Source organism: Marmota marmota, unplaced genomic scaffold (genome assembly GCF_001458135.2).
Source record: "Marmota marmota marmota unplaced genomic scaffold, marMar, whole genome shotgun sequence".
Taxonomy (NCBI): Eukaryota; Metazoa; Chordata; class Mammalia; order Rodentia; family Sciuridae; genus Marmota; species Marmota marmota.
In genome coordinates, this window is record NW_025999990.1 from 33,937,560 (window position 1) to 34,003,190 (window position 65,631).

At 35.3% G+C, this 65,631-nt stretch overlaps 2 protein-coding genes across 3 annotated transcripts in view; both read right to left on the reverse strand.

Moving 5' to 3' along the window:
- The window catches only part of Dsg4 (desmoglein 4), a 39,644-nt gene extending 28,192 nt beyond the window's left edge, over window positions 1-11,452 (reverse strand). The window contains exon 1 of the mRNA XM_048806392.1: window positions 11,152-11,452. Coding sequence (XP_048662349.1) covers window positions 11,152-11,199 — 48 coding nt within the window. The 5' untranslated portion in view covers window positions 11,200-11,452. The remainder of the gene's footprint in view (window positions 1-11,151) is intronic.
- An 11,249-nt stretch (window positions 11,453-22,701) lies between these two features.
- On the reverse strand, window positions 22,702-60,651 carry Dsg1 (desmoglein 1). Of its 2 annotated transcripts, XM_048806391.1 has the most exons (16): window positions 60,412-60,651; window positions 59,667-59,802; window positions 50,973-51,008; window positions 50,447-50,578; window positions 49,081-49,236; window positions 47,162-47,306; window positions 44,276-44,442; window positions 42,454-42,588; window positions 41,986-42,171; window positions 39,538-39,797; window positions 37,729-37,868; window positions 35,490-35,873; window positions 32,874-33,007; window positions 32,502-32,574; window positions 30,435-30,643; window positions 22,702-27,580 (listed from the first exon to the last, which is right to left on the reverse strand). In XM_048806391.1, the coding sequence occupies exons 2-16, from the start codon at window positions 59,712-59,714 to the stop codon at window positions 26,489-26,491; spliced, it is 3,297 nt and encodes a 1,098-aa protein (XP_048662348.1). In that variant the 5' UTR covers window positions 59,715-59,802; window positions 60,412-60,651; the 3' UTR covers window positions 22,702-26,488. The 2 variants fall into 2 exon arrangements, with proteins under 2 accessions (XP_048662348.1, XP_015337945.1); XM_015482459.2 differs by lacking the exon at window positions 60,412-60,651 and having other exon boundaries at window positions 59,667-59,941.
- Between the last annotated feature and the right edge of the window lie 4,980 nt (window positions 60,652-65,631).

A 65,631-nucleotide genomic window follows, 5' to 3' on the forward strand; every position in this document is an offset into this window, starting at 1 on the left:
ATGCAACAGACTAAGTAGCTTGGCTTTAACTGGGTAGAGGCTGGGAGTGACAAAAACATTGTCTTTAAAATACTGATATAAGGGAAGATTACAAAAGAATGCCCTCAAGACACTTAGGAATTACCAATGGATTAGGTAAGATATAGTTAGAACAGGATCCTCAATGCTGCGATGGCACTGGAGAGAGAAGGAGATATCACCCCAACACTGATAGGGCTTATAGACTGAGGGATTTGAGGGGAGGAAAAGTCAGATGATTCTAGTGACTTTAGTTTAACTTTCTGGGAGAAGAGAAATACTATTAACAGAAATGGAAAACTCAGCAGGAGACTATCACTGCAGGAAGGTGATAGTTTAAGTTTGTTCCATTTATTTTCAAGGCACTTCTAATATCAGAGATAGATACAAAACCTGAAAACATGAAAGTTTTCCAAACAGCCTTGTTTGAAGTTGAAAGAAATGAGGACACAAAATCAAACAGTTTAAGAAGATAAATGGAGTGAACAGAGAATAGAGTCTTGTGGGAAATGCTTACTCTCTGGCAAGGAACTGCAGGAAGAAGTCTGAAGGCAGAGGGCTTTGATTGAGGACAAGAGACCCTGGGTGGGCCAAGAGCAGGTTCTTAGTGTAAGAATATTGAGAAATGTGGAGGATTGGTATAGATTCAGGGTTTAGAAAGGAGAAGAGATTGGATCAGGAGGCAGAAAGAATGCAGTGCTAAGAAGTCAGACAAACAAGGGCTATTTAATGGTTTATGTGCTGTAGCAAAGTCAAGGAGAATGGGAACTGACAGCCCTGGGATTTTAAAGCAGGCAGTCATGGCTCACTTTTGCAAGTGGCATACATCACATTGCAGGAATCAAGAAATTAGTGAGGAGGAAAGTAGAAATAGTGATCATAGATTATATTTTGAACAAGTTAGCATGAAAAAGAAATATGAGGTTTGATGCACTTCAAGGTCTCATTAAATCCAGGAGTAATTTTTTAGTTTGGAAAACCATGACCAAATATATAATCTGTAGGGATAGGAGAAAGGGTTTATGGGAAAAGAATGGTAGAATGAGAAGAGAGAAAGGGAGAGGAGGAGGAAGAGAAGAGGAGGGAGAGGAGGAGGAGGAAAAGAAGTAGTAGATACAGTTGTGATAAGAGAGAGTAGGAATATTTGTTAAACTAAAAGTACAGGTAAACGATAATAACGAGAAAGAATATTTCCTCCTACATTATTCTATGGTTGGTGAAGATTGGTGGTGAAGCTGAGATGAGGAAGTAAGAATAGAATACTTATTTCTTCTGTTTGTTGACTTCTCTGTAGAACTTGGTAAACTGAGAGTAAGGAGAGGAGGACACAAGGACTGTCCCAGGGTTGGGGGATGGTGATGGAGGCCGAGTGGAGAGTTAGGGAGGAGATGAGGTACTACTGTGAACTCCAGCCAGTTGGGGAGCAGAGTGAACCTGGGGAGCTCCCGTGAACTGAGGCTGGAGACTGGACAGGTGGAGTGGGCCAGAGCAGATTCTGCAGTGGGGGTGGTTGTAAGAGGGAGCAGAGGGAGGGTATGGGCAGGATTTGTCATGGCAAAAGGTAAGTCCAAAAGGGACCAATAGAGATGAGAAATTTGTTGGTAAGAATTGAGTCTCTTCTTAACTCACTTTCTCATATAAAATTTTGCTAGATATGAGTAAAATATCTAGACCCAGGAATGAATATCAATATTTATTAGAATATCATATTATTCAGTTGCATAGAATGTGCTATTTTATTTAATTATTTTGGGGGTTAAATTTTTGATGTTAGAAAAGCAGATAATTCTGGAAGGTACAAGAAAAAAAATCAAACAGGATCTCATGAACAGGAGATTGGCAATTTTTTGTCACATTTATTCTTTGTAAACCCATACTTCCACAAACTATATATATATATATATTGGTCTGGGGATTGAATGCAGAGTTGCTTTACCACTGAGTCACATCCTCAGCCCTTTTATCTTTTTTTGAGACAGGGTCTCATTAAGTTTCTTTAGGGGCTTGCTAATTGCTGAGGCTGGCCTCAAACTTGCGATCCTTCTACCTCAGCCTCCTGAGTCACTGGGATTACAGGCCTGTGCCACCATGCCCAGCTAATTTTTTTTAATCAAAAAGAAACCATGTATATTGAATTTTTTAATTTGCCTTTGCACTCAATGGCTAACATGGTAAGTTCTGTGTCCACGCATACATATAGACTTATGTTTCAGTGTTGCCTTATGTATCATTTAGTAGTAGCTCTCTTTCATTCTGGTCACTGAGACATTAGGGTAACTGAGAACCAGTAACTTGAGCAGTTCATGCTGCACACTAGACTCTGACATGCAGTTCTCAGGCACCTCCTTCAGGGGAAGGTGAACTGGAAGCCCTGCTTTGGTGAATGCCAGGTTGGTGAGCTCAGAGCACGTGAGCCCTTTATGAACAAGAGTCTCCCTGTCTTCATCTTTGGCTCCACAATAGTTTCTGTTTTCTCCCTCTTCTTCTCCACTGCTCTCTTTCTTTCTCCTCTTTTATATTCTCTTCCAGTTGTTCCCTTCTTCCTTCCTGATCCTGTCTCTGACCTGATGGAACTACAGTAACATCATTATGTCGTTTTCCTCACCCACCCTGGCACGGGCAAGCTGAGCTGCAGAACTTCAGAGCTAATAATCTAATATTAAACAGTGAGAGTGAGTCGTCGCTGGGTTCTGCTCTTAATTCAATTAGAGATGTGGAAGGTAATTTTCACTCTGTGGTGGAACACATTCTCTCTGTTGTTTCTACCTATTTACAATAAGCCTACAGGTTAATACTGTATCCATGAAGTATTAAAACAGCAACTGAGAGTGGGCCCAAGTCCCCATCCTACTCATTATTGTATTTTTTAACACCTAAAACTTTTTTTTTGAATTACCCAATATTACCTTACCAAACTGTTCTGATTTTGTTTGGATATTTGTGTCATATAATTATGTCCCTGGCTCTGAATAAATATTGATGTTTATGTTGACTGATACTGATATTATCTTTGCAAAGACTTCCAAAATTTTGCTCATAAAACCTTAAGACATCCTGAAATGCATTAAAGAAGTGAACAAATGATCTGAACAGACGCTTCTCAAGAAAATGAAATACAAATAGCTAATAATTATATTTTGAAATGTTCAACTTAGCCACTCAGGAAATGCAAAATCAAAACAACCTTGAAATTTCACCCCACCATCAGTGTGGCTATTATAAAAATAAATAAGTAAATCAATAAATAACTGATGTTGGTGAAGATGTGGGGAAAAAGGAATCCTATACATTGTTGGTGGGAATACAATACTAGCATAACCACTATGGAAAACAGTATGAAGATTCCTCAGAAAACTAAAAATAGACATACCATATGATCTAGCCATACCACTCCTGGGTGGATACCCAAAGGAAGTGAAGTCAGCATACAAAATAGATACCTGCATAACTATTTTTATTATGGCATTTTCATAACAGATGAATGGAAAAGAAAATATAGTACCTATGCACAATGGAATATTATTCAGCCATAAATAAAAATGAAATCATGTCATTTACAGGAAAAAGAATGGAACTGAAGGTCATTGTGTTAAGTGAAATAAACCAGACACAGAAAGACAAGTATCACATGTTTTCTTTAACACGTGAAAAAAGAAAGAAAGAAAGAAAAGAAGATGGCTTGAAAGAAGAAGAGGAAGGAAAGGCAGGTGGGGAGGGAGAGTGGAGAATACAATCAAAGAATAATAACTGTGTGTGACGGAAATGTCACAGTGAAACCCATTAACTTGCATAATTAATGTGAGTTAAGAGTTATAGTAATAAAAACTGAATAAAGAAATTATTCTCACTTTTCCCCCAAAATAGAGCAACAATTTTTTTTTTTTGGAAAGAAGATGTGCTTCTTTAGATTTTTCTATAATGATAGCTAAATCTTGTCTTTTGATGCCCAGTATCATCCATTTGGATAAAAAAAGTTACTAAGTTCTTTAACAGTCAGCATTTATTTTACTCCTATTTTTCCTTGAACTCTTATATCTTATTTCTATTGATGACCCAAAGGACTAGATTAGCCTTACAATCATATTGAACAGCACAATTGAGCAACCAATATGCAAATATGAAAGTTTTGATACAATATAATTAAATACAAAAATAAAACTTGATTGGAAATGTATCACAGAGATGAATGGAGTTTTAAAGAAACAATGGATAAGTAAGTGATACTAATTATTAGAATTAAACAAGTTTCAGCATCAATTCCAGTTGTTTTTGTCTTTTACTTGTAAATACAGTTCTTAGAGAACTTTAATAGATAAATGATATTGGAGGACTTTTTCTTATAAATTCTTTAAACTTATTCTGAATGACATGACCTAAAGTTACAGAGTAATCTATCCTTAAAAGTTATTTTTAAATGTTACCTCTAGTCAGCTGATAAATCTTTCATCTTTGTTGAAAACAAATAATTGAAAACCCTGACTAATGAAAAGATTCATTAAAAGCATTAGAAGTACTGGGTGTGGTGGCGCACACCTGTAATCCCAGTGGCTTGAGAGGCTGAGGCAGGAGGATTGAGAGTTCAAAGCCAGCCTCAACAAGGGCGAGTCACTAAGCAATTCAGTGAGACCCTGCCTCTAAATAAAATGCAAAATAGGCCTGGGGGTGTGACTCAGTGGTTGAGTGTCCCAGAGTTCAATCCCTGGTACCGCCCCCCACAAAAAAAGAATCAGAGTCAATTTTCTTTCTCAATACTGACATCATAGTTTGAATTGTCTCTTAGTTTAATGCCCAAGATAGTTTTACAACCCATTGCACTGCAATTCAGTAATACTTACCATGGACAATTTTTTTAAAAAGGGAAATGAAGAGAGAAGAACCAGCTGATACCTTGGGTTCAGGTGTAGGTTCAGCTAGTTTAATTTAAGGAAAGAATATAGAAACTGAGGACCTAGAAAATATGTCGTTTAAAAGTATGTGATTCCTCTACCCTTTGAGCTGCTCATGCATTTCAGTGAGTGTGCCCAACTGAAGACCACTGTTATGATAACAATGAAGCTGGTATCAAGTTTCTTAAATTGGTGCACACATAAAATCAGATGACTTCCATTCCATAGTGGACACTTAGGTTTATATTACCATTTGACTTGATAAAAAGCAATGTGGTTTAGAGACACAAATTCCTTAGACTTGGAGGCAGAAGAGCTGGGTATGAGTCTCGATTCTGTCCTTTGCCAGCAGTGTGACTATGGACAAACCCTCCAGGCCCTCTACTTCTGACTCTGATCCAAATGGAATCACAGTGAGAAATGGAAGGACCCAGTAGACATTTGGTACATCTCTAAAGAGAAGAATGCAAGAAGTTTTTTTTTTTTTTTTTTCTGCTTGAGAGGATGTGTTCATGGCACCCAGGCCATATAAAAGTACTGGTTAATCATTTTTAGAGACTGCAAAGTAGCCACATCAACTAGATTATCTTTGGCTCAAAGAGAATAAGAAAGCATTTGAGATTCTGTTACTTTGCACTTGTCCAGTTTATGGAGAGCTTGAATAGCCCCAAGAATCCTGGAGAATAACCTCCTTTAAATTCTTTCACTGCTCCTGACATTTTCTAAGACCAGGGAAATGCAATGTTAGATCACAAGCCATGTTAGGTGTCTCAGTTAACAGAACTTGTGCAGGAGAGGCCTCTGTGATAAACTGGTATTTCTGTTCCCTGCTCAGCTGACTTTACTGCTGAGGGTTTCATTAGCCAAGTCCTCCAGTCCCACAGCTTCATATGCAAGTCTCCTTGAAGGAACTCAGCAGGTGTTACTGGGGAGGCCTTTGAAATCATGAGCTCTGTCAGGAGCTCCTTACATTTCAGGAAACACCTGGAATGGGTGTTTTGGAGGAAATGTGAAATGATATCACCTTCCCAAACTGTGCAAAGTAGCATAACTGCGTGAACCTCAAACTCTGAAGAATATTTATGGGCTACTGGGTAATTGCAGAACTTCTTGGCTATGAAAATCCCTTGCCATGTGTGCTTTTCAGAGCATAGGTGGGCCAGACATGATCCTCTGATGTGGCTTAGCCTAAAAGCCTGGTTAAAAGACACCCACACAGAATGGAACTGGATGAATCAGTCACCACAGTGACAGAATACTAGAAATGACAGTTGGAGGCACCTACTGTTGAGGGAGCAAATTAACCTGGAGAGCTGTGGGGCATCCTAAATGTATGATGGTTTCTGTGGACCTCATTGATGAGAGAGTTTTTTGTCTTTTCTTTTTCTTTGTGTGTCCTTATAATAAGTTGCATTAATGAAAGGAACCGGAAAGTGCCTAAGAAAATAATTATATGTGTTTGTGCATTAATTTATGAGAATTCAGTGGAGAGTAAGACACAGTTCCTGCCTAGAAAGGTTTGCATTTTAAAAGAGAGGACAAGCAGATAAAAGAAAAAAAAAGATATAGGGAAATATTTGACATTGTAAAAGAAGTATATGTCAATGGGACCTGTGTAGGGAGTCAATTCTGATTCAGTTAAAGAGCTTTTAGTCTTGAATTGCTGGGTTCAAATCTAGCCTGTTCTAATTGTGGGTTCTCATTTCTTTCCTAATTTTTTTTTTAATTTCTAAAATGAGATACTTCTATATACTTTTTAGGAATTTTGTCATATGTTGAAATAACATTGTTAACTGTAAAATATCTTGTTACTATAATATGGTGGAATGACAATACAATGACAGACCTTACCCCCAGAACCTATTCCTCTATGTCTGAGTTTAAAATGCTCAAGCTCATTTTGAAGCCCATTAATCACATTGATGCTGTCTGTCGACATGTGGGTGGTAAATACCATAAAATGATTTGGCAAAAAAAACACAAGGTAGACACTAGATCCATTCATTTACTGAAAAGGTGTATGTGATAGGCACTGTTCTCTGTATGCAAGTTCTGACTGGTTTTTATATACATGATTCCAAATGGAATAATAGAATATATGACATTAATAATACATTGCCATTTAACTTTTAGCAAATTGCAGAGAATTTTCTGGGTCTCTTTCAGTATTTGCTCCTAGAGAGAAACTGGTGATTTTATATGTGAACTCCAAGTCATTACCTGGGTTCATTGAAATATTAGAATGCATGTTATTCTCTTACATATTGAGTGTATTTAAAGTCAGAAGTATTGAACAAGGCTATTTGTGTGTCTATGACTTGCCTTTTTGAAGTCAGTTTTGAAGTCATCTGCACACCTAGGACCATCCTATTAATAAGCAGTTCTCTCTTGAATTATGCTTATAAAAATTATTGAGTAAAGTAGTTGCCATCTTCCTAGGGATATGGTGGAGCCGCCAAGTTTGAGCCTAATTATACCACTTTTGTTTATAATTGAAGGTATATCAAGTAATGGCCTTTTAGTTTGTAAGCCATATAATTTTCTGTGTAGAAAGGAAGGGCAAACAGTTCTCATGCAAGTAATATCTAAGGGCTTCACTTGAGTCTCTCGTCACATACCCTGTCATCAAAATGCTCTCTATGAGGGAGGAGGAATTCCAACTGCCTTCCCACTTGGGAAAGGGAAGGAAGTATCACTACAGCCCAATTAATGGATTCATTGCTCTGTGATGAAGTCTTCCCTGGACCCCTAAACACTAGAAAGAAATCATCATTAGACTAGCTATTTAGGATTCAATGTTCTCTAAAAAGAAGGAGAAGTATCTTTAAAAAGGAAAAGCATCACATAGTCTTAAGAGTCAAAAAAATACTTTTAAGGCAGGATTTTTATCCTGAAATTCTATAGGTAGATATCACCGAAGGAAACTGTACTAAAATTATAGTACGGTAATAAATTCTTGCTATCTCTAGGAATATAAAACTTATTTTTTTAAACCTGAAGTTCTCATCAGGGACTATGCAGGAATTGGAAGGTAAAATTATAAATGTGTCCATTTGGCTTAAAAAAGTACTTAATGGATATAATTCCTTAGCCACTTATATCAAGAGAAAAAAAGTAATAGATATGAGATTTCATGCTTCCATGTAACCTTTAGAGTTTCTGCGATATGCAGTACTAAAAACAATCGTTTAATGTGCTCTAGGATATTCTGTTTAGTACAAATAAAACAATCAGATATTAATCCCGTCCCACCACCCCTATCATTTTATTTCTGGAAACCTGCCAGTCAAAATAAATAATAGAGGTGAGACGTGCTTCTATGTAAACACCAGCCTTTTTTTACTTTCCAAGAATCAGAATGTTTACTTGGAGTGTTTATATCTCATATGACAAACAAATGGTTACCATATATGGAAAAACTTGTTAATCTAATCAATGGCTGTTTTTTTTTCTTTATGGTTTTATCCCTTGATAGAGTATAGTCCTCATTCAGCTAGTAACTATTCTGCTTCTAGTGATTCCTTCCTAAAAAAATTATACAACCTAAAAAATTTACCTAAATCTTTAGATTCTCTAGGCAGATTTACAAAACTAAGGTTCAGGAGCCAGTAATGAACTTCTAGTGCATAGGCATTCAGTAATGATAACCATAGAATAGCAGAGTTCTGACAGTGGAGGAGGCTTCGTGACATCATGTCTAACGACACATTCTCCCTGGGTTACAATAAAGCTCTGTGAAGTGGAATGCTTTCCCCTAAGTTACACAGCTACTTTGAAGGGTAGCTTTTGACTCAAACCTGAGATGTCTGATTCTCAGTTCAGTTTTGATTGTACCCCACCAGCACATCCAGTTTATAGCAGAAGAACGTGATGATCATCCTTAGGAAGAAAATATAAAGGACTCAATAATAAAAGAAAACACCCTATTAAAACCTAGAGTTTGGGGTACTTTTATTGGTTAAGCCAGTCAAAACTTTGTTTAAAGTACTCTTTGTGGTTAAGATGTAGCTGACACAAAGTACCCATGAGTCTGAGAGGTCGCCACACCCTCATTAATGTAAGCTGCGATGATGCCCCAGAGAGCCTTTGATTTAGGTGATGAAAAAGGGGTAGAGTTCAAGTGTAGGAAATTGAAGAAAAATAGGCATGTTTATTTTCCTATTACACCTGTAATATCATATTGATTCTCCTAAACATTTCTTGGATTTGTCACAATCTTGAAATATGCTGGACATCTTTACTTTCCTGTTCCAGACATTTTTAATTGTTATCTTCAGGGAGCTGTTAGAAATGCATAAGAACTTATGCTCATCACAATTACCATAAAATATCAAAACAAATACTATAGTATCAATGAGAAGTGGGAAAGGATTGAGTGTTAAAACCACTAGGATTACCAAGGAAAATAAATTAATACTACCAAAAAGAGGTCCTGGGAATCTGAAATATAATACTCTTTCAAGATCAAGGAGAACGTGAATTGACTCTTTAATTAAATAATAACACATTTAATAAAACATGCCTGTGCAGACAGCAATAGGAGGCAAATTCAGTTGCTTCTAAAATCTTGACCCATTTTGCTGAAAACAAAATGTTTATCTGAGCCGAAGCATGGATATACCCCAGAGAAGTATGATAAGAAGTATATGTGGATAATTTAATATTTTTCTTAAAGACAAGTCTGATTCTTAACCTTCCTTTAGTAACTTTGTCATTTAGTAAATAAATAACAATCATCTAATAAGACATTGCACTACTCTAGTGTTTTTCAGTTTAAAAATATTTTTTTTAAAAAATGGTCTTGTTGAATAATGTCTCTTCAGCTAGGGGAACAGAATGTTCTATCAGTGTTCTCACATTCCCTACCGAGCTTGGGCGCTGTGCCCTCTGGCAGTGTTGGGCTTCTGCACCGCTTTTGAAGTTCATAGAGACATAAACTCTGGAAATGACACTTCCTATGCCAACTGGTTAACCATGTGTTCCCATCTCTCCCAGCACTGGCTGCCCTGTCTTTTAGAACCAAAGCTCATGAATTTAATGTCTCTTGTCTGGGAATAGCATGAGAATCATTTTCCAAGTTATGTCATAACACCCCTGCAGACATAACACCCCTGAGAAGACTGAGGTGGAGCCAAGTATGGGGTATTTGCTTAATTTGCTTGGAAAAAAAACTATATAATTTCCTCTCCTTATCTTTCTCTTATTCTTTTAATGTATTTTGACTGATTTGTTTTGTCATTTGATCATCTTGGACTTAAGTCTAATCTAATCTAAACCGGCTTAATTGCTTCTTTACATAATCTTTTCTAATTGAATTAGCAATAGTTACCTCCTCTAAGGGTAGGATACTCACTGTGAGTGGTGCCCAGAGAGACATTTCACACCTGGCCACCCAGGGTTGAGGAAAGTAATATAACCTCTTAAATGCCATATTTATGTTAAAGAAATTATTTAAATATTTCCTTCCTGACTAAAGGTCAAAAAAAGTATGTTGTTTCCCTAAGGTCTATGCATTGTATCAATGTTAACTTCCTAGTTTTCATATTGTATGTAGTTATATAAAATGTTTCCATTGAGGGAACATGGGTAAAAGGTATAGGGGACCTCTCTGTACTATTTTGGTATATTGCTATGAATCTATAATTATTCAAAGTAAATAATAATAATAATAATAAACTAATTAAATAAATGAATAAATTTCCTTCCTGGCTTGTAGGAGGAATGCTTTAAATAATAAGACTTAAATATTTCATAATTAGTTGCAATATAATTTTGATATAGCTGATATCCCTCTACTTTGAAGGAAATTCACAGGAAAAAACTGTTGAAAAGAAATGCACTATCTTAACTTTACATCCTTTCAAATATCAAATGCATTTGTACTAGGAATTTTCACAACAATCTGTCTGATTTAAATATAAGTAAAAGATGATGAAAAATGATTTTATTTCTAATTATAAATTTTAGAGTATTACTAGCATTTAATCTGGATTAGATTGTGTCTCTGAGACCATATAAGTTTAATTTATTAGTCTAACTAATTTCTCACTCTGTTTCTCTATGCCATTGGGTCCCTTGAGGCACATAGAATCCTGTGAAATAAATGGAAGCTGGACTTGTAGATCTCTCTTTGCAGAAAGGAGGTTAAAAATGGAATAAATTTCATGTAGGAAGAAAGCCCAAAGGAGACAGGAGAGACAAGACCTGAAAGCTATATTTCCTTCCTTAGCCTTTAAATTCTACTTACCATTAGAAGGATCAAAAGACAAATGTTTCTGAGAAGGAGCCAATCCATTCCTTCTGGTCTCTCTTACATGCAAATCCCAATGAGATTCAATTTTAGTCCTGGTCTTCTGAGTCCTGAATTAGGTTCTGTGGCAAGATGTGCTCCGGGATGCCCTTTTAGGAGGGCATGGATGATAACTCTGATGCTCTCCGGGCCGAGGAATGAAGATATTCTATAATGACTCTGTTTCCCCACCCCAAACTCCTGGGCTGGTCTGGAAGGCTGGCATTGTTTGGGCCCTGGGTAAGAATGTAGACACACCTTGATTCTTATTGCAATGAAACCCTTTGTGGGACACCCTCCCCCCCAAAAAAATCATCTTACAGAGGAGTACAAGATTTATAGGGAAGATACCCAATGAATAATAAATTACTCACAACATGAAAAATAATTAAAATGCTAGGGCCTATCATCATGCTGAATGAAATTAGAAGGCTGTTTCTTACTGCCAACATTGTAAAAGCAAAATTATATATATTGACAACACAGACACACACATGTCCACTACGGAATCAACTTCAAGGAATGATACGCTTAGCAGAGGGCATTGTAAAAAGGCAGCAGGCCTACAGAATGGTGTGGGGAGGAAGACAGAATAATGAAACTCTCCTCTCTTACTTCATAAGATTCCGGTTCCTCTTTAAGAAGTCCTATGGTTGACCTGCACTCTCAATTTTTAAAATGTTTTGGAATAACATGGTTAAGATGAAGAAACTGATTTAACTGGTACCAGGATGTTTGTTTTTTTAATTTTGGCACCTTTCTCCTGATTGTATAATTGAATCTCTGTGATAACAATACTTATGGAATTATGTTAAAATAACAGTACAGTTTCCTTACTCCTCATGGGCATTTCCACTAATCAACAATGTATGTATCCAATATGAATGAGGAACATCTTTTAAACCATCACAAATGTTCCTTAAGGAGAAGTTGTAAGTTCATTAAAGAGAGTTTAAAAACCAAAACCAAAACCAGAGCTTATCTGGATTTTTTAAAAAATCATTTTCCTGTTTAAATTTCTCTGTTTTCCTTAGTTAGTATGTGTTTTGAATAAGGGTAGAGTCTTCTAAAAAAAATTCAGGTTGGCAGCAACATCAACCAACATAAAAAGAAAATATATTTAAATGTTCTCTAATTGCTAATACCTGTTGGTTGGAGAATTTCAAAGGGAGAAGGATCTTCACTATCCTGTCACTGTAATTCATAAGCAGGGCAGACTCAGCAGACTCAGCTGTGGAATGTATGCTAAATGGTGCTTGCTTTCTTGAGAATCAGTGTAGCCTTTTTGGAAGCATCAGAAAGACTCCAGGCAATTAGAGGGGCAGTATAGTACTCTAAAATGAAGAGAAATGAATTACATGTTGGACACATTTATGAGAAAGAGAGAAGAAAATTATATTTAAGCAATGGGGAAAATGAATTGCTGCAAAGAGATAGTCTTTGAAGTTGTCTACCCAAGCCAAACCTTAAATTTGGGAATATCTGCCTGATTCAAAAATATATAAGGTGACCAGGTATTTTTTTGTTTTATTTTATGTATGATTGAATTAGAATAATTTTATTTTCCTAACAGAATTAATGAAATAAGTCTAGATTCCTAAGTGATTTTGCTTTTCACAAAGGGAAGATTATATTCTTGTCTATTGCTATGTCCAATGGAAATATTTCATGAAGGTTTCCACCTTTGTTTTGCATTATGAGAGACTGATTTTGCTATGAAAATACCTGAGGCTGGGTAATGTATAAATAAATGAGGTTTATGCAGCTCACACTTTTGGAAACTGAAAGTCCAAGATCAGGCAACCCCATTGTTTTGGCTTCTGGTGAGGGCCTTCAGGCTGCTAAGCAACATGGTGGATGGCATCATGGCAGGAGCACACACAAGAGTGGGATAGCAGTCACATGGTAGGGGAGAAAAAAAGTGAGATTCAGGCACCAGGCTTGCTGTTTCTACACCAACCCACCCTTTTTGGAACTAACCAGAGTCTTCTAAGAACTACATTAATACCTTCCAAGGGCAGTGTCTCCAATGACCTGACCATCTTCTCCAGACCCTGCTTCTCTAAGGTTCCATCACTTCTGTCCAATCACAATTCCAGCACATGGACCTCTGGGTGATTCTCAAATCATATTCAAACCATAACAAGTAGTTTTAAAAGATTCTGTAGTAATGAAGAAGAGACTATTTTGTGCTCCATTTTTTCATTTCTACTGAAATTAAAGTTGTAGTCCTGATCTTAAAGTACGGCCCCCAAAGACAATACTAGGTCATGGTTCTGAGCTTGGTAGATAAAGAACAGCTACTTCTGTTTCATCTGAGAGCTTCTGGATACTATAGAAAAAAAGAGTATTAACTACTAATGCCTAAAGATACCATAGAGATCATGTAAAGCAATGTCTCTTACTTCTCTTCTACTCTTGTTATAGCAGTAGTTCAGAGAGGCCAAAGAGAGGGCAAGAATTTCATCTCCTGCTTCACCACCAATCTGTATAAATATCTAGCCAATTTTCAGTATTTGTTACACGTGTGAAGGCAAAATAGTTGATGGTCAAATATTATCGGTTTTAAATAATTTTTACATACCTTACAGTTTACTAAACTACTGAATCTAGTAGTTATTTCTATGAACAGAATTTTTTTAGTAAGTTCTTCCTAGTATTTATCTTTGATGTCAAATCTGTGACATGTCATTTGCTCAGATAAAAGTGTACCTTGAACTTCAGGGATGCTCTGGATATTTAATGATTGTTCTTGTGTTTGTATAATATCATCCAAAATAGCAGGACATTTTCATTCCACATATTACTTATATATAGCACATAGAACTCTTTTTTTCTTTTTTATTATTAATTTTGTAAATTTATATATGACAGTGGAATGCATTACAATTCATATTACACATATAGAGCACAAATTTTTCATATCTCTGGTTGTATACAAAGCATATTCACATCAATTCGTGTCTTCATATATGTACTTTGGATAATGATGTCCATCACATTCCACCATCATTTCTAACCCCCTGTCCTCTCCTTTCCCCTCCCACCCCTCTGCCCTATCTAGAGTTTGTCTATTCCTCCCATGCTCCCCACATCCCACTATGAATCAGCTTCCTTATATTAGAGAAAAGATTCAGCATTTGTTTTTTGGGGATTGGCTAACTTCACTTAGCATTATCTTCTCTAATTCCACACATTTACCTGCAAATGCCATGATTTTATTCTCTTTTATTGCTGAGTAATATTCCATTGTGTATATATGCCACATTTAAAAAAATCCATTCATCTACTGAAGGGACTCTAGGTTGGTTCCACAGATTAGCTATTGTGAATTGTGCTTCTATAAACATTGATGTGGCTATGTCTTTGTAGTATGCTGTTTTTAAGTCCTTTGGGTCTAGACCAAGGAGAGGGATAGCTGGGTTAAATGGTGGTTCCATTCCTAATTTTCTAAGAAATCTCCATACTGCTTTCCATATTGGCTGCACCCACCAACAGTGTATGAGTGTACCTTTTCCCCCACATCCTCGCCAACACTTATTGTTGTTTGTCTTCATAATAGTTGCTATTCTGACTGGAGTGTGATGAAATCTTAGAGTGGTTTTGATTCACATTTCTCTAATTGCTAGTGATGATAAACTTTTTTTCATATGTTTGTTGATTGATTGTATATCGTCTTCTGAGAAGTGTCTGTTCAGGTCCTTGGCCCATTTATTGATTGGATTATTTGTTTTTTTGGTGTTTAGCTTTTTGAGTTCTTTATATACCCTAGAGATTAATACAATTATCTGATGTGTGAGAGGTAAAATTTGCTTCCAAGATGTAGGCTCTGTATTCATCTCACAGATTGTTTCTTTTGCTGAGAAGAGCTTTTTAGTTTGAATCGATCCCATTTATTGATTCTTGATTTTAATTCTTGAACTATAGGAGTCTTATTAAGGAAGTTGGGGCCTAATTCCACATGATGGAGATTAGGACCTACTTTTTCTTCTATTAGACGCAGGGTCTCTGGTTTTATTCCTAGGTTCTTGATTCATTTTGAGTTGAATTTTGTGTATGGTGAGAGATAGAGGTTTAATTGCATATGGATTTCCAGTTTTCCCAGCACCATTTGTTGAAGAGGCTATCTTTTCTCCAAAGCATTTTTTTGGCAACTTTGTCTAATATAAGATAATTGTAATTTTGTGGGTTTTCCTCTGTGTCTTATATTCTGTATCATTGGTCTGTGTGTCTGTTTTGGTACCAATACCATGTTGTTTTTGTTACCATTGTTCTGTATGTAGTATAGTTTAAGGTCTGGTATAGTGATGCCACCTGCTTCACTCTTCCTGCTAAGGATAGCTTTAGCTATTCTGAGTCTCTTATTTTTCCAGATGAATTTCATGACTGCCTTTTCTAAGTCTATGGGGAATGTCATTGGGATTTTGATAGGAATTGCATTAAATCTGTATGGTGCTTTTGGTAGTATGGTCATTTTGATAATATTAACTCTGCCTATCCAAGAGCAAGGTAGATCTTTCCATCTTCTAGGGATGCCCTCTTTTACCACTTCTATTTAACATAGTTCTTGAAACACTGGCCAGATCAATTAGACAGACGAAACAAATTAAAGGGATACACCACAGGAAAAGAACAACTCAAATTAGCACTATTTGCTGATGATTATGATTCTATACCTAGAAGACTCAAAAAGTTCCACCAGAAAACTTCTAGAATTAGTAAATAAATTCAGCAATGTACCAAGATACAAAATCAACACCCATAAATCAAAGGCATTTCTATATATCAGTGACAAATCCTCAGAAAAGGAATCGAGGAAAACTACCCCATTTACAATAGCCACAAACAAACAAACAAAAAAACAAACAAACTTGGGAATCAACTTAATGAAAGAGGTGAAAGATCTATATAATGAAAATTATAGAACCGTAAAGAAAGAAATTAGAGCATAGAACTCTTAACACTTGTATTTCCCAAAGTAATGCCACAAGAAGGCTGCTAATTCATTGTGTGTCAGTACAAGTTCTCTTTGAAAAAAGGAAATGTATTCTATATAGGCAAAGATCTTGTAGAAATAATGTTAGGGAAATTTTTCCAATAAACTGTCATAGTATAGGGATACTGGTAGATTGAAGGATTTAAATGCAGTTATACTTCTTGAAAGCATGTGTTAGAGGAAAGGACATTTACAAAATATTTATGGTCCTTAACTGTCAGATGTAGTACAGTAGTTTCTAGAGCTGACGCAAGCCAAAGTGTTTTCATTAGTCTGGGCCTGGGGGGGGATAGACAAAAGGTAAACAGGCTTGTTTAGCTTTGACCTAGAATGTGGCCTTGAGTACATGTCTGATGGTTCATCTACAGTCCTGAAGATAAGCATCCTATCCCCTCATTAAAGTCAATTTATGTATGGCTACGAGGGGCCCACCAACCAGGTTATTTAGTGGGTGTTAGAAATCATGGAGTTTAAATGTCAGTTTCCTAAAGTGTTACGTTAATATCATAAAGATGATGCTAGTTTACATCCTAAACACTCTAACAGAGGTAACTTGTTGATTCTTTCTGTGACTTTGCGTCACTGGTGTGGATGTATTCCAAATACTAGGGACAGAATAGCATGGCTTCTAGCTCTGTTTTAATTAAAGTGTGCTGTTTACATATTTATTACATACTTGCTACATACATATCTTATTCTGATTTCTGACTCCCAATCATGGTGGTGGTACCTGTACCACAGTGTTGTAGTTACTTAGATATCACTCTGGCTACTTTGAGGACACTGGTAGTGCCCTCTTGGGAAAAGCTGTAGCATGTACACAGTTTATCTTTGGTGCTGTTAGTTATGCATTTGGCCAACTTGGAGACAGGATCTGGGCAGCTCAGTTTGTTTTGGGAGAAATCTAGGAATAAGATGGTCAAAAGATGGGAAGTGCCTTTTGAAATATGTTTCTTGGGCCAGTATATATAAAGTGCCTCTTTCTTGAACCCAGATATACTGAATCAGACTCTCTAGGAATGAGACCAAGAATTATTCATACTTAACATGTTCTCCAGGTAATACTGGGGTTGCAGGCTGAAGTTAAAAGCCATTGAGTCAGGATAATTACCTGTTCCTATGAGTGGTCTAGGGAGAAACGTCATCATGTAAAGCAGGAATTTTTCTGATGTAACATTTAGTACCTCTACATGTTGCAGGCAGCAGGGCAGTATTGGCCATTTGTGTTTCTTTTTTATGTGAAATGTTTATTTCCTTTTCTTTTGTTTCCATTTTATTTATTATTGATTTGTAAACATATGAAACTTAATTAGAGAAAATGAAGGTGAAATCTTTACTGAATTTGACCTTCAGCTTTCCCTCTCCTCTTCCAGTGACATGGAACTGGCTCCCCACAGGAATGTTCTCTGATAATTTTATAGTTTTCTTACACCCCTAGATTCTGAAGCATTGTGCCACTTTTAGGGACATTTCCATTCTTAATTTAGTTCATTCACAAAAATAACAACAAAACAAAACAAAAACAAACCCCCCCCAAAACAAAAAAAAAACCCAAATAGCAGAGGCTGGGTTGCTTATGAACAACAGACATTTATTCCTCTCAGTTCTGGAGGTTAAATCCAAGATCAAGGTGCTGGCAGATTCAGTGTTTGGTGAGGGCCTATTTCCTGGCTCATAGATGATATCTTTTGCTGTACAAAAACATGGTGGAAGGGATGGAGCTCCCTCAAGCTTACTTGATCAGGCAAATAATCCCATTAGTGAGGGTTCAGCCCTGTGACCTTATCATCTCCTAAAGATTCCACCTCTTACTATCATCACCTTTGGGTTTAGGATTTCCTCATATGAATGGGAAAGGGCCAAACATCCAAATAATAGCAACCTTAAGTGGAGCTGGAGAAATATCTGCTAATTTTAAACCTTCCTAGTTTGGATACAAATTTAGCACCATTCTTGGTGTTAGGTATTGTTTGGGAAGATGGGTTGGTTAGTATTTCTTTTTTGAAGGTAGATTATTTTCTATTCTTATCATTTATTATTTTTATTTGGTTTCATGGAACCCAATAGTGTAAAAACATCTTGATTCTACCATCATCTGCTGATCACCTCAGGGTCTCCATTTTCATCATCATTGTGAGCTTTTGTTGTGTTCAAGCTAAAGTGTATTCTGATTTCTTCAACTTATCCCTAATTAGGGCTTCTAGTTGGTCAATAATCATACAATTATATCCCTATTTGCAGTTAAGATAAATGTGCTTTGCCAGTGTAGTATATTGAAGCATTGAAGATTCAGATCTGGCTCAAATTCTAGGAGTTCCACTAACTTGATCTGTTTTTGAGTGAGTAAATTCAGCTCTCTAAATTGCAATTACTTTATCTATTTCCCTATCTGGAGAATTTTGGGGGATTAATTTAGATATGTTTATATAAAGAAACTAGCACTTTATAAAAGGTTTTCTTTGGTATTTCTTTCAAAATTTCTGGAGTATTTCTATCTTTAACATATTTGGTACTTATTAAAGTCTATGGTAATAGGTATGAATCTATGCTGTTTTTTCTATATATTAAAACTTTTAAATAATAGTCATTAAACATGATTTTTCTTTCTTGTTTGTTAATGTAGTTCATAAAATCTAATTCATGATAATTTCTTCCTGTATTTAAAATTATATTTCATAGTCTTTTAATTTTGATTGTAATAACTTTTAAATGCATTATGTGTCTTCTAAAAAAATCTGGTTCATTTTCATCTCTTCACAAACAATTATGCCATTGAAGGAAGACTTTAAAGCTGTTAATGATAAGTATTGCCAAAAAAAAAAAAAATCCAGCCAGAAGTTTCCCAGGGTTTTTCCAAGGAGGACTAAGCTTAATTAATAATGGGGTTTGTCAATTACTTTATTTTACTAGAGTTTCCCCATTGCACAGTTTATATTCCAGTTTTCTTTTCTTTATTTTGAAATCAGATTTTTTTTTAGTGATGAATTCTCAATAATCAAATAATAGAAGATGAAGCATAAAGCAAAATATTAATCTGTTAATTTTTAATATGTAATAACTTAATCCATGAATAATAACTCTTTGCAAAGTATATCTTCTGCTTGTCATATCAATCAAGGAACAGTTCAAAAATATTTATTGGTCATGAATAGAGAACAAAGATGGAAGGATATTTCCACATTGTCTTCACCTGAGCTTCAGAGTTATCTTGCTTCATGAGGGGGAATTCTCATATTTCTTGCAGTGAGTAGTATTTGGAAAGTTTTAGAACCTTTGTATATGTTTAATTTAATCTATTAGGTGACCTTATTATATATACATAAAGATGTATAAACACACATATATTTATTTATCTATCTCAGAACTATGGGAGCACATTTCTATTGCTACTATGACTGTTGTTATATGGTTAATGTCACATTTCTTCCCCAATTTTAGATTTCTTTCTTTACTCTATTTTTCCAAATAGTTAAAAAACGTTTCCTTATGTTTGAAAGCAAACTGATTTTCTTGCAGTTTACCTTATAGTTTTAACAAAACACTAACTAGGCATAATTTTTTTTAACATATCTCATCTTTTCCCAAAACATATTTAAAACAATTGGTCAAGGCACATTGTACACTCTAACAAAGTTAACTCCTTAAGTCACTCAGTTTAAAGAGGCACTGGCACATTGAAGAACAATTCAGAACAAGTAGCTCTATTTGGAACAGTGGGAATTTGATAAGCAATATAACGTGATGGAGGGGATCGGTTCTCATATAGTCCATCAATGCAAGGATAGATAGTAAAGCAACTTGAGTAGTGAATATACTGTATGTATTCATGTGTTCAACAAATAATTATGGAGTTTCTGCTTACTGCTGGCTGAACTCTGTGCATCACACATTAATTCAAAATTTATTTAATTGCTTGTTTATCCAACTCATGGCAATGTAATTTTTTGGTGTGCCTTTTCAAATAAACTAGGTGCAAGCACTCAGAGACAGAGTGATTTGGCATGATGTTGCTAGCAATAGACTATTAAAATATGGGGGTTGTGTCTATAAATCGTGCTAACTTTAGTGAACTGGTAGACTTTATTTTTGGCAATAAATATATATCAAAACAATTAGCTACTCCAGACACTCGTTAAGTCTGTAAGAGTAAAGCCAAGTCTGTATTATAGAATGATTACATGTTTAAGCAATCTATGGGAGGGAGTAAACATCTAAATAACATGAACGATAGAAAACCAGGAAGGTACGAGTCAATGACTAGGGGATCTGAAGACTTTCCTATTTCACACCCTTGGGCTTTGTTGCCTAATTTATCAGCATGTTGGCTCTATGAATCATTCTTATTTACAGAGGAATGTTCAAGAAAATCCTTTCAAATCAGAAAATTTTGAGGTTTTTCCTAGCACATTTCACCAGAGTGCTAGAGTACACCAATGACTAAAAGACCTTCCCTAACAGATCTCTTATTTTTTTCCTACTGTTTCAGGGTACACCCACCCCAAATATTAGCTCCTTCATTTCTTCACTTCAGTGATGCCAAAGCTACTTTATGCACCCGTTCAGCAGTCTCAGGGATCACAGATGTGCCTGAGATTCTCAGCTGGTGGCAGCTGGTGCGTGTGAGTACTCCCCCTGGTGTTTTGAATGGTTCATTCTGCAGTGATCATACTGTGCACTTGCTCCCAGTGGCTTTCCCAGGAAGATGGAGCTGCTGTTGTCCATGGCTGTACCCAACTTGATACTGTACCTCTTACTGTCTTCAATATTCCCTTTCTTGTTTCTCTTCCCACTTCCTGTTGTTGGTTTTTAAACTTCCTTCCAAAATTGCTTTCAAATCTCATCTCAGGATCTGTTTCTGGGTGAAGCCAATATAAGATACAATTATAACGAACAGAGAAACCCAGGTCTGTAATTTATCTAGCAGAAAAATTGGAACGATTATCTACTAAATTGAATGGACAAAAGTATTTTTCTTTGAAACAATATGACAAATTGCATGCTGGGTCAAATCAGAAGTGAATTTTGGTAAGAGTCAGAATTTTGGTAACTGTTCAGTTATTTTCTGAACAGTTCTGGGAAAGGTCTGGAGGCAGAATCCATTCTCCCTCAGTTTCATATAAGAGACAAGAAAGAGGGGACTGAGAAACAGGTGCAGATTGGGATACACCAGGTTGATAAGCTTTCTTTGTCAAACTTGGAAAATTCACTCCCCCAAGGTCCGCAGGAATTTCTCTTCTTTCTTTCTTTGCTTTTTGATATTGGGGATTGAACCCAGAGTTGTTTTACCACTGAGCCACATCCCCAGCCCTTTTATTTTATATTTTACTTAAGAGACAGGGCCTTGCTAAGTTGCTGAGGCTGGCTTTGAACTCACAATCCTCCTTCCTCAGCTTCCCAAGCTGCTGTAATTACAGGCATGTGCCAAGGCACCTGGCATAAATTTCTTATTGGAACTCAATCACAAAGTACATGACTAGAAACTGGCATAACTTTCAAATTTTGGTCAATCTAATATTCTTCATTTGCACTGTGAATGCTTGAGTTTTTCCAAGGCAGTTTATAATGAGCCTTAAATTTAATCTGTTGCGCGGTGACCTTATATCCAGTTTCTTTCTGCATGCCACTTTATTATTGACTTGTCTAGAATTTTTGTTTTGTTTTTTGTCACTTGTTTTGCTACCAAACCGCCGTGATCTGACCACTCTCTTGGATTATCACGGTAACCTTCTAGCCAGTTTCCTTGACTCTGTGATTTCCTTCCGTAAGTGCCAACACTGTAAGTAGAGTGATATTTAAAAAATACAAAGCTGAGCAGAGCACTGCTCATCCCAGACTTTGCCAGTGGCTCTTTATTATACTCAGAATGAGTCAGAGTTTAGAATGGCCTCCAAGGCCAACTCAAGTTCACCCCTGTTACCTCTCGGACCTTGTGTCCTGTTGTTTTCCTTCTTGAACTCTCTCCAGGCCCACAGATAACGTTGCTCTTTCCTGACTACCCCTTGGTCAGAAGGGTCCTGTACCCAGAGAGAGATACATGGCTTGCTGACACAGGAAGGAAGAGGTCTGACTTCAAAAGCAAAAAACAAAAGCCACTTAGAAGAAACAAAATGTGAGTGTAGACAAAACAGAGTATGAAAGAAAGAAGTAAAAGTATAAAATAAATATGTAATACATGAAATGCTAAAAAATATCAAAATTTTAAAATGCAAGCTTTTATTTATTTACTTTTTAAAAAACCATCTGTTTATTTGAGTGAGGCTAACTACCTGGTCAAGGCTGGGCTCTGGCTTCCCTAAGGTGTACTCCAGAGTAGATCTCTCAGTAAACATGGAAAAAAAGAAAAAAGAAAAAGAAAGGAAACTAGGAAAGGGAGAATGAAAATATATTTTAACATTGTGAAAATAAAATAATTATATCCTTGAGTATGGGTTGAAATAATAACTAGAGATTTAATAACTCCTAATTATTTCTTACAATCTACAACCTCCCCCAACCTTATAATTCAGAAAAGATAACAGAGGCATATCAATCTTTATTGTTATAAACACAACTCTTTGGAATTACAAACTGTCTTAAAAGAGCCACCAATTATGAAGCAAGGAACTAGCACCCACATAATCCCCAAACTTTTATGTTGAAACTTGAAGGAAAGCACCTTGTTTTAAACATCACCAAAGATGAACATCAGAGTTTTAAGATGCTTGGGAAATAGATAGACAATGAAAAATAAGTTAGATCAAAAGCAATTTGATCATGAATTGTTTAGTAATTAATATATAATGAAATGGTAGAAAATATAGATAATTAAACAATAAATTATTCATATTTCAAAAGTGTTTGAAGAATAATAGGTTGATCCATTCAGGCTTTGTCTTATCACAAATTGAATAACCTGGGACTAACAAGATTTGTTCTACTGTTATATTCCAATGCAATGTGAAGTAGGTCTTAAAAATATCAGCAATCCCCTATAAAGGCTGGAACTTATTAAATAGGCATGGAAAAATGTAAGTACTTTTTTAAAAAAGTCTTTCCAAAATAGTCATAGACATTTTTTCCCACTGATTTTAATCCTTTTAATGTCCTACTAAAAATAAAGGATGTCATATGCTTTGGCTGACAATCAAATCTTGGTATAAATTTAGAAATAAATTATATAACTAAACACATCCACCTAATATAAAAATGTAATTTTTTAAAGATATATAATTAAAATTTAAGAATAATACATCAAATAAAATTATGATGCCAAAAACTTTATTAATAAGTATAGAGCAGAAGTCCAGATGAAGATATATAAATAATGTTAAAAAGATATTTTACCTGCAAGTTTTTCAGTGCAAATAGTTATATCAGGCATAGCGGTAAGTAATATATAGCAGATATATCTGGAATTCAATGTCAATATTAGCTCAAGAGGGTATTTTGGTTGATATTAAATAATAAAGTATTTATAATACAGTAATTTTTGCCTTGAGGAATACCTTTTTAGAAAATCAGATGTTATATAAACGTGGTTTGTTTTCAAACCATATATGCAAAACACGAAACTACTATCTATTCCTTTTCCCTTTTGCTAAGAGCATGTTGCTTTACGATTCAACATGCCATATGGATGTAAATTGTAGTTATTTACTTATGAAATTATTTCCACATCTCTTCTAGGTCTATGGAATGATGTATCTGAGTTAGAGTAAAGCATCAAAAGAATGAAATTCTGCCTAAAGGCTACTCATTGAAAAATATACCTTCACATGAGTCTTAGAATTCTTGATGTTTTAAAAAGGTGATTGTGAAATTTACAACTGAAGAGTTAGAACATCACTGTGCAATCCCCACCCTCCCTCAAAAACGTTGACTTGAAGGACTCTTCCTAGAAAAATAAATGACTAATGTTAGCATTTTAAAATTGTATTTTCCATAATTTTATAATTGATCTTAACAACAGCAGCTTTAAGATTGTCATTCCGCCATTTGGTAGATAACCTAAAAACCAACTCTGGAAGGTATCAGGTATTTTAAGAAGAGACTTATCATGATATATCATATTAGGACAATAAATAAACTTCTTATGGTCAGATACCATTCCTTTAATGAACTAATTAATTTCTTTAATGTCTTAATTAATTAATAATTATTCCTTTTCCTTCAAATTCCTGAACCCAAACATACTCAAGTATATTTTAATAAACACCTCTTGATTTTGTTTCTGGAAAAAACAATTACCCATCCTTAATGCAATCCCCTAAAGTGACAGAAAGAAATAAAAGAAAGACACCCTTTAAATGACTTTATTTACACCTCTGCATTTTGGCAAAATTTTACATATTCTACAGAGTTAAAATAAGATGCATATTGTGGCTTTTAAAATATTAACCTCATCTGCTGTTATGTAGAGCAAAATAGCTCTAGATAAAACAATTCACTCCTAGCCCTCTTTGAGAAGTGTTGGAAGTTAAATGATGATTCTTGGATTGTATAACACCCTGGGAAATTTTAGGAGACAGGAGAAAAATCTTTAAAAGTTGTATAAAATTCACAATTCCAGGGGAAAGACTTTTTTTCTAATTTTATTTTGTCAGATGTAGTTTCATTTTAGTGAAATTTAAATTAACAATGGATTTTAAAAAGAGGAAAAATTCCTCTACCATGCAATAGGAAATTTACCTATCTCTTTGAATGGTTTGATTCTTTTTAGAGAGTCTTAATCAGGTAACATAATATGGTAAATACAAAGAAATAATACATCATAAATAGCACATTACTAAGTTTTGAAGCTAAAAAAATATACTATTTTATTTGGAAAGTATTAATCAGAACCAAGTATAAGCCAAGAGCTTATTAAAAATAAAACTAGCAATTTAAAATTTATGCTAGTGAAAAAATTTAATTAGGGAGTGGGATAGACTGAAGGAATGGGTTTGTCTAGTATTATTTCACTCTTGCTAACACAATATCATCAAACTCTGTTAATTCTGATTTATCACCTCAAAATGGCAGCAGAGGATTGTTTAAAGAAAGTACCAAACTCAATTAAGGCTAATAATTACTATGGTATTACTTTACCAAACAATTCTTTTCTAACTTTCCCCATTTAAAACAGTTTACATGTTCAAAAACATTTCTTAGAGACCCTTAAAAAAAATTCCCCGCAAAGCTTAACCACACTGCTAGCTTTTTTTCCCCCACAGCTCAGCTTAAGTAAATCATTTTTAACTTAGGAGCTATGTAGTAAAAAGCTGGGTATGAGTGAAGAGCATGTACTGAAAATGCAATCTGAAAATACAACGCAGTTTTCATCTGCTTACTTGGAAGGTCATTTACCACCAACGATGACAACCATGTTAGGTGTTATTTGCTTCAATCTAAGAAGTTAACTTGGCAAGTTTTCCTTATTATTGATTCTGTACCATAGTGGTAAAGAGAGAAATGAGTGTGATGTCCCATAACCTCACCAGTAAGCAATATTCTTCAAGATCACATTTACCATCACACACAGTCTAGAATCAGAAAAGTCCTTGACTCCATAGGAGATTTAAACGAAGTCCTAGCACGAAATTCAGGTGCAGACATTGCCAGTTTCCCCTGAACAAATCTTACTTTCTTGCTGCTCTTTCATGGAATTCTCCCCTAGGAAATATTTCCTAATTTGAAGTTCACTTCATTGAGTCCTGTTACGGTGCAATCGAGGTAAAAGTCCTTGGTTGTTTATGGACTTGACTATGTAGTCAGATTTTATTTAATGATTAACCCTGGTCTAAATCTATGGTTGGATTTTTAGTTTATATTATCCATGAAATTAACAGGGTATATGGAGGGAAACAGCATGTTAATAACCTGTTTCCCCACATAAACATATCACATCTTTATACTTTTTGAAAGTTGCCGGAGTTACATGGCAAATCATAACAGAGCAAGGAGAATTATGCCAATTGCTATCTTAAGGCCAGTGCTTTTACATGATCACATTTTATTTCTTAACATATTGGAGATGTACTAGAGGCCTCATAGATGCAAAAAAGGCCCTAAAGGACATGAAGCAAAAAAAAAGACCATTCCTTAATTTAGTTCACAATCACAATTTCATTAGTACTAATATAAGAAAAATGTTTATGAATGCTAAGGAAGGCTCTCCCCCACAGCAATGTTTTCATTTATTTTTCTCATCGTGGTTCCTCAGCTTGTTCCACAATTATCTTAGCACCTAGTTGTGCATCATAAATTGCATTGTTAGATTTTTGGGTGGTGGGAATTGAACCTACATCACAATTACTATGAATAGGTACACTGGGATCCTGATTACTTGGTATATTGGACTGTACTGTACTTTGTGATTCGACTTCGAGATGTGCTAGGGGAGGCAGATCCAAGGGTCTGGCTAAAGTGATGGTCAGAGGAACTCCTCACATGACCAATAGTGGCTGTCCCCCCCATACTGCTACTCAAACCCCCACCTCCACCCAGGTTGCTCAGCCCAATGCCACCACCACTGACTCCAGCTCCACTCAGGCCCATGCTACCGGCACCCATGCTGGTGCTAACTAGGCCACTGCTACCTATGCCCCCACCTCCACTTATCCCAGCTGTGCCACTAATTCCACTTATGCCAGCACCAGAAACAACCCTCTCTGTCACAATCACATTGTGGGCATTTGATAAGTCAGGGTGCATACTCAGACTGCCCATCATGCCAGAAGTTGGTTGGATTACTCTTTCTGTCACTACCACATTTGAAGACTCTCTAGGATTAGAGATGGTCAGAGAGGTGGGTAGACTTGAACCTGGTGCTATGACCCTTTCTGTCACTATCACATTCGAGCCATCTCTCAAGTCGGGCATATCTAGCATTCCATGCAAATCAGCGCCAGAGATTGGGCCCACCACCCTCTCTGTCACCACCACGTTTGATGCATGCCGGTTATCATGAAGATGGACAGAGGGCTTCAGAGTGCCAGAGGTGGTATAAGACTCTGTCATAGTGACATTACCATAGCCCAGAGGATCAGGAATAGGCATAGGATGCTGTACACCAGGTCCTGAGGGATAGGTGCTCTCAGAAATTACTGTAGTAGTGCCAAAGTGCGGGGAGACTGGTGGGTGTCCACCCACCATGGGCTCTGTTGTCTGCTGAGGGCAAGGTGGTTCAGTGCTCTGAGGTTGCCAAGAAGGTTCAGGGTCTGGATAAGAGTCGATTTCTCTTCCCAGGCTGATATCTGCCAATTTCTTAAATTTAGGTCCCAGAGTATCCAAGAAGCTTTCATCCAGGTCTTCTCCAATGAAACTGCAACAGCCCACGGAGCCGGCAGGCGAACCTACCCCTTCAATGTCATATATGAGCAAACAGTCATTGGACGGGCGTCCTTCATCTTCATCTGCGTAAGCATATGCCTTCTGAATTTGTAGAGAAAAGAGAAAATGAAATTATGAATACATATTGTCGTTACCATTGTTGTTTCTTCCAGGGCATTTCCAAAGAGGCATACGCAGAGCAAAGTTCTAATATCTACTGGAAATGATTTTAAAGACATTATAATTTCTTGAAAGAATTTGGTAAGAAGATATTTTAACTATAATTCCAATAATATGTCTTGATTTTAAAATTTACTTTGGTAGACTTATTTCAAATAGTACATTTTGGGCACAGAATCACATACAAAAAAGTCCCATAAACAATTTTATAACCAAGTTAGAAGGAGGCATATGAAAATGCTATAAACAATCAGGTGCGGTGGTGCACACCTGAAATCCTGGGAGCTGGGGAGACTGAGGCAGGAGGATTGTGAGTTCAAAGCCAGCCCCAAGAACTTAGTGAGGCCCTGTCTCAAAATAAAAAAATAAAAGAAAGGATAGAGGATTGCTGAGAGCCATAGCCAAGTAGGAATGACGCATGGCATTTGGGGTTGAAAGGTGACCCTGCTCAGGGATTAGGGTGGCTCCAGGTGGATCCTGATGGGAATAAGGTGGCTCCAGGATTAGGGCAGATCCCCTGGGATTAGGGCGTATCCTGCTGCCTCAGGCACCCGCTCCTTTGGTGGAGTTCTGAGAGAATAGTAGAGGCAGTGTATTCCCAGGCAGTGTGTGTAGAGTGCCGGTGAGAGTTCGGGAATAAAGAGTTGCTGTTTGAATCTACAAGGCTGTGTGGTGCCTCGGTGATTTTGTGCCCAGCCAGACTGCGGCAGAGGATGTGGCTTAGTGGTTAAGCACCCCTGGGTTCAATCCTTGGTACCAAAACAAACAAACGAACAAAAAAATTGCTACATACAAAAAAAGTTAGAAGGAGGTATGCAAAAATGTGTTTGTATATAAATATATAATTTTTTTCCCTAAAAAAGGCAGTTCATAGTTTATGGGTTTATTGAGCATTGTATTTTATTTCCTTCAAGCAGAATGAATGTTGTGGATCTGGGAAGGTTTATTTTAATGTGTCCTTTTTATTTACTTACTTTTTTAATTTTATATTTGTTACCAGGGATTAAACCCAGGGGTGCTTAACCACTAAGTCACATCCCCAGCTCCCCTTTTTTATTATTTTTTATTTAAGACAGGTCTAAGTTGCTCAGAGCCTTGCTAAGTTGTTGAGGCTGGCTTTGAATTTTCAATCCTCCTGCCTTAGCCTCCAGAGTCACTGGGATTATTGCTGTGTGCCCCTGTGCCTGGCTTAATGTGGCCTTTTTAGTGCAATAGGAAAGTTTGACTCTGGATCTGTGCCATTTTTATATTAAAAAATAAAGGTGATCCCAGACAAATTTTAAAAATTAATCTCTTTCAATTCAAGCTGAAAGCCCACAGATGTGTGTACTTTGATTTCATCTTTGCAGTTCATGGTACTGAATTGCAGGCTTTCAGGTTGACTATCAGAAATATCATGTAGTCAACCAACTCATTGTGCTAGTTCCTTAAAAAATATTTATTCAGCCTTTGTTCTTTGGCAAACACTCTGTTAGGAACTTAGCTATGCAACAATGAACAAAAGCAGATATGATCTTCTCTCCTAGGGTTCATGTTTCAGTAGGACGAGACAGACAAGGCATGATCATAGATGCCAGGGAGCATGGGTTCAGGTATGCAGAGTGATGGAGGTTGTCCTTCTATAGGAGAAGGAAGTCATCTCCTTCAAGTGGTGCTGATCAGAGATCACAATGAAGTCGATTGAGTGGCCAGTGGGAGCTATAAGTGAAGGTTTCAAGGCACAATTCTACTTTTTTTGTGACGATAATATTCATAGGTAGGGACCTGAATGGAAAGTATTCCCATATGTTTCAGGAGCTATTCCAATTATTATTAATTACTATTTAAAAGGCTTTTTACTAATATTTATTTAAAAATATCAATCACTCTCTAAACCAGAGGGGAATTAATAAAAACATTTTAGGTGAGAATGCAGAAGGACAGAACTGTATTTCTAGTCCAAATCAGAGACAGGAAGTTGCTGAAGGTTGAATATCATGTAATGTGTAACCACAAGCAGTTGGGTCTCTGCCTGGGGATGGCAAGGTTAATTCTCCTTCTGCCAAACTTTTCCAGGCCCCACACTCTTTTCATTTCTTAGAATGTTCTGGAAATGTACTGTGGCTCTCTTAATGAATGTTTACTATGTGCTTGAAACTGAACTGAGTGCTAGCCCTACATTGTAGAGAACATATGGATGAGGCACTAAAAATGGTGGTGGACATATACATGAACACATTTTGGCAATTGTAAGTTCTATAAAATGTAAAAAGTACTACAAAAATACAGATGTGGAAACACGGATCTTATTTTGGATGAGATAATTAACTGTAAAAATTTCAGAGAGGCAGTGACATTTGAACTGGATCTTCATGGATGGGTGCAAGATTTTGTGAGAGAGGAGGGGATAAAAGCATTGCAGGAGGGTCACACAGAAGCAAAACCTTAGAGAACAGTCCACTGTGGAGAAGGCAAAGGTGCTCAGCAAGTGAGGCTGATGGGAAGGAAGGGTGACTGGAGATGTGGCAGGGGGTGTCAATTTGTGAATTGCCTTAATTGCCATGTTGAAGAATTTGGAATTTATGTTATAAGAGAACACAACTGGGAGTCACTGGCTATTTTTAAAAGGGAGAGTACACATTCTCAGATGAGAGCTTTGGGGCTATTATTCAGCCACAATAAAAATTGTTGGGCATGAAGATTAGAAGTTGGGAATCCAAGACTCTTCCCAAATTGCCTGATGGAAAAACTTAGAATATGGTGGATAGAGAGGAAGGTACGCAGCTACAGGCCTTACCTGACAAAAGTAATTTTCCATGAAATTCATATTCAAACCGCCTTCTCTACATTCCCTCATAGAATTTCTTCTTAATGTTCCAGAATATTCTTGACATATCTCAGGTGCCGCTGATGTCTTAACTCCATCCATTAGTTCAAAGCCTGTCGTTCTTTCTCCTCCTCCCAGATCCTGCATTTCTCTGCCACAATACTCATTTGTATAAACTCCTAAAAATGTTGATCACATTAAATTTACTTTCTCTAGTATAATATAAACTAAAAACTACCAGGATGTAAGATTTCCTCATCCAGGCATGCACTCATGAGAAAAGAAATAAAATGAAGATGACATATAAAGAAAGGAGAGGTAATTATGATCTTGAGGTCAAAAAATAATGATCAATTTGTTAATTTGGTAATTACCTATCCAGAGACTACTGTATGATGTGTTAGAAGTGGGGACTGCAGAAAAGTTACAAAAACCTATGCCCTCAAGAGTTTGATTTCGAATTGAGAGATTGGGATAAATAACTCAAATTTTGAAGGTTAAAAAAACAGTATAAGCATACCTCCAATGTATTATTGGAAGCCCAGGCATCCAGAAAAAGGCAAAAACAAAAACTCAAAAAACAACAACAAAAGTAACTCCACTAGCTTTCAGAGAAGAGGCCATGGTTCTTCGATCTGCTCTTGGACATGAAGGTTGAGTAGAAACTTGTTACAATATTTGAGGTAGGTGGGAAAAAAAAAACAATGGCATGGAGTATGGAAATACCACAGAGAGAATGTCCATAAGAGCATAGGAATTCTCATGACCTTAATATTTGAAAGATCTCGAATTTGTGGGAAGTGTAATTTTCATACTTCAATTAACCCGGTGTCTTCCATGATGATTGGTTCAAGATCTGTGCAAAGGTTTATAGACTTTGTGAGAGCATAAATGCATCAGTAAACAATGTTGGATACGATAACTTATTGGACACCAAGGAAAAAGGAGATGTGAGTTAACAAGAGTTTTTCTTTAGGTTGGGAAGTTCACCAAAATGGATATGTGAGGAGAAGAAATAGATTCAAAGACTAGTTATTGACTTCTTTGAATAAGGTGCAAGTTATAAACAAGTTATAAACACGTCAGTGCCTATTACATTTTAGAGTGTTCAAAGTGGAAAAGTAATCATTAATAATAATTAGTTTGAAAAACTCTAAGAGAAAAATAACAATCAATAGCATTTACCTTGGAAAAGGAAACATGGTACAACTATTTTCACAAGATATGAGAAGTTATTTTAATTGTTCCTCTTATTACAGTGGTAGTTATCCACTTACTGTGAGATTCTAATTGTTCCCTGGTTTTTGCCTGTGAAGTAGTCTGGACTCCTCTTTTAAGGCCAGTTGTATTTATACAGTCTTGCCCCAGTACAAGGGGAAACTCCACAACATGCATAAAATCTTAGCTGAAAGCTTTAAAAGATTTTGACAGTGTTGAGTCTTTCAATTTAAGAAAAGATTTTAGATCAACACTGATATTGAGGCTAAGAATGAATCTAGTTTTTTTCTTTGTCATAATAAACTCAGAGCAACTTTGAGTCATTAAACAAATTATAGAAGATTGTATCCTTAATACATGAGCACAGATCTACTTTAATCAGGTTGTATTTTAATTTTAGTATGTATATGTGTGTATATATGTGTATATATACACACACTTAAAATATATTTTGATATATATTTTAATTATATATATGAAATTTTCTCTGTTAGATAAAAATCTTGACAAAATTGACTCATGGTTATGATTCAGTACTTCCATTTATAGATGTCCTAATTTTGTCATCTCCTGTGCATTGAGGAGGAAAATCATCAGTCTCCTATGTATGATTGAGGAAAATTTCAAAAATATATCACATAAGAATAATAATTATAGCAGGTTTACCTTTACCATATAATTTACACATTAGTCATTTAAAAAGGAATCATGTAAACACTTTTAAAGACAAATAAGGTCATTAAAATATAGTAACATATACAACCAGAGAGAACAGAGTTCCTTTTTAGTTATTTGAGCTGTTCAATTCTTTTTACTTACCTGAGTTGTCAATGCATTCTATCATATTTGCATTAGTAGGTGGTATTGTTGGCACACAGACTGTGGTCATATCCTAAAAGACAGGAAGCAACATTTTCTCATTCTTATCATACATTTGTTTTATTCTCAAATTGTTGCAGATTTCCTAAAAAAATACTTCTTAGGAAACTTCTGAAATTCATTTAAAACATGATCCTCATATTGAAAAGCTTCTCTGTGGTTACTTCCATCTAATTTTGATGTACTTTCAATTCCCCTTCCTTTCCCCATCAGCTATTCCAGAACAAAGTATTACATAGACTGAGTGATTGTACCATCTTGGCTCATGTATGAAGACTCAGTTGAGTGCCTTTCTTACAGATTAGCACTTACCCGAGGTTCAGGCTGTGGTCCTTCTACTGCCCATGAGTGAATTGCTCCATCAGAACATTCAGGAACAGGTTCAAAGCCAGCTCCACCACCAGGGGCTCCTCCACATTCACAACAGATCAACAAAAACGGGACCACTGACAGTGGAAAGAGAGGAATACTGGGGTTAGTAGTGGGCCCTATTAAAAGAAAACAATCTGCTTTTTTATAATTAAACTTGAATTTCTAATAAAACTTCTGTTGATTTTTAAATTATTATGGAAACTTCAGAAAACAAACTAATGATCAGGTATCAAAGTAAATGTGAGCTTCAACAGACTACAATCAATATTAAAATTGTAAATAGTATTGCATGATTAAAACAGATGACCATTTTCCCTGTCACAGTATGGGAGAGAAGAAAGTCAGCTGGAGGTACCAGGCAATATGCTTGGTTCTTCTGTTTTCTCTTTCATGCCTTTAGTTATTTTTCTATTTTTAGATATGCCTGCCTTTCTGTATTTCAATAACAAAATCTTACTTCTGCACCCAGAGATTTTTCCCATTAGGCTATTATTTCCCCATACACAGATATCTTTTCTTTGAATTACTTTTACACAAAGAGAGATTATCATACTGTTTAACAGTGTCATTTCCTGTTAACCAATTGGAGTTTTCTCTTTCATCTATTTATCATCTTTTCATATAATAAAATATTTTAAAATATTTTTGAATAAATGGGTAGATGAAAGAAAGGATGTGTAAGTAAAAAAAATTGAGGAAAGAAGGAAGGATAAAATAAGGAAGCAAGTTAGCAAAGAAGAAAGATAGAACCGAAATAAGAGAAAAAAACTAGAGAGTAAACTAAGAAGAAAAGAAGGGGAAAAAAAATCCTGTGTGCTTTGCTGTTTTAAAAATATGGTAGGATGGGAGAAAACTTTAAATCTAGAGGTATTGACTCAAAGGCCCATTTCTAATTTAAAAGCCTTTATTAACTACTGAAAGTTAATCAGCAATATAAAAACAAACTTATTTATTTATTTACACAGTTGTGATAATCACACTTGGGTAATCAAGTTACATTTATAAAGTAATACACTTTAAAGTATAATATTGATGGGTAATCATTATGCCCAAAATTTAGAGACTGATCTTTTCTCATATACATTTTACATTATGTTCTGCAAATTTGTTAGCATTTTTACATTTTTCTTGCCTTGATTCATTTTGATGACATTTCATCCTTTTTAAAAACTTGTTCCCTCTTTCAGAGAACTTCTCCTGCTCACTACTTCAATACATTATGAGCCAATAAAAATGAACTCTTATTACTTACTATAGAAATTTCATTTTTTGGAGTATATTTTAGATAGAGACTCACTTTTAAGCTGTTATTAGCATGTCCAAACTCTCTGTGGTTTAGACAAATCAGTGTTGATTACAATGTTCAAAGGGCACTGTTATTTAAAGTCAGAGTAAACTTGGTTTACAAATAAGTTTGGTTAAAAAAAAATGTATATTTATGACTGTTCATGTGTAAAGGCAAAGGAAGGTAGAAAACGTATTTCATATGTAAGTGCTCAGAATTCACATTTTGTGTGTGTTTTAATTAAATATGTGAAGTATCTTCTGATGTGAAGATTTTTATGATTCCATACTTGAAATGGGCAATGTTTGCATTAACTTAATCATACTTCACAATTTTCAACTTATTTATTTCAGAAGTTCCCCTTCATTCTCAGACACTTTAGCACATGGCCCATCTCTCCCCTACATTCTACCATCATCCAAGGCAGTGCTAAAAGCCACTGGAGAATCCACTGGATTGAACCTTGTGACTAGATTCTTGACTAGAGCTCTAGGACCACAGGATGTGCTGAGTGCCTTGTGTGGTTCTTCTTTTCTGCTATCACAGCAATGTTGTGAAGTAAGTATCATTATTTTGCACATGAAAAAGGCAAGGTTTGGAAAGATTTGGCAACCTTTGAAAGATTCAGACAAGGAACCAGAATTCAGCCCTAGCTCTATTTGAGTCTCCATTTTATTCAACTATGCAGCCTCGGCATTGCATGAAATCCTTTCAAGATATTGCTCCTGCCTCTCTTTCTAGTTTCAACCCTGACCGTGCTTCAGGAACACCCTTTATTTCTTCCACACGGGAGTCCTTTATTTCAGTACCTGGTTTTCTCATTCTTTGGGGTTTTTACGCATGGAATTTCCCCCCTCTTTGTATCATGTTCCTTTTCTCTTGTCCCTAAAGCTAACTAGTACTCATTTGTTAAAACTCAACTCAGAGTTTACTTATTTTAATGTAGCCTTTTCTGATTGCTTCAATAAATTATTTCTGATTGTCTTCACCCAAATAGATCCATTTGAACTTGCTTGTTGTGGCATTTTCCCAGCACATTGAGATTGACAACAAACAAATCTTTGCCTTCTACTGCACTATAAGGGGCCAAGAAGTTTTTTGATTTTTTTTTCATTTTGTAAACTCAGTACCAAGCATAGACATTTCTTGGTGATTGCACAAAATCATAATTTGTAAAATATATTTCACCAAAGAATTAGAAAACTTTTCCCACCTCCCACCATTTTTTAAAGGGGGGGGGCACATATAAATAGAATCGTGGAAGTACTTACATCCCAGGACTAAGAATCCCATGATGAGTAGTCCAATACCCGCAGGACCAAAATGTACATTATCTGAGGGAATTCCTCGACCACCTGTATTCTCATTAGGCAAATACTCAGTCGATTGTCCATTGTCATTTCCTTGTGTGTTGGGAGTACCAGAATCAGTGGAACCATTCTCATTTGTGTTGGTACTGGTGTCTTCTCTTCCTTGGTTGTTATCAGTACCGGTACTGGTTTCAGTATTGGAACCTGTATCGCTGCTGGTGCTGGTACCACCGTCACCACCACTGCTACTTCCACCGCTGGTACCGCCATCTTCATTACTAGTTGTCCAGCCAGAACCTTGAAGGTCAATAATGACTGTGCCAGTGCAAGTTCTTTGAAGAGAATCTATAGTGATGTTCAAAACAGAAGAAATATTTTATACATTGAGTGCAATAATGTTTGGATAAGATAGAACTATTTTTTGTGCCAATACCTCTTTCAATGTCTTTATTTGCATAAATTTAGTAAGTCATCCCTTGTCTGTGACTCAGTTTTTATATACAAATATTTTTATATTATTATAATTAACCTTATTACTATTACTCTTAATCCTATTATTGGATTATTCCTTTTTGGGGGGATTATTTCTTTAAATAATAAATAGTTGGGTACTACATAAAATTTGAAAACTATAGAATTAGAGAAAGAAGTAAAATAAAATAAAAACCCATAGTAGTAGTTCCAAAGGCCCCCCCATGTTGATTTGTTCTGATGATATTTTGTCTTTAATTATGATGTCTGAACATTGCTTATTATTTATGTTACATTGATAAGATCATATAGCTCATTCCAGTTTATATTTTTTACTTTAAACTATAAGCATTCTTTCATGTCTTAATACACTTTTCACCAATATAGTTTCCAAAGGTTATATAATTTCATATCAAGTGGACCATGATTGACCTGCTTCATTGCCTATTGACTTTGCCTTCAATACTTAATTATTAAAGTTAGTGCTGTACCTAGCATCCCTGTGTATTCAACCTTTAACATTTAGAACTTCTGCTACAATTATTGGAAGTAGAACTATTGGGTAAAAATATAGGAATAATTTGAGTTAAGTTTTTCTCCCATTGTTGCTTGAAGATATTTATTCAGCCTCATTATGCCCTGTAATTTGGGGAATGTGGACAAGAACGTAAACGACATGAACACTGCTCTGATTTATACTGTATGTTAGATATAATAAACATTAAATTAACACCTGTTAGCCATCAGCTAAATGTTTTTCATTTAATCGTGCCATTTAGTCCTCAAAATTATATGATTTAAAGAGGTTACTGCCCAAATCTGGCAGAAGGAAAAACTGAAGTTTAGAAGTTCTTGCAATTTTCCCAAGATTTAATTATGTCAAAGTTAGAACTTCTGACTATAAGTCCAGTGTCTTCTTCACTAGACAACAAAAAGGCAAATGATACATGACATTAATAAAAGAAATGCAGGTAATTTTGTTAGTGCTATTGTATAAATGTGAGCTCAGCTGTTTAACTTTTCATGGATATAATCCCAGACCTTGGCACAATGGTTGACCTTGAGTTAGAACTCAATATGTGCTTTCTGAACAAAATGGAAGCAAATGTCTGAAAGGGTGTCAAAGAGAGATTTGATCAATCTGATGTTAATGTCCATGCACTTTCACTCAACTGGGCTCATAGTATTGTGCTCATAGTATTGTTGTTGCTTCTGCTATTATTTTTGATCATTATCATCACATCATTCTAATTCAAAATTGTTATTGTCCCATTTCATAGAAGATTGAGGTATGGATGGGCTGAATAACTTCTCTAAGATTCTAGGGCTAGTAAGAGATGGTACAGGATACCAATGCATCTCACCTCAGGTCTCATGCTTTTAGGCACTGTATCATACTGCCTCACAGCATTAAAGATTTGAGTCTGTAACACCCTACATAATAACTTTTGTTTGAAAAGTGTTTTTTAAAAATATATTAATGGGGCCTGGGGCTGTAGCTCAGTGGTAGAGCACTTGCCTCTCACCTGTGAGGCATTGGGTTTGATCCTTAGCACCAATAATAAATAAATAAATAAATAAATAAATAAATAAATAAATAAATAAAAGTATTGTGTCCATCTACAAGTAAAAAATATTTTTAAAAATATACAAATGAAAATTTTAATGTCTGAGTATGTTCGCATATAGCTTTCTCTAGAAGAAAAATAATTTAAAATTGATTTCTTACCATCTATAGATAGAATTGTTCCTTGGTATTTTCCTCCAAGTCTGTCATATTGATCCTTGGTAACTCTGTTTCTTAAAGTGATGATGCCTGTTTTTGAGTCAACAACTAGTAGGTCAGCTGGATTATTTCCCATTACATATCTGTATTTGAAAGAAAATAATGTAAATCAATGTCAACTATCTTAACAAAAGACTGTTTAATCATAAAATGTATTTCTGTAGTCAGTAGTAATAAGTCCTAGGTATAGATTGCAATGAGCTGAGATTTTTTTTCACAGTACCAGCTATATGGGGCCATTCAAATGGAGGCCAAAATTTAATTTAAGGAAAAAAAAAAACAACTAAGTAAGCATTTCTGATGAATGTCTTTTTATGCTTATATGCTTCAGTATCATCTCCCTTGGGTGACAGCAAGACTATTCGGGAAGACCTAGATCCTGGGCTGCTCTAAGTCTATGCTATTCTCTTATCAAAAAAAAAAAAGTTCCTTAGCCTTCCTCAGCGTGGCCTGCACTCCCTCTCAATTTCCAGTCCTCCCCACTAAATTCACGATGACTTTGCGAGACTGCTTTTGAATTCCAAACTTCGTCCTTGCCTGTGCATCCATCTTATTCTCCTTCTCTCTCATCTTTGACCTCAGTGTTCTCCCCATTGACATACTTGTGAAACAAACACCGGTTATATAACTCCCTGTCTCAGGCATTGTGCTAAGCTTTAAGGACAGAACCTTCAGAAGAGGGGAGGATGCATCTGTCAGTGGATTTACTCCTGAGGGGTATGAGAAAGGTGATCAGCAATGGTGGTCCAGAGTGATGAGGTCGAGGACACAAGTGCTCACATGTGTGAGGAGAACACAGGAAAGAACTCTTAATACACCTTAATAAGGTCTTTTCTCCACTCTTCCTGATCATAGTCACATGTGCAAATACATGCACAGTTTTTTTTTTGTGTGTGTGTGTGTGTGTGATTAAGTAGAAGAGTTATACATACAGAGTTCTTAAACTTTATACTTTCTTTTCATTTTTTCTTTCCTTATTTATTTATTTATTTACTTTTTTTTGGTACTGGAGATTAAACCCAGGGGTGCTTTACCACTGAGACACATACCCCAGTTCTTTTGATTTTTTAAATTTTGAGACAGGGTCTCAAATTGCACTTGCTATCCTCCTGTGTCAGTCTCCTGAGTTGCTGGGATTACAGGCATGTACTACCACACCTGGCTTAAACTTTATATTTTCTTATATCAAATACTTTAAGCGACGATTCAGTAGTTAGCACTTTTTGTCATAGAGAGTTCTTAAAGTCTTTATAATATAGCACATTTTTCCTTAATATAACTAATGTTTTGTATCAAAGTTATTGACTAGCATTTAATGCTGGTAAAAGTGAAGAAAATAGTCAAAATGGGCTAACTAAATCTAATTTATTTCAAGCTGAGAAATTTTGTAATGTGAAAATCAGTTTCATAAAATCTTCCCAGGATCTAAGGTGAGATTGGGGTACTGTGGAAAACCAACGCCTATGGTAATTAGCTAATTGATTAATGAGATATATAAACACAGGCATACAAGAACTTTTCAGATATATTATTGCCACTTATCTTCACAGTTTCACATAGTACATTTTGCACAAATTTTTATATTTTCTTAAATATCCCAAGTAACAAATCAGCAGTTAGTACTTTTTGCAATTGAATGACGGTTTTAAAATAATGAAAATATTTTAATTCAGATACTTAAAAAAATTAAAAATAACATATGTACTTATGTTCAATATTTGGTAAAAATTAATTGGAAAATGTCATTCTTACCTAACAGTTGTTGAAGCTGAACCTGTGTCCAGGTCAGTAGCTATGAACTCTCCTACTTTATGATTTGCTCCCATATTACTTGTTACTGCAAATGTCTTTGAACCAGGGCGGAACACTGAGCCTTCCACTACATTTAACACAACCACAGAGATTGCAGTTGCTGTGAGTTTATATTGAGACATAATTGAATGATGAAATTCAGCTTTATTTCTAACTCCAATGCTAAGTTGCAGATTCTTCATTTCTTCATAATCTAAGGGCTAGAAAATACAGAGTGAAATAGTTTTACCATAAGAAAACATTTCAGGGCTGGAAATACAGAGTAAAATTGTTTTATTATAATAAAAAAATGCCCTTTTTATTAAAAATGTCAGAAGAAAGAGAAGTCCTTTGAGAATAATAAAAGTGATTTCTTTCCATCATTAAATACAAATGTATGCAAAACCAAATCTATTCTTACTTTCTTTGTCTTTAATTCAATGTAAAAAATACATGCAAACATAGTAAGAAGAAGTCTAGTTGTCCTACATCCATTGTTGAAAAAATTGCCAATGTATGGCATGAACTCTACCCATTCAATAAATTAAAAACTTAAAATAATACAGATGGTCAAAATCATGTATCTTATAGTGCAAAGATAATTTATGTCAGCTTTCATCATTTTATGTTTTTATTCATAACAAAGTATAGGTCAACTATATTAGAGATTTGATCATTACACAAGTTTCAACCATAAAGAATTATTTAGAAGAAATTTTACTTCTGCAAATGTGACTTTTTGAGTATGTTGGGTACTGGACTATAATATTCATATTTATTATATGATAAAATTCCTATTTTTCTCCAACATATTCTAAAAAAATTAATTTTGTATTGTAAAATAATCAAGTAGTGAATTTCATTATGAAAAGTGCTGTCAAAATCCACAGCTCATAAAATCTACAAAACAACTATGTCATTATGTCCCTATGTACCAAATAAAAAGATATTTTTCAGAATTTTTGCATGAGAGTAATTTAGATAAAAACAGAGATTCACACACTGATCTCTCCTGTTTAGCTAAAATTTTGAATTTTGGTCTTAATAGCAATTTAAAGAGTAGCTATAATAGCATATATGTATGTGTACATGACACACATAATTATCTCAACATAATTATGACAAAATATTTAGTATATATGATATTATGTTTGAGAAAACAATTATTATACTATATTCTGGATAGAGATATGAAAAAATACGATGAATAAATTTTTAAAGTAACGTATTAGTTTATGGTACAATAGATGAGGATCCAATTTCCATAATATTGAATTGTTCATAGTATTATGGAAAGAATGTGAATTTCTTTTTATTTTTTATTTTTGGTACTGGAGCTTGAATCCAGGGGCACTTAACCACTGTGCCATATCCCCAGCCCTTTTTATTTTTTGAGACAGGGTCTTGCTAAGTTGCTTAGGACCTCACTAAGTTACTGAGGTGGCTTTGAATTTGTGATCCTTCTGTCTCAGCCTCCTGAGCCCTGGGTTACAGGTGTATGGCACTGCGCTTGGCTAAGAATATGAATTTCATAGCTAGAAAAACCTAGGTTTGAATATTGGCTGTACCACTTACCAACTATGAGAACTTGAGGAAGTTACATAGTTTACCTGAGCCTTAATCTCTTTACCTGCAATATGGGTCTAATATAATCTAATTTGCAAGGATGCTGTGAGAGATAAAGCAAAGCTAGTGCATATTTCAGATATTAAATCTTATTACTCTTATAGCACAAGGTGAAACCTTCACTATCAGCTCCTTACAAGTCAAATATCTATTTTTTCTTGTATCTCAGAGAAAATTTTACTGCAGGTGAATGTGGTAGATCATTAATATGAGGGGTGGGGAAATAAGAGAACACTGGACCAAATATTTATGTTTCTAACAGCCTTGGTCAGCAGCCACAGAAAGATGGGATTATGACAATTTTGTAATCCCAATAATTTAATTTTAATTTTATAAAAATGCATGAGAGGAATAAACAAATTTTAATTTACATGGTGAATATTCTTGGCATACAATAATTGACTTAGAAGGTTGAGCATGGGCACATTTTTTGAGCCCGTTAAATCTGCATTTAAACATTCTGAAAAGATTAATATTAAATATTAATCATACTTTGTTGAAAGTGTAAAATAAGATTTTCCTTTAAAAATGCTTTCAATTCATATTATCTTTTGGGAGTACTGTATTGCTAAACATAACTTCAAGTTAAAGTTCAATGCCTGTTTTTCTGAAATACTGTAAGCAGAAAAATTTCATATTAAAAAAATTTAAATCATTTATAATTTTAAAGCACAGTAATTCTTATTCTTTCACTAACTCAAGTGTGTAAAATGTTATTGTCATTTTAAACAACATTTTGAAAAAGATCAAGAAAACAAAATAAATAGGATAATTGCACTATACCTTGACAACCTTTAGAATTCCTACATTGGTTCTTTCATTCATTTCTATTTCAAACCAATTTCCTTCATTTCCAGAGATAAAAAAAATTACTGCCATCCAGTTAGCTGTGTATTCTTCATCCAAATCAATTACTCTAATCTGGAGCAGGTCTGAATGTAGAGCGTTTTCTTCGATACGTACAGAGTACTAAAACAAGAAGTGGGGGGAAAAGCAAAAACACAAACTATGAGAGAAGAACTGTACTAGGCTTGTATTGATGTTTTAATATTATTCATTATTTAAAAATTGTGTTATAATTTTATTTTTCATTGTTTAAATCTATTTTTTCCTATTGTATAAACAAATACAAAAAGTGTGTCTACATTTCAATTATGTTATTACACATATATCTGTAAATATAATTGTGCAAAATTTAAAATATACTGATTTTAAATTATTAGATTAAAAATTGAAAGAACAAGTACTTACCGAAGACATCTCCATATATGGAATGTTATCGTTGACATCCAGGATTTTAATATTGCATTCACACTCTGCTGACATGCCGTCTGCCCCACCATCTCTGTCTGAGCCTCTCACAGCAAGAGAATACTGGCCATATTGCTAAAAGTACACATTACAAACAATATCACACTTGACATAGAGTCTTTACTCTGTTTTATGTAAAGTTTTTCTAAAAGATTGACTCAGCATTTACAGAAGTCTATGATAGAGAGAGGGATAACACAGACTGTTGAAAAATCCACCAGTCTCACATGAGCCAATATGGAAGTGGCCACTTATATTCTCAGCATTATTTAAAAGAAGTGACACTTTTTTAAAGATCTTGTGTCTTTTTAATCATAATAGGTCCAGAGATGGAAAAAGTTGATAAATGATGAAACAGACCAGAATGATCAAGAGGAGAAAGATCAGACCAATGTTTACCAAAGATTTAAGACACGAAAATTCCATACATCAGCCCTTGAATAGGTGAGAAAAATAAAGGGAGAGAAACAGTTTGTATTTTGGGGAGGTGAAAAGTTGTGGCACTGGAGTTACTGATGATGTATCTATACTTGGTCCTATGCAATGGTGTTTACATTTTTAAAAGTTGGTAAAAGCTACAAAGTTTTTTTTTTTTTAATTAAAAATTTGGGTGTAACTTTAAGGCATTCATTGTTAAAGACATCTTGATATCTCTTTATGATATCTTCTTAATGTCTGACACTCCTTTCTTAAAGCTCTTTACCATTATAGCTATTTTGATATTAAAGGATTCTCACTGGGATGCTTCAGAAAGTTTGAAGAGCTAAATAATCAATTTCTATTACTGATCATTTTCAAATGTGTAAAAAAGGAGATTTTGGTAACCTAGAAACTGATAGCATTTTTTAAAAATCTGAAAATAATCTAATTTATCCTAAACTTAAGAGTCATTAGTAGGGAGATTGTCATTTTGAAATAGCTATAATAATTAAAATTAAATTTAATTATGCTTCAATTAGAAGATAAAACATCCTCATTTGTATCCCTAATGCATATGCAGATTTGATACATTCTATTTAAAGACTGTATTTCTTAAAAAATAAAAAAATAGGTATTTTAAAATTAAAACATTGCACCACATGATACAATGTAAGTCATGCAAGGGTGATTCTACTCTGTTAACAATTACGAGTCATTATTTGTAAATCAATGATTGGTTTGGGTGTTATTTAATTCCTATCTGTTATTTTGACCCTGTGATCCAGTTCTGAAAGTAAACCAGTAGGTGGGCTGCCAGTAGATGTTACATGGAAGGAAAAAAGAAAGAGATGGAGGGAGGAAGGTCGGGTGGGGTGGGGGATTAGAGTACTGCTTCCAAAGAATTCAAATTGTGCTAGGTTAAAGAAACAAGCTGGCTTCTTTGTCTCAATATTATATTCTTGGAGCCTCTACCATGATCATATGCATTGTGACTCACCAACATGGGACCAACAGCAAGTTTCTTATGCTTATTTCATTAAAGAGCACACCTTTTATTTTTTAATGGCGCTTTTATCTCTACGCAAATTTTATGTCCGTTTACAATACATTTTTCTTAAATTAAGGCAAATCCTAATCAATTGATGAAATGAAAGATGTTGGAATAAAATGTCATTGAATAATCCATACTTTTTTCAATTTACATATTTTCTTGTTACCATTATGAGAGATGATTATATAACTAATAACTTCAAAACATTGTTTTCTTTCTCTCTCTCTTAAGTATTCTTGTTTTTAGAATCAGTTCCTTTGACTAAACACCCATTTGAGGAAAAAGAATTACCTCTCTGTCTAGAAAATTGTTCATTGTTCGAATTTCTCCAGTGTATCTGTTGATGATAAACATCGGTGAATCAGAAGGTTCCTGTCTTATGATCTTGAAGGCTATTTTTGAGTTCAAATTGTTTGGTTCATCTGCATCAGTAGCATTGAGTCTCATCACCAGTGTATCTAGAAATGAAGGAAAATAGATTGCAAAGAGACAATTTACATTTTTGCTACCGTATAGTATGTTACCTACCCAACAGTGTGTTAGTTGTTCCATATAATCTTAGTATCTTCCCTTTCTACTGCTTCAACACAACAATACCTTAGCGCCTTTCTTTGCCCTTGTCTTAATAAGAGATCACATTTTACTAGAAGCTCAGAGATTCCTGAAGCTAGCAAACAAAGGAAGTGTGTTATTCTGGATTTCCATTTCTTATTTTAGTACAACTTCTTCTTCTTTAGGATGTTTTGTTTAGGTGAAACAAAATGATATTAAGACCCAATCAACTTTTTCCTGACTTTCACACTTTGCAACTAAATCATCTGGTCCTAAGTTTCCACAGCTGTAAATAGAGATGATGGTAATATATTTTTGTTGAGATCAGACAAGATTTAAATAGCTAATGAAGTTCCTATTGGATATTCACTTTTATTAAATATATATTATTATTGTTTGGGGCTGTTCTCAGTTAAGTGCTGAATAACTAGTAGATTTAAAGAAATGTTCATTTAACTCCATGTAGTCCTGTCCTGTCTCTTATCTTTTCCATTGATATTAGGAGTGTTTTTTTGGGGGGATGGGGGTATACCAGGGATTGAAATCAGGGACACTCAACCACAGAGCCACATCCCTAGCCCTATTTTGTATTTTATTTAGAGACAGGGTCTCACTGAGTTGCTTCGGGCCTTGCTAAATTGCTGGGGCTGGCTTTGAACTCGCTCTTTATCCTCTTGCCTCAGCCTCCTGAGCCGCTGAGATTACAGATATGCGCCACTGCACCGGGCCTTATGAGTGGTTTTTTTTTTTTTTTTTTTTTTTTAAAGCTTTTAAATTTATTGAGACTTATTTTATGGCCCAACATTATGGCTTCTAATGGTAGAAGTACAAAAATTTCTATCATACTTTTCTGGGGTATGGTGTCCTAGAATACCTAGAAGTATTAATCAGGCCAAGATATATGACAGTGTTATTAAAATCTATGTTTCTACAGGTTTTTTTCCTTATTTGCGTGCTTTCTGTCTATCTAGTAATTCTTTCAAATCACCTAAAATGGGTATAATATAATGGCAGAATTGTCTGTTTCTTCCAATATATTAAGGATCTGTGTTAAGGTGCATACAAATTTAGTTTTTAAGTCTTCCTGAATAATTAATTATTTTATCATTATAAAACATCCTCTTTGTGTTTCAGTACTGGGGATTGAGCCCAGGGTCTCACACATGCTAGGCAAGCTCTCTACCACTAAGCTGCATCCCCAGGCCCAAATCTTCTTCTTATATCTAGTTACACTATTTATTTCTAGTTACATTGTCTTGATGGCTTTTATCTGATATTAATACAGACCCTCTGGCCTAAGTATGCACAGTGTTGTATGGTTATTTATCTTTCTAACCATTTATTCAACCTACCTGTGTATTTATTTTGAAGGACACCTCTTGTAGACAGTATATAGCTGAATCTTTTCACTCATTTTGAAAATCTCTCTTATGAGTGGTTTTAATGAAAGGTGCTATAGACTATGAAAAGCTGCAAGTATTCATTTATAATCTAGAATTCTTTTCTACCTTCCAAACTGTTTCAAAAAAGTTTTTCTACAAGTAAAGCAGGGCATTTCTTCCCATCTCTCTCCCTTCTTTTCTTTCTCCCTTTCTTCATTTTAGCATAGTTTAAAAAATGTTTAGCATAGTTTAAAAAATGTAGGTAATTAACTAATTATATGTATATAATGTGATATCCAGTGCAACTATTGAAATAAGTGAAGAAATCAGGAAAGATGGCCTGATATGGAAATATGTTCAAAATATATCTAAATAAAATTGCATGGATTAGTATGTATAAGGTTACTACTTATGTCCAAAAGCATGTTTATTTATGTTTATATAATTACAAAACATGTACCTAGTACAGATGTTACAGTTGCCTCCAAAGAATGATACTAGGGAGAAGAAAAAATAGATTCCCATTTCCATTTTAAATTTATTTGAATTTTAAAAATTCAAAGTATAGATATAGTATTTAAATGAATAAAAGTAGAATGTGAGGACTTATAGAATTTATAAGAAGTTATACTATTTAAAGATTAAAAGTTCCTATGTAAATTGAAGTTTTGACTTCAAAGGAACAACCTTATCTGTTCATGTGTTTAGGCCACCCTTTAATGGCATGATAAACAGCTAACATACTTAGGTACCTTATGTATTTGGCAGCTAAACACTGCCCTAAACAATGATCCACAAAGAGACAATGGCTCCTTGAGACTGTCAAAGTCCTTCAGGTAAGTGCTCTAACTTAAATATCTAACTTAAAAAGAAACATGATGATCAGAGGGGTGAGACTGCCCTTCAACACAGCCAGGTTGGGAGACTAAATGTTCATCCCTATGCCCCTGCCACCACTTTGGAAAATGTTCTTGGAATTTGTTAGGAATCTTCTACTGAGCCAGTGTATGAGTCACATAAATAACTCCTCCTCATTGCCTTGGAGCTGCTTCTTGTAGATGATAGACTGGAGCTACTTCTGTAGTTGAAGGGAAAGCCTTTCTGTTCAGAATGCTTTTCTATGGGCTGTCTCTAAAATCCGCCATGTTTACCTTGATGCAGTTTAGTCTGTAGTTGCCTGGAAGTAAAGAGTGATCTGGAAGCCAATATGTTCTTGTTTACTTTAATAAAGTAGACTACTTACTTGCATTAGAATTTTCTTCTATTTGTCCTACAAATGTAGACATGGAAAACACTGGAGGATTGTCATTTATATCCAAAACCCTGACTCTAAGCTCAAGAGGTCTCTCCAAATCTTGGCCCATTGAATTGAGAGCTCGGCAATAGATCTAGGAGAGAGAAAAGAAGAATAATTATATGGTGAAAGACATACGTATTAAGTTCTGACTTTTTTCGGGGGGCTTGATACTAGGTACTGTCGGAAATTAAAAGATAAGACATATTATTACCATCATTTTATACTAGATATAGGCACACTTATATAATCAACAGAGAAGGTGAACATGAACACAAAATAATAATTAAGAGAAGGCAATATGATAAGATATATAAAGGAAGAACAAAAATACTATGACTTTGTAGAAGAATGTGATGATTGAGGTAGATCTTGGAAGAGAGTTTCAACAGATGGAGCTGGGAATTGGCAAGTGTTCCAAACAAAGAGATTCTTAGAAAGGAAGAAAAGTAGTGATGCGAATGCTGTGTTTAAAATTAGGAACAGGAGCGATTGGGAGTGGGGTTGATCACATGGTAAAGGAGTCACATGGGAACTTTGAAGAAATGTATAGTAGGCCTTTTTTCAGCAATAAGAAAATAGTTTTTTTCTGAACCATATATGAATGACTATGGCCCAAGAACATGGATTAAAGTCTCCCTGAATGACATGTTCTGAAATGTAGCATTCTAAAGTTAGGAGCCACTGTGGGGATGTTTGCATTATTATTATCTGCAATGTGCATAATTCTGATATTTACTATTTCATATATGTGATACATTTTGTATAAATGGGGATTGTGTGTCAAGAAAAACTGATACATTAGTTGGCTGATTTGGAGTTTGTGGGGATACACTGTGGAAGAAAAGGCAGGAATGCAGTTTTGGAATTGAAGGCAGATATGGAATTAGAGTAGTCATAGGACTAAGCCATGAGTGAGATCAGCAAGTGCAGATTGCTATTTGAAGGCCTTTTTTGGATATGAATTGCTGATATTTTAAGAGATGAGATTACAAAATCAAAGAAGAGTTTATTTAAATTTTTTTTTACTGTAAGTATTAATAGGTGTTGACTATAATGATAGATATAAATGGAAGCAGCCAATGGGACAAGCAAAAGATAAATGAAAAAAAAAGTTGATGGAATAAGGCTCTTGAAGAAAGAGGCAATTATGGAACAATGGGAATATCTTGGCTTAGGCGTGGGGAAAAGCAGAGACTTGACTCTGCTTTTGGATTTAATGAAGAACTTTTCTGATCTGGAGGAGAGAGAATTAATTGTGGGAATTTGTGTTGGGTGGCCCCAGCCTTTTTAAGCTGGTCTCAGAGTCAACTGCTTAGGGGGAAATGAAGTTGAAGGTTTGAAGAGAGAGGTGCTGAAGCTCACGACAGCTCCTGCAAGAAATGGAGGGCAATCCAGGTAAGGATGAAAGAATTTCCAAGGCTCATTTAGAGCTCAGGTGCATTTGAGCAAGGTGAATTCATAATCAAATTGTAACACATTTGATTATAAATTCATATTTAATATTAATAAATTAATAGTATCAGAACAGAATCCTTCAGTAGTGGCATTGGAATGGAAAAGAACCAACATTTTCAACTGAATTATTTTAAAAAGGAGTAAAAGTTAGATATTTGTTCCTTCAAATAAATATTCTAGTTTGCCACAGGGGCTGAGTAGACACTGGTATTTTTGCTAACGCTTAAGTGAATTCCTTTCTCTCTTAATTTCTCTGTATTTATTGGATATTGAGACTCTTGATATCAAGTCAAGCATCGATCTGAGTTTGAAAATTTCCATGAACAATTTAGGCCTGAACATACACACACACACACACACACACACACACACACACACACACACACATTCATTAGATAAAACCCACTTACAATGAAATAAGGAGTGACCTCTCGATCGACTATGGATGTTATATTAATTTCACCAGTTTTTTGGTTAATAATGAAGATTCCATAAGGTGGTTGATCAATTCCTACTCCAGAGATGCGGTATGTAACTTGCTGGTTGGCAGCACAATCTGAATGAATCTGCACAAAGAACACAAGTGAAAATATTACAGGGAGCAAGTAAAGGGTTCTATATTGGATATGTGACAGCTATCTTTCTTGAGAATTGTTGAATGTGTGGTCCCTGTCATCATTTGGGAAATGTTGAAAACATAGAGTTATTTTCCTTGAGTTAAGTGTAATACTTAACTTTATTTTCAATAATAATGGTAGTATTTTTAATGGTAACCAACAATCAGTAAAACAAATTCAATTTCTATTTCTACTAAGACCAAAAAGGTAAAAATATCACCCCAATAAATCTAAATCTCTGCACTTGTCATTCATTCAACATAATTGAATTCATAATTTGAATTTGTGTCATTTTCAAGCTTTGTGAGCTCTGGATCTGAAGGAGAGAGCTTCTTGTTCTGTCAGGAGTTCATGGTGTTTTCATTGCATAACTTTGATGGTCAGTATTCAAAAACTAAAAAAAAAAATGTAAGGTTTAAAAAGAAAGTTTTAAGTGCATTTTTGTAGGTATCAAGTTACTTAGAGATTTTAATTCTGAAATTGTAGAGGATGCATTAGCAGATAAAGAAGGAGGTTGCTCAAATAAATGTTTTTAGAAATCAGAACTCTTTCTTTGAAATAAAGCATTGTATGCCAGCAAACAAATCATACAGGAAGTCTGTGTATATCTGTGTGAATGGGTGTGCATATTTGTGTGTATCTGTGCATGAACCTATATATCTGTGTGTGTGAATCTGTGTGTGCAGACACATTTCTGATTGTGGTTGTGTATGTGTGTGCAGAGAGGAAGATGAAGGAAAATCAAAGAAAAAATATAGCACAAAAGAGGCACCTGTGGATGCTCCTAAATAAGCACAAAATTAGGAATTCAATTCTGATAGATTATGAAGCAGAAAAAGCACATGCTGAAGTGGTTCCTGTGAGTGTGACAAACACTAAATTCTTCAAATCACAGTATTTTTTTTTCCCATTTAGACTCCTGGGTGGCACATATGTTAATTTTGCCAGCGAGGTGAGTCAAGTCTTAATTGTTCATTTAAGTACTCAAATTTCTTAATCTATCCTTTTAGGAACTTCGGTTTTCACAATTTGAATGATTCTAGTTCTCTGTCATACTTCTCAATGAGATTGCTCGCCACACATTCAAAAGACAACTTCTTTTGAAACCTGAACACCATCCATTTTGATTTTCAGCTTTGGTTTCGGGGCTGACAGTTACCTTAGCAATTGGGTTTCTCTTGGAGTTGTCTTCACCTTCACGGCAGGCTGCAGCAAACTTGATCCATTCACGTTTTTGCCTTCTGATCGAATTCCACTTGATGGTGCCATTTTTAGTATTATAATCTCTAACCTTGAATAGGGAGGACAAAGTAATAGTATCCATTATTTATAGTTCATATTTCACTGGAGGTTTTGGAGGAGGGGGAAATTATAATGTTAAAAAGAAAGGATGTTTAATTGGGGAAGCTGGTAATTTTGGTAGTCTATTAACTTCAGCATTACATTAACTTAATTTATTTTTATTTTGAGACAGAGCCTTACTAAGTTACTGAGGCTGACCTGAACCCATGATCCTCCTGCTTTAGCTTCCAGAGTCTATGGGATTATAGGCATGTACTACCACACCTGGTTTAGATTAACTTTACATATTAGAATGAATCTTCTATGGAAAAAATTCTGTTACAAATATTTTTATTTTCTTTTTTAATCAAAAATAATTTTTCAATGGATTTGAGGGAAATTACCTGGATTCGAAATTCACTGTTAACTTCCACTACCACCTATAAAAAAAAAGATAATGACAATAATCAATTTTTAATTGAATGTTGTAAAATTCATGTTATCCCATCATTTAAAAAATCAAACAATAGTCTTGTGAGTTATTAGAATTATTCATCAGTCTGAATAGCTGATGGATCTGGTTTGGCTCTGGGGTCTGGTAAGAACCTAAGAATTCTTCCTGTTTTTACTTTTCACTTTGCTTTTCTTTTTATTACTTTTTAAAAATCTGTTTTTCATTCTAAGCTATGTAGATACTCCCAATCACATTTTTGAAGCAAGATCCCATGAGAAACAAGGGTTGGAAAATCAGTTTTCTTAATAAATCCTGTTCCTGAAGAGCTAGAAGTATTCTGATATTTTGCCACTTCATAGTCAATGGTAAGTCCGGTACTAGAACTTGGGGCTATGGTTGCAACATTTGACATGCTACAAATGGAAATAGAAAAACAAAATTGTTCAAAGTAAAGGAGGGAAAACTTCATAGTAATTCTTCCTTTATATTCCAGTTCTAGATGGAAGATTTTCTAGTTTTTTTTTTTTTGAAATTTTAAGAAGACAACTCTCCTGCCTGCTTTGAAAAATAAAAATAAAAATTTTGAAATAAAAGCAAATAATTTCCTATATGTAAAATGAGTTCATATTTGATGTTTTATTGTTAACATTAAAACTGAAATAGATTCTATAAATGAAATCTTCTACAGCAAGGAGAGGAAAATACAGGAGTGTATAAAAATTGCTACAGATGAAGCATTCATTAATCTTTTCTTTTGCAATTTCTCTGGTCAAACAAGTGTGCTGGCCAGATTTCTGCCTAGTTTAAGCTCTGGCCATGATCTTTACATGTGATCAGTAGTGAAACATCAATATAATTTAACTTATTTTTTCCCCTAAAATCCACAAGTGTTTTGTAAAATATAAGACATACACACTTCAATTCTGACATGTCCATATGTTTGTTTAAATATTGTTTAAACATGGTTTTGATGGCTAGTTTGCATTTATTAGGTTTTAGATTGCACTTGGAATTAATTAAAGATGGTGTACTTCCTTAATAAGACATATTCAACATCTAATTGAGTTTTTTCCAGAATTGCAAAGAACGAAAATTGTTCACAATCAGACATTATCTGCATCAGTGATATAAGAAAATTACCGGTTGCATTTTTAAAATAATAATAATAGTAATTTTTAAGTATGGTAAAATTCTTTTGATAGTTTGTTTTTAACTTCACTCTTAAAGAAAATGTAAAATGCCAGTCTCCAAGTACCAATTTTTAAAAATTGTCATGATTGATAATTCAAGAAAACATGTATTTATAGTTAATATGAGTAGTGTGAAAAGAGAATTATTTACCCATGGTGTAGTATTAATCATAATTATCACTGTTATGATGAACTGAATGATAACTAAGTACTAGAATCTATGCATTTTATCTTTTTGGGAGGGGCTCCACATCAAAGCTAATGGAGAGCATTTTAAAAATTTATTTTGTTTTATTTTTATTGTTGCATTATAATTATTTATAATAGTGGGATTCATTATGCCATATTTGTATATATCATAACATAATTTGATCAATCTAGTTCCCCAGGACCTTCTCTTTCCCTTCTGTTCTCCCTCCAGTGATTCGCTAGCTATGTACTTAATCTTTGCAGTAAGTCCGTTTGTAGTCACTATCCGTATTATCTTCATTTAATGGATGAGGAAATTGGGGCGTGGCTATTAACTTATGGCTACATATGACCCAATAAATCTCAGCTTAAACTTGTGCTTGGGGGTTTTACAATAAATGATATGTTCCCTCAAAACGTATTATACAGAACTGACATAACACCTTAGAGAACTCAAAAACTGTCTGATAATTTAATATATTATCCTTGCATGGATGAGAAACAGGTTTTGATTGTTTTGTGGTGCCAGGGATTGAATCCAAGGGCTCTTAAGCACTGAGCCACATCCCCAACCCTTTTTAAGACAGGGTCTCAATAGGTTGCATATAGCCTCCATAAATTATTGAGGCTAGCTTCGAACCTGTGATCCTCCTGCCTCAGCCTCCTGAGCTGCTGGAATTACAGGCTGTGCCATCTTGTAATAACAATGACAACAGTAGTAAAAGGGAAAAAAGGAAAGTCAAAGGCCTAAATGTTTTGCACATGTAGCTGAGATGTTATCTGTAAAGTCTGTCTTGAGTACAAAACTGAAAAGATGCTTGTGCAAATGCACTCTCACTACCTGTAGAGGTGAAGTACTTCTCCCTTTTTGCTGTTTGTGGAACGGGGATGTGGGATACCTTATTTGTCAGTTTGGAAGTCCTTTGTTCATAGTTACAGAGCTGTGTAGACATCTGTTATCTGTTTTTGCATTTCTCTTCCTGTGGTGAGGTGTCCTGTCTGCTGTTTGTTTTGGATCAATGTCCCAGATGACTAAGAGACTTTTCCCACTTTATGAAGCTGGGTCATTCTTTTTCCCACGAGAGGCAACTTAGGCAGGAGACCAAGCAGGTTTCACCATTGTGTCAGACTCACAATTGGATGGGTAATTAAAAAACTGCCAAGTCTGCTTAAAAATGTGGTGGGTTGACCTAAGCTTATTTTCTTTTGCTCAGAGTCTAGAATAAGCTCAGATACAATGTCACTCTTGGACTTTCAAAGGCAAAATAGTGACAAAAAAAAAAAAAAATCACTGGGAGAGTCAGAAAAGCTTCTAAATCCTCTGGGCTTTAGTTTCATTTGTAAAAGAGGAAGACCAACTTACATACCTTTCCAGTTCTAACATCATCTCCCTTTGTTCATTAGGAAGGTAAGTATTTTGATCATGGGAAAGACATGATAAAAATTGTGAGCTTAAAAGATGACTCAGACAACAGTTGGTAGAAGTGATGGGAAGAGGCAGCAATTACAGTTGAGAGCCTCCAATATCAAGTTCGGCTAGAGGAAAGGAGAAGCTAAACCTGAGCAGAGGTAGTAGGAATTGACAGGGAAATATCAACGCAGGGAGATATTAGAATTGACAGAGCTTAAGAGATGGGGGAATCAAGAGAGGGAAGAATCTCAGATGATGGTGATTTTAAAAAATGAGCCTGAAATCAAGGAAGTAGCAGATCGTATAGAAAACACTGAGATGAAGAGAAACGCCCAGGTAAAGATACTTAACCATTTGTAATACGCATCCTCGCTTTGATCAAAAGCTCAGCCTGGATACCTAGATTTGAAGTTCCTGTGCTCAGGCAGGATAGTTGAAATCATGGGAGAAGTTGCAATTCTTAAAGTAAAGGGTACAGAAAAGAAGTTGTCTGTGGCTGAGATGGGAGCAGGGAATTCCAACATTTATATAACTGGAAATAAGTATAACAAACAAAAAACAAAGAAGCAGAGAAGGAGTGGCCATATTAACAGGAGGAAAATATAATGCATTTTAACAGATCACAAGGGAAGGGGAAATTGAGACAGATGGTGTGTAAATAGGCATCTGATGATATTTTAAAAGGGTGAAAATGTGAATCCTGAAGACCTGAGATTTTCGGTAATCTTAGAGAGAACACTTTCATCTAGATGGAACACTTTCATCTAGATGGAACAAGCATTTGCTGGGTTGAAAAAGATTAAGGAATAAAGAGGAGGGGAGGAAGACACAAAGAGGGCTGCTCTTCCAAGAAATTTGTTGATAAAAGGAAACAAAGCTAAAACTAAAGGATTAGATACAGGAATCCAGAAAATTTTGGTGGAAAAGGGAGATCTCTGGATTTTTGAAGTTGAGGAAGGAGACAAGGAAATCTTGACTTAAAATAAAAGAGATTCTAACAGAAGATGCTTAATAAAGTTGTTAGGATGGAGGGAGGAGGACGAAATAGGCAGAAAAAGAAAGGACTTCAGAGACAGAGGACAGAGAGGAGAAGGAGGATGGAGACAAGAATTGATTAGGCCAAGTAGGCTGAAGGACATTGCTCTGATCTTGTCCCTGGAGTAAGGTTGAGGTTGTTTTCTGACAATTAGGGGAGTAGCATGGGTGGAAATAATTCTGGAACCATGTTAGAGAGCCTGTGATGGAAGTTAACGCAGTGAGGAATATGGGGCGACCCCTAAGAGTCTCTTTCTTGTCCCCTGGTTACAGGCACAGGGATGGTCAATCTGTGCCTCGATTGCCTCATCTGTATGTGAGAACTGAAGCCTCTCGTATTCTAAAATTAATTAATGAATGGATTAATCCATCTAAAGTACATCTTCGGTGAGTTCCCCTGTTCATCTTTGTTTTAGGAGCCAATCTATTCATTTATTTATTTTGAAAAAGCCACAGGATGCAAAATTGCATGGTAATTTTAATGATTCCTTAATTGCAGTTAGTTGTAGCATTTTTTTTTAAATTGAAGTGTATATTTTTTATACAATAAAAAATAGACCTGAGAAAGTAATTTTATAAGGAAATTCTCTTGCATGTAATGATTTTGAGCATCAACGTGTTAAGCATCAAATCTTAATGCATTTAACGGCTATGTATGTCACAAGGATGAATTTAAAGCAAAGGTAAAATATCATTTACTTATTTTTAAAAACCTCCCCTTTGTATTTCTTCTTTTTACTACTCCAGCAAAGGATATCAATCTGAGGTTGATAATCCCTCAGTTGATTTCTCACATTTTTTTATTAGTTTGTGCATTTCTTTGACAAACATGTATTGAATGTGTATTCTATGGATCCACGGCTACTTTAAGACTTAAGAAGGGCCTAAATCCTAAAAATATTATGGTAAGCCTTAGAAAAAAATGTCAAGAAAATGCAATACTATGTCATAAAAATTTTAGGAAAATCCAAAGTGATTATTTCCAAGTTTAATACCTTGATATTTTTGGGAGGGTATGTTTGAGGAAAGAAAAACAAAACTATCCAAAAATCCCTCTGCTCAGTGTGATTAGATACCTGTTGAGCAATCTTGCACAGGTTCAAGGCATTATGAGGAACACAAAGCTGAACCAGGCACAGAACCTGCCTTCAAATAACTTATAGTCAAGTAGACTCCTACTAAACAACAGGCAGCTCTGAATTTGTGGAGATGGGATTTCTCATCAGAGCATTGTTCTCTTAGACCAATTAAGAGTATGGATCAGCTGCCAATGGCATTATAAAAAATTTCAACCTGTCTAAGTCCATTAAAGAATTTGCATGCCAAGCATAACCAGCAGGGGTGGCATGATCCAGCACTCTGTGAGGGCGTTCCCTCAATTGATGGCTGAGCATCATGAAACTGCAATGCCAGGCAGAGCAGGCTTCCAGCTTACACAGTAGACAGTGCCTATTAGGACACAAGGATACTCAGCAACAGTGTCCTTGATAAAAGCAGAGTGAAGAGCTATCAGAGGTGAAGTGTTCTGGATGTAGACAAAAATGTCATTTTTTAAGAGTCACGAGACTCTTAAAAAATGTCATTTTTTAAGAGTCACGAGACTCTTCAAATATGTGAATTTTGACCCTCAGGGTCAAGTCTTCAGATTGATAAATTTGCATTCCTAGTGCTTTAGGTTTTCCTATTACTTAAAACCTTAGGATGGCAGAATGCTTTTACTCTGAAGCAATTCTCACTAATTGAGTGGTGATACATTGGCATTCCTGTTTATGCAAAGGTGAAAGAAGATGCTAATCCTGAAACTGCATTGAAATAGTAATTCTTATTCACTAGCACTGTATCAATGGAAATGATTACGATTAAATACAATTTGTGAGTTTCACTGAATAGATGAACAGATCTACTGCTTCCATTTTCTATAAAATATTTTACTGAAATACTGATCTCTATAATGTATGTAACTATAATATGTGCACAAGAAAGCAGAGTTCTCTCTTCTCTTTGGCTGGTCTGCTCGGTCTGTACTAGTTTTTTAGCCCTCTCCTGCTTTATATGACACTGAACACAGTTAAGGGAACTTAGGATGTTTGATTCAAATCCATTGATGAATCAGATAATAAAATGAATATAATTTTCAGTGTATTTTAGTCTGAGTGCAATCATGTAGATCTTTTTCCTTTCTTCCTTTCTATTTTTTTTTTTAATTTTGAGTACTTTTTGAGACAGGGTCTTGCTAAGTTGCTCAGGCTGACCTCAAACTTGTTATCTTCCTGCCTCAGCCTACTAAATCCCTCAGATTACAAGCATTCACCACCACATCTGGCCAGATGTCTTATATTTGGTGCGTAGGTAACATTGTTCTATTGCCAAAAGAGCATGCATTCTAACTGTTTCCTCCACTCTAAATGCTAATTTTATGGAGGAAGGAGAGGTGAAAGAGAAGGAGAAGGAGAAGAAAAAATCAATGTGAAACAGTTAATGTTTTTGGCTTTCAGTGTTAAAGCATATGTGGGCTATTATCTGTCCAGAAGACTTGTCTGAGTACTGGAACAATCTTGAAATAACCTTGACTACTTTAAGAGTAGCTCCTGTGCTTTACTCTCTCTGGCCCAACTCAAAGATTGAACAAGGTCTAAAACTTTCACATATGTCGAGCCGACTATACGACATGCAGTGAACAGACAGTTACCCAGCTCTCAAATGGCTTTGCATTATGGACACTAACAGTTTAAATATCTTAAATATCTTCACAATTGTTCAAGTATGTTGTTACATGGATTTTTATTTATGAATTTGAGCAGAAAAAAATATAAAGCCTTTATGTAGTTTTTTTTTCTTTCTTTCTTTTTTTTTTTTTTGGTATAGGCAAACATTTGTAGTGAGACTAGAGAAAGGAAATCAAAAGAGTTTGCTATAGTGGTGATTGTCTTTAGGGAAGAAGTATTTTAAAGTAAAAGACAGATTAGAGATTCCAAAGGACATTTACCAAACCCATCTGGTAAACTCAGCAGTAAAAATAAATTATGACCTTCAAAGCCTTAGAAAGTGAAATGTTTTACAAAAAGTGTTATGATGACAATATGAAAAATAAGATATTTAAGGTCATTACAATATAAGTTTCTCAAGAAATATTTTTCAGAAGACATGAGAAACTTGTGAATGATTCCAAAATGAAATATGGCCAAATGTTCCTCATTCCTCCAAAATCAATCTGCAAAAATCAAAGTTATCCAAGCTCAGAAATTAAAGCACAAATGACCAGAAACCTCTCTCCAAAGAAAGCTCATTGAGAATACATGATTTTTATAAAATGATATGTTTTATTGAAGAATGATTAATTAGGACATAGCTGCTTAAAGGAATTTATAGAATGAAAATTAATTAGAAATAATTATATAGATCAAGAAGCAGGCAGATCTCATAGACAGTGAAAGTACATAAACTTTTGAAAACTCTAATCATTTAAAATTATACAATAAACTTTAATCAGTCAAATTTACATGAAAAGAATTTGTGTGAAACTAAAAATAAAAGTATTTGATTATTTGGCAATGCACAAATATTCCTAAGGTCAAATGACAGAGTGGTAATGCTTATTGATCATGGCCATACCTCAAGTTATGATATCAACTGAAACTGACAATCCATTGACAAGTCTATGGCATAGGAGTAGTGATGTTTGAAGTGCAGCTTGAAAAACTAAAGCTATCAGTTTACTGATGCTCATTGGTAACTTAATGTACTGTTATGACCTCTTTTCATTAATAAGTGGAATTTAAACTAACCAGCATACTTTGCATCTAAGATCTACCTTGTTATTACACAAACCCAACATTCCAGTTCAAAAATTAGGCAAGTAGAAACAAATATGAACCACATCCTGCCAAAGCTGGAAGGTGATTTACCTGGCACTTGCCTTATGGGATTCCATGAGTGTTACGGTGAGACAGACTATGACTTTAAAATTGTTGCACAAAATGAAATTTCTTTTTTGATATAAGGTATTGGTGTTGTATTTAAAATTTATCATCTCTAAAGAGAAAACTAATAACAGGTAAGGGGGCAATGATAAACCATTTCCTGACATCATTGACCATCAAATGTACAACTTTTATATCAGTCATTACTAACTTTTCAGTAGTAAGAATAAGCATAGTGATAATTATACTTACCCCTTAATTATAGCCATGCCTTTGCCTACTGTGTTATTTACAAATCTCCTAAACTGACAGTTTTTTTTTAAGATTAAAAAGTTTTAAATCAAATCATAATAAGTAGCATGGGCTTCTGGTATTCATAGTGTGGATCCTGAGGATAAATTGGTCCATGAACTAGTGAGGCCCATCACAGACTGACTGCTATAATTTAAATTTATATGGACCTTATATTTTTAAATTTAAAAATTACAGTGACTCTGCCACCAAAGATACCAAAAGAATAAAAAAAATGTTTAGGTTGCAAGTCAGGACCCACCTGCAATACTTAATATAAAAGCCCACCTGCCAATGAGAATTTGTACAGTGACCCAAGGAGTGATAAGAATTTCCCAAGTTCAGTATTTTCCCAGCATGTCTTAGCAATGACTTCCATGTCAGTGATATGATATGATGAATGGACACTGAGGCATTAATGTGATCTGGAGTCTTCAATTAAATAGAGAAACCCTATTTAAAAATCGAGTTCATAAAATCACCTGGTCATTAACATAAACTTTTAATGGGTTTAGGTTAGAAGCGCCACCAAATAACATTTTCTAAAAAGTTCTCACTTGCTTGCGATGAGGATGAAGATGAGGATATTTTTTGTAGATTCCACTTACCAGGAAAATGAATAGTACTGCAGCTGTTCGGAAGGAATTCCAGTCCATTGCCGCTGCTGGGATCTCTTACATCCAACACCTAGGGAGTTTTGTTTGTTCTTCTCTGTTCTTTTTCTTTCTCCCACTCAGCTGGTGTCTGATTAAAATAATTTCTCAGTAGATGTTCGTACATGCAGGCTTTGAGGTGTTTCTGCCTTCCTCTGGGAGAAGGACTGCAGGTACGTATAACCAGTCTGGATCCCCACCCTAAAAACTTGGGCTGGTCTCACTGAAATGCTTGACAAGATCATCATTGCTCCCAGGTAAAAGCTTAGGGACACACCCTTCTTCCAGCTGAAAAGCAACCCTCTCTGGGGAGAGGAATATTCACTTCTCTCCTGAAAGTTTTCAGTGATAGGCACTTAAAGTGACCAAAAATAAGGAGGGTTGTGCAATTGATAGGGGCTTCCAGTCTTAGCCTTTATTTACAAGTTTTTTAGCTTCTCCCTGTATTAAAAAGGCAGATACAGTTTGGCTGTTCATATTTTTCAGAGAATTATCCAGCCCATGTTCAGAGCCAAACCCTCAGGTCAGGGTAGAAAATGATAAGCTTTCCATTTTAGTAGATGTTAGAGAAGATAGTTTATTTTCTAAGTTTTTAAGAGACAGAAAATTTGCCTGTGTTTAGTATAAAGTGTTTTTTTTTAAATCATTAATCCAAATAAGCAAAACTATGGTACTTAACAATTATTATTATGGTACTTACAATTATTAGGTCCTCTACATAAGTTACAAATCCCTGTAAGTGACCAGTCGAAGTCCAGGTAAGCCTTCATTTTCTCCCTAAATGAATATTTTTCTTTCACCAAGTAATTTTCTTCCTTTCAGATTCTGTTCTTTTTCAAAAGCAGTGACACAAAATTTAAAATGTCAATAATCTAGGTTCAAAGTAAACAAAAAAACTGCCAATTAAAATCCTATCGATAATTTTTTAAAGGAAGTTTCAGCGCCTGAAATGCTAATGGAAACACAGAAAGCTGTTCTTCAGGTGAGGTGGGTTAAAAGTCAGCAATGATTCCCAAGCACAGAGCCAAGAAGCCACAGAGTGAGCCAATTAGAACATAAGGATATGGCTGCCCACACATGCAGGTGGAAAACTGAATGCGGTCCTGAGGGTTTTGAAAATAAATAGTGACCCTTGCAGGGCTCCACTGGAACATATTGGTGTGATATGAACTTGTTAATTGACAATGTCCAGTAGCAGGAAGTCTTATAGATGCCGGACCCCTTCAGAGTTTGAAATGGCAGTCTGGAACAGCAGACTTACCCAAGATACCGATTAGGTCAAAGGATACTAGAAATGTCCCAGAAAGAAAGGATATCTTTGAGAGTCAGACAGTCTACAGAATGCTGTCATTTCACTACAGATGTATGGCAAAGTTACTTGACAGAGTTTTGAAATTTCATGTTATTCATCATAGAGCACAGAGGGATGGAGAGAGGCTGCGTAAGTTTACTTGCAATGTATAAAAATGCTTATGACAAGATTAGGTCAATGTAAATGAAATAAAAGAAAATAAAGGAGTGGGCAGGCTAAATTTCTCATCAGTCAAGTAAAATACAATGTGAGCGTTGACCTATGATTTAAGTCTGAGCAATGTGTTAGTGGTAGGATTGTCTGTGAATGACAGAAGACTCACTGAGCACCAGAAACCAAAGGACCTACTCTTGCACCCTTCCAGTGACAGCAAAAACATTATCCATCTTGGATTCTGGGCATGATGCCAGGGTATGCCCGGGCCTTCCTCATCCAATGAATTACCCTTCCCTAAACCCAGCTGTGGCTCCACCCCTAACTCAAAGCCCTGCTCCAACAATCCCAACCACCTAGAGAATTTTCAGGAAAGCAACCTCTGTAACAGAGATCTGCAGAAGGGATGTGGCATCTGGATGATCACATGAGAGCTGAAGGCAGTAATCACAGTGGTCGAGGGAACTCAACTCCTCTTCCTTTGCCTCTTCCCCTGTCTTTCTCTCTTACTCATTTTTTTATTTGTTTAGTTACACATGACAGTACAATGATCTTGACATATCATACATTTGAATCAGATGGGGTATAATTTCTCATTTTTCTGAGTGTACAGGTTGCAGAATCACATTGGTCATACAGTCACGTATATACATACAGCAATAATAATGTCTATTTTATTCTGTTGCCCTTCCTATCCCCCCTTCCCTCCCTTCCCCTCCCATACTTCTCTCTACCCAAACTAATGTGACACACTTCTTTTTTTTTACCCCTCACATCATCATACATGTATTCTGTATAACAATGAGGGTCTCCTTCCATCTTCCGTGCAATTCCCCTTCTCCCTCCCTTTTCCTCCCATCTCTCTTTCCTATTTAGTGGTAAACTTCTTCTCATGCTCTTCCTCCCTACCCCATTTTGAGTCACTCCCCTTATATCAGAGAGGACATTCGATATTTGTTTTTTAGGGATTGGCTAACTTCACTTAGCATAATCTGCTCTCTTACTCATTTTTTTTTAAAAAAAATATTTTTCTTTAGTTGTAGATGGCCACAATGACTTTATTTATTTATTTACTTATTTTGTGGTGCTGAGGATGGAACCCAGTACCTCACACGTGCTAGGCGAGCGCTCTACCACTGAGCTACAACCCCACCTTTTCTCACTCATTTTAATCTCCTCAGAACAGTGCTATCCAACAGAACTGTGGGCTATGTGGAAATGTTCTCTGTCTCTAGCTGTTCAATGTGGTAGCCACTTGCTCTATGTAACTATTGATCCTCTGAAATGTGGCTATTTTGTGGAAGAAGTGAATTTTGAAGTTTACTTATGTTAATTTCAATATCAATTTAAATAACCATGTGGCTACTGGCTACCCTATTGGACAGTTCAAAAGGGTTGGAAGAGCACTATTGCTTTTATTATCTTCTGTCTTACTCCAAGCCTTAACTACTTTTCACTTTTGAAAATTTAACTCCCTTTTAATTAACTTTTCTCAACTGGGGGAACTCTACCTCTGTTTCAGTTTACAATTAACACCTGGAATTCCCTTTCCTTCATGTAATCTTATTATCTCACTTGGGTCCAATCTCCTTTCCTTTCTCCTTTCTGATTCTCTTTCCTAATGCTAATGATTTAAAACATAAGCGACCTAAATCCTTTTCATTTCCATATTACCATTTTCTTAATCTTCTATGGCAGTCACCTTATCTGTGACTTGACACCACACTGTGGCATAACTGTACTCCACATCTGCTGCTTTTCTCTGGTCTCCATGCATCACACCCTGTTTGTACTGTCACCATTGGCTGGTACTTATACCTCCTTGTGTGTACCTACGGTTATCATTTCATGAAAATTTTGTGGAAGTTAGGGTGACTTTTCTGTTGGAATTTTCCTGGTGATCTGCTAAAAGTTTCCCGCAGAAATAAAAGTTCTCCTGGAAAGTAAGTTTTCCTCTCTTTGACAAGCACTGAAGACTCCAGAATATCATCCAAGTGTCTGCTTTTTCTATATTTGGCTTAGGATAATATAACATTTTCTTGAAAGATGAAAACAGCATCTTTAAAGTTGATAGGTTTTACTGGCTTAGAATTTCTTAAAACTAATTCTGGTAACTGTTCTGTCCACCATAATGTACATAGTGCCCATAGCATGGGCTTGTATGTCAGAGAAATGCCCTGGAATATGCTTTTATGTCATGTGTGAGCCTCTGTTTCATGTATGTGTCAATATTACCCATCATCCTTATAAATTGTTTTTAAAAACACGAAAGATAAAAATAAATCTTAAAATGGAGAAGAAATTGAAGGACATATGTTGAGGATAATGTAAAACAAAAGAATCTTTTTTACTTCAATAGTCATGTTTCTATGAAGTATATTGTTTTCAGATCTTGTTCAGATTGCTTAAAATTAGGTTATTCCTTAACGAATTGGTTTCACACACAAAAACTATGGATGGGGAATGCTATTTTAGACAAAAAGAGACTTTTCTTTTAATATGTAACATTCAAATGCAATTTTTGATTCTTAACTGAATTTTTGGTGTGAACAAAAGAGCTATAAAAGCGATTTTAGGCTACTTGGGAAAATTTTAATATAAACTATTAGAGAATTATTATAGATTTTATTTGGTTATGTAGTATGATGTCTTTATTTCTGTAAATATGTGTTTAATTATGTAGGGAGAAAATTTCATGATGACAGAAATTTTCTTTACGATGTTTCAGTAATAAAATAGAAGAAGCAAATATGGCTAAATGTTATCACTATTAAATGGAGATAATAGTGTGTGGTATTCTTAGTGTTTTTCTGTTAATTTGAAAATTTGTATAATATAAAAATAATAGACTAGAGCAAGTGAGGGCGGGTGGGAGGAAAAAAAATAGACTAGAGCAAGGTTTGGAAAATTATGGCTATGGGCCAAATCTTGCTTGTTGCCTGTTTTCACTTTTTTAAAAAAGTTTTTATAAGCCATGTTCATTTGCTTATATATTGTCTATGGCTACTTTCACTCTACAAAAGCAAAGCTGAGAGTAGTTATGACAGACTGCCTGGCCTGCAAAGCTTAAAATGATTACTTATCTGGTCTCTTACAGAAACTATCTTCCAAGCCCTGGATGAGATGAATAGATTATAGATTGTAGTACAAAATACGACTCATTAGCACATGAGATGATTTTAGGAGGATCCATAAAATTGATCTACAGGACATGAACAGAAATCATGATGACTCAAAGAAACCTCTACGATTAAAGAAATTCATCACTGAGATAAGAATACATCTTTATAATCAAGTTGAATTTTTAGTTTGGTATTTTTAGAAAGATTTTAATGACTAGAATAATAGATAGCCTAAGGAATCTTCCTTTCTTTTAAGACATATCTAAGAAAAACCTCAATTATATTCTTCTCTAGTAAATTCTAGAATGACAGTTCAGTAACATCATATCTATATACTTGATATAAAAAGAATATTTATGAGTTGAGGAAAAACTCAAATGATTTTGAAAACATTGGATTCTATCTCTTTTTTTTGGCCGATTGGGGGGTGGGTACCAGGGATTGAACTGAGAGGCACTCGACCACTGAGCCTCATCCCCAGCCCTATATTGTATTTTATTTAGAGACAAGGTCTCACTGAGTTTCTTAGTGCCTCGCTTTTGCTGAGGTTGGATTTGAACTCCTGAACCTCCTGCCTCAGATTCCCGAGCCCCTAGGATTACAAGGGTGAGCCACCATGCCTGGCTGGATTCTATCTTAATATTTAAGAATCTTATGATAAAATAGGAGTGGTGAAAGAATAAACTATCATTGCTTGTGCTTTAAAAGTTTGAAAAATAATAATTCTGATTAAGCATCCACTCACTGCATGTTCTTCACTGTGCTGCGTACTGTGGGATGTTCAAAATAATTTTGAATCCTGTTCTTTAAGGAGGTTGCATTGTGACTGTGAACTGGTGTTCAGAAATATTGCTACACTGGGCTGGATGCCTGTCCTACACTCTTGCCTGTGTATATTAGCTGCTGCCCCAGTGTGGAATTTGAATTTCCTGAACAAGTTCAGTCCATCTGCTTACTTATAATAAATGATCTCCAGTTCAGTTCCATATTGTCTTCTTTGGCTTACATTATACTAGGCACTGGGGTGACAAAGATGGATACAATATGGTCCTTGCTCTTGTGGCTCCAAGCTAACTGGAATGAAAAAGATAACAGATTCCTCCCACCCCCCCTGACATGCTCAATAAAAGCATGAATAAAATGCTTCTAAGTCAAGTTTCATTGCAGGTAACAGATGAGGAATGAGACTACACATTTATGACAGAATGGAATTGATTGCTAAAATGTTTGATTTTTTTTCCCTTTCTTTGTAGCTTACGTAAATCCTTCATTTAAAAAAAAACATATTTTTTAGTTGTAGGTGGACACAATTTCTCTTTCTTTCTCCCCCCCC

What these genes read in the sequence shown, in the direction of transcription:
- Dsg1 (XM_048806391.1), bottom strand. Translation starts at nt 59,714, where the DNA reads ATGGACTGGAATTCCTTCCGAACAGCTGCAGTACTATTCATTTTCCTG. An exon ending in AGAATGCATTGACAACTCAG is followed by an intron (nt 30,644 to 32,501) that starts GTAAGTAAAAAG and finishes CAACATTTTTAG; the next exon opens with GAGTTTATACAAATGAGTAT. An exon ending in TGGAAAATTACTTTTGTCAG is followed by an intron (nt 27,581 to 30,434) that starts GTAAGGCCTGTA and finishes CTACAAATTCAG; the next exon opens with AAGGCATATGCTTACGCAGA.